Source organism: Leuciscus leuciscus, assembly GCF_965113295.1.
Source record: "Leuciscus leuciscus genome assembly, chromosome: 4".
In the NCBI taxonomy this organism is placed as follows: Eukaryota; Metazoa; Chordata; class Actinopteri; order Cypriniformes; family Leuciscidae; genus Leuciscus; species Leuciscus leuciscus.
Genome location: NC_138728.1, coordinates 5,436,090 through 5,508,178, shown reverse-complemented (window position 1 = coordinate 5,508,178; position 72,089 = coordinate 5,436,090). Strand labels below are relative to the sequence as shown.

Below are 72,089 nucleotides of genomic sequence, written 5' to 3'. Positions count from 1 at the left end.
CAGACATGGCAGTCTTCTCCTTCACGGTGCATACAAGATCCCCGTAAATGCCAGCAAAGGGACCTTAATACTCTTACTATATCTTTAAGTCCAGCTGTTCCTGGTGAGCAGGGGGGATTGTTTGGATCAGGACAAGTGCTTATTGTCAAGGTTTAAACCGCAGACAGGTTTGTTGATTGCCATTGATGTGTTACACTACGGGGACCCAGTAAGTGAGCTGTCCTCAGCCTGAAGAAATGTAGGCCTAAGTTGTCTAAAAGATTCTCTGTAGGGATATGCTGTCCCTCAGCATGAGGCATGGATTTAATCACTTAACCTGTCAGAGCACGAGTAGTAAATAAAAAACTCTGCTCCCACAAGCCCATTCTCCGAAACACACAGAACACACACACACACACACACACACACACACACACACACACACACACACACACACACACACACACACACACACACACACACACACACACACACACACACACACACACACACACACACACACACACACACACACACACACACATACATATTCCCATTAGCACTGACAGCCTTTCTTAAATGTTTAATTTCACTTCCCTCAACTAGCATGAACACTCTGACCTAAGAGCTTGAGAGAGTTTATTACTTTATGGCTAATGGTCTAGCACAAGCACAGCATCTTTATCTCGGCACATCAGCATTAAGGAGATAATAAACAAACTCCAAATGTGACGAGACAGTTAATAATGATGTTGCAGCAGCCACACAGATGCACATTAATAATACAGTTGGCATCAAAGACACGGTACCAGAGCAGACGCCAATGACACAATTGCACATTCCTCCCTGTAGCCTACACAGAAACCCACTACATATGACAATACTCTGAAGCTCACCTTTAAGACCATTAAAACCACAAAACCAGTGATTACTTTGGGAAACATGTTCGATTTATATTACAAATGTGTGCTTTTAATTACTCCAGTCCAAATCACATTATCTGGAGCTTAACAAGATGGGAACATTCATGTAGCTGTCAGCACCTGGGACTCCTGCGATTGTTGCTGGATGAAAAGGTGGAGACAGAGTTTGCTGACAGGGCATCCAAATAGCCGTATTTGCTCGAAATCACAGGGGAACTATTATTATTCTGGCAACAACAAATCTAAGTGACAGCCTTCAAATGCACTGCGGCTCACTGAGGAACATTTCATCTTGCATTTAATTCAGACTTTTACCAAATAATTTGCAGTGTGGTCACAAAGACTTTGGGAATTTAAGTTTTCATTCTGAAAAACCAACCTAAAGTAATGTAGTGTATTATATATGAAATCACTTCTTTGTTCACTTAATTTTGTGACAAAATTACAACTTGTTAACACTTTATGGAGAGGTTCAAATTGTTTTAACATTTCAATATGTACATATTAACATATTAAGATATTCTGAATCGACATGAAGGAGCACAAATATTTTTGATTAACATTACGGCATAACAAATTATGCATTAACAGTTATAATTTATCAGTTTAAATGTTAAGTCCAGGGCTTAATTGCTGAAATCGAAGCCAATAATTGTGCATTTTAACATTTTGTCACTGCAGCGGTATGGGAACTGTGTTATGGTGCTCATTAGATGCCCAGCATGACATTAATCTTCATTTAGAGGGCCAGCGAGACAAATGAACTGAATATTTCAGGCTTCAGTAAAACAATGCACAAAAACAACACAGAAGAAAGCAATATTGCAGAAATGAAAGTGTAAACTCTCCCGAGTGGCTTTCTATTAGTGGAACTGGTTGTTCTGTTTATGCATATGTAAGTTTTCATTGACTGTTAATAGTCAGTGTATTCTGGATGTGAGCAATCCAGAAATTTTATTCATGTTCAGTCCTAACATAATTACTGCTATGACTACTTCCTGTGTGTATCTGGGGAGGGGGAGGGGGAGGGGGGTCTATTCTTTCTTTAGTTTTCTCTAGATACAGTGCTGTATCTATAAAAAAAGACCTGCGATGTACAGCCATAAACAAAACCATTAGCTATTGGAATGCAACACATTTTGTAAAAATATCCATTAGTAGGACAGCACTAACATGTTATTGCAATAGCACTGTTATTTAGCTGTTAAAAAGCAATGACATTTTGAAGAAAACATGTTTTTGTGGGCAGTGCTGTGCCTCTGGGATGACAAAGACTTTGTGTGGCACAGATTGGACAATAGCTCGATTCGCGGATGCCTGCGATTGGGAACGAAGGAAAAGAGAAACAGATTGAATTATCATCACATCTGAAAACAATGATTTTCTTTCCCCATTCCTGTCAGGATAAGTATCCCAGCGTGAATCTGGGCCAGATGCCCACTGTACTCGAGTTCATTTGGAAATTTGCACGCCATATTAGTGGCGCAGCTGCGGTACACATCAGAGGTGATGTCTTGTGCCACACTCTCAAAATGAGAATAGCTTGAGTAATTGTCCTTTAATGCGAAATGATTACTTATCTTGGTAATCATGTCCTTTGGCAAAGGCTTTTTAAATTTTAGATCAATGTAAGTGCATTTTGATCATATTTCATTCTTTATCAGAATCTCAATTTTTGGGGGTGATTTTTTTTTTCTAGATTTGATCAATAAATAATATAATTTTTGAGCACATTCTTGACATTATTTATTTCACACAAAATATCTCTCCAATACATACTTAACCAGCTCAAATAAGCTCAAATTATCTCACATTGGGTCAATTTGGGTGTCTCTGCCGACCTCTTATAGAAAAAAATATATAATATAACATGATCTTTCATGACTCTTGCCTCTAGATGGCCTCTAGCTTGGAATATATGAAGCAAATAAGCTCTCCGCTGGGTCCTCAAGTCAGTTCTTGAGTTTCTCTCTTCAGTATGCATTCAGACACACATGTAGACATTATAAAATTTGGTAACGGTTTTGGTAAAGTTGTAACATTTTTAGATTTAATTTAAATGTAGATTTTTTAAAAGATTTTTATGTATACTGAAGCATTCCTAGCATTCCATTCATTCCTAAGGGGGTCAAATTGACCAGCGAGGGAAGGATTTGTTACTATTTTTATTACAACCACATAAACTCCTCGAATCCAGTCAACTATTATTTACATTTTTGTGTATTCATGGTTCAAGTGCGACAAAAGTCCTAAGGTCTTAGACCACTCCAATAAACACGCAGAACTGCAATTACTGCAACTACAAATTCAAATTCCAGGTCATGAATTCAATTGCTTAAAAATGTTTGCCCAAGCATGGCAATCACACATCCCCAGCATCACCAAGAGAACATGGGTAAGTGCGAAGGCCCTCCTGGCTGCTGCCGACCTCAAATCCACAAGCAACCCAACCCAGCATGATACTTAATGCTCTACGCTCTGTATGTCACTGCATGCTGGGCTAGCCCTCTTTTCTTCTCTCCTTCCAATGCAACACTCAATCTCCATCTCCAACCTCACGGCTGTCTGTTCTAACTCACCCACGCCAAACTTGCCAGGAAAAAGTCTTATTTATCTGTGAAACGAGGTAAAGTCTCACGGGATTCCACTGCATAATCATCGGCTTATTAAAAAATAAATTCACGCTGTCCCAACCACACAGATGACGGCACATGTGCATCTCTTCAACAACGCACACTCTTGTTCTCTATCACAGCTGAAACATATCATGTGACTTTCTTGGGTCGTGGTAAATGAGGCAGTACTTCATGCTGTCTCTCTGAAGAGCATCTTACTCTGCTGTTGCTGAACTATGTAACCATAATGTGTTTCTTCTCCATAGGAAGGAAACAGGCTATGTGAACATATTTATCACTTATCTTTCTACCATGCTGATACAAGACAGCTAGTGAGAAAATGCTGGACACAGATACCAATGATCAATATATATAGTGGTCTGGCACATAAATGCAGCTAAAGTGGAAACATTTGTTATCTGTATTTAATATTTCTTATTTTGTTTTATCTCTATAGAGAAAGTATACTGTGCACACTACACACATTTTGCTGATATATTCATTATACTCGAGCACACTGTATCCCATAATAAACTTAACTTGACTTTACATTATCTGTGATTTTAAACGTCTTTCTTGACTCAAATCATTTGATCAGACTTCCAAAAGATAAAATATTGGATAAAAAAAATTGTACAACATAATATTTTTTCCAATTATAACTGAATTGTAAGTGTGGTGAGGTAATGTGACAATACAAATTGAAAAGCAGGGCTGTGTCGAAATCGCACTCTACACCCTTTAATAGAGCACTATTTGAGGGGACAGCCATTTGGCGTCAGAAACCAAAGTGGACGTTAGTGCAATCATTCAATCCCATAATGCACCACAATCACGAGTGTACAACTGATGTAGTCTCAATGGCTAGAGAATACCCATAATGCACTGTGAGGGTCGCACCGAATGAATTCCCGCACCTCATCAGAAGATGGCGCCCTCAGCTGAATCTATTTTCCAAACCGCTGGTCCAATGTGGGTACAGCGTAATAACATACAGGTATACATTCCTTTTTAATTGATTATTAAATTGTTTAATTAATGTTTATACATGCTAGTTTCCATGACAGAGTTCAAGATCAATCTTTTCATTACAACTAGTGCTGACAGTTTGCTAAATTTTAAATGAATATTAAACAGCAAGCACAAACTATGAAAAAGTGGCAGGCCACCCAGTATTCAAATTCACTCACTCGTTTTCATTCACTTCTTCAAGTAGACTATATTAGTGGAGTACTGTAGGGAATAGCGAATGAGGGTATAGGGGCCGATTTCAAACACAGCTTGTATCATTAAATATGGCATGATATACATACTATTTAGACATATAAATTCAATAAAATTAAATATGTTAAAATGTCTTAACTTTGGGCAATCTGATCAATTGATCAGTCAAAAAGTTGACTGATTGTGGCTGATTTTACTTCCTGGTTCATCTGTCACACAGGAAACGAAGGGTCAGGACGAACACAATGCATTGTGGGATACGGTTTTAATGGCAGTATGCTTTGTCTAATACTCAGTGGATAAACGGATTTTGGAGGTGGGAGAACCCTAAAAATAATAATTTAACAACAGCCAAGTATACAGCAAAAATAGTAAGAGTAGTAGGCCATTTTGAACATAATCTCCTCTTTGATAAGAGCACAATGAGCATGTGAAGGTGGAACATTTTCTCCAACATGCCTAGCAACAGCAGCAAGGAGGTGGATTCAGCTCATGTGCTGTTTTAGCCATCTCGCTCTAAAGAGCTGATAGAGCAGCTCCTTTATCCAGCCTCTTAAGGGGTTCACGAAGGACGTCTTCTCCTACCATGTTTGAGCTTTGCTAGGAACCATGATAATGACTTCATTTAGGGGCCAGCTCTGAACAGAAGATAAAGGAGGAAATTACACACTCAAAAGGCAGCGCTCATCGGGATGAGTTTTTAGGTTTTTTTTTCTGACTGAGGATCGAGTCGGTACGAGATGAAGGCAGATGGGTGGTGAGCGAGAAGAGGATCTCTAGAGGGATTATGCTGTATTTCTGATTCTCGTCCCTGGTCTCCCCATGGTTTAATATGCGCCAGAACTCAATCTCACACTCTGAGTGCTGTTGATAAGCCTGAGCATGGTGGCATCAGACCCCAGAGAGGAGTTTATGTAGAGCTGGCGCATGGCAGAAAATCGAATTTCTCCATAGACAATGAGGTCCATTTGTACAGTCAGGCCGGATGAAAAGAGTGCGTTCTGTAGTCACTGTTTCCCACAGATTCACACATTGTTCTCCCTAGACTGAAAAACATTTTTAATGGAAGTTAAGGAACTTGTTAAGGGCCGATTTAATTAAATGGCAAAAACCTGCCGCATGTTTTGTGATTATCTTTAGTTGGAGAGCAGACTCTTTTTTTCCCTTTTTTCCCTGGATGTTTAAAGACAACATGCTATTAAAAATAGACCCTACTTCCTAATAAAGATTCCTGGTCTTTCTGTGAACAATGCATTGGTGCACATTTTTTAAAAGAGAAAAAAATTAAATAATTAACTTGCACAATAATTAAGTCCCAAGTTTTTCCTCCTCATTATCATTATTTTTCAGTATCATTTATTATTAGCTTACCTACAGTAGTTGACGTCATGTTAACGTCAATCTCAGCTGTGAGAATAGATTGGTTTCTGTGGGTTTTCCATTATGACTGCTGTTTTCTCGACGCATGGGTGGCTGTCAATGAAGTCGGTGCCAGTGCCGATCATCTCCAACCAGTTCCTGATACATTTTTTCATTACCGTGGACATCAGCTTATGGAGGCGGCAGACAGTGCATCAGTCTCTCTGATGATTGGAAATTGATTCCATATTATTCTGTAGGTTATTTACAAATGATTTACTATAGGACCAAAAATGATGCCAATCAGCTTTAAAATTACTCATAAACATAGACCTGAAAACAATTTACTCCCTCAATTTGTTTGTTAGACTCAACTCAAATAGAGCATAGGTTTAATTTGAATGAAAATAACAGTTTATATGTGCTGTTATTTAATTTAATAGCAAATATGAACTGAATGGCAACATCTAGATTAACTCCTAGATTAAAGTCACACTTTTAACTCCAGGTACTATTGAAAGTCAATTCACTCTTCGCAGGAAGTTTGATTGACAGGCGATCTGACCAATCATAATCCGCCATCACCCGAATCAGCCATTTTGTCCGACAAAGCAGTTAGGAAAGTTAGTAGATTAACGTCGGTGGACTTGAACTTGAAAAACGGTGTGTACTGACATCTTTCCGTGGTTGAAACAACATTCCTTCTGATGTTCATTCATGTTCATATGATTCTATAATTGAACTAGAATAAAGAGATGATCGGTTCGCGAACAGCTTTAACTGAGGCACTACATCAATCTGTTACGACACATTAAAGAGCCAAAAAACAGTATTTATTGTTAATTTCTTTAAAAAATTATCAAATTTGAAATTTGTCAGCGTATTGTCAGAGTCCTCCTTTGCTCCACTATGTATTTTTCACTGTGTGAGAACATGAGAAGGGCATGGCTTGTCGGACATAGCAACAGTAACTAAAGCGGGCGGGTCTTTGCGAAAGGTCCATTTTTGTAGACATACACCTTAAAGTTTTATTAAATTTTTTTCATTGAAATTGTCAATAAACAAAAAAACTGTTCACTCATCACACTTTGACTTTTGCATCCATTGGAAAAAAAATGTATACTATAGAGGGAAGGTTGTCACAATAATGAGTTCTAAGCTAAATTTAAATAGCAAAACAATTACGTAGTACAAAACAATGAAAAAATGGAAAAGGAAACCTACAGCCCTTGTGAAAACTTGCCCCTGCTGTGTAAAAACTGCACTGAGAAAACGCCTCGGTCACGACTGTAACCTCGGTTCCCTGAAGAGGGAACGAGCGTTGCGTCAAGATTTGACGCTATGGGAACGCTTTGCGAGATGATGTCTTGAAGCACATGTAAAATCAGTCCAATGGCGTGGCGGAACGTCAGATGCGGGTGACGTCACGTACCAGGAAACTATAAAGCCTGCTTGAAAACAGAGAGCGGCAGCTTCGTAAAGTCTGAAGTAGCAGCTGACAGGCATGAAGGAGATATGGCAAGGTGACGCAACGCTCGTTCCCTCTTCAGGGAACCAAGGTTACAGTCGTAACCAAGGCGTTCCCTTTCAAGGGAACTCGCGTTGCGTCGAGATTTGACGCTATGGGAACGTCTATACCAACGCCACCATAGCTACAAGTGTCTGTCCTGTGTGAAATCATAAAGAGCAGCACTAGGATGACAGGACCTGAGACCCTGGTGTAGAGTCCAGGTCCAAGGAGTAAAACCTGACAAAGGTGTGCGGTGAGGACCAGCCTGCCGCATCACACACGTCCTGGAGAGAAACTCCTGAAATAAGGGCCTTGGAGGCCGCCATTCTCCTTGTAGAGTGCGACCGGACAGCCATAGGAGAAGGCTGCCCGGCCGCTTCATAAGCAAGCGAAATAGCCTCAACCACCCACTTGCTCATTCTTTGCTTAGACACTGGAGATCCCTTGTTAGGGGACCTCAAAGCATACAAACAGCTGATCACTTTTACGCCACAGGGCAGCTCTGTGGACATAAGCGTCTAACGCCCGAACTGGGCAAAGCAAATTATTCGTCTCCTGGTCCGCATTCTGAAAGGTAGGAGGACAGAAGGCCTGCAGAACAATAGGTCTAGCCACATAGGTGGGGACCTTGGGGATATAACCCGGTCTCGGATGCAAAAAAGCTTTAACCATACCCGGTACAAACTCTAAGCATGACGGAGCAACCGACAATGCTTGAAGATCCCCTATTCTCTTGAGAGAAGAAATAGCTAGAAGGAACAGAGCTTTCAATGTCAGGAACTTCTCAGGAACCTCCTCAATAGGCTCAAAGGGGGCCAGGGAAAGGTCTTGCAGCGCAATGGACAAATCCCATGGTGGCACCCTAGAGCGAACTGCAGGCCTCAGCCTCCAGGTGCCACGAAGGAAACGAGATACCAAGGGGTCTTTCCCCACAGACATTCCACCCAAAGGAATGTGGTAAGCACCTATGGCCGCCACATAAACCTTTAAAGTGGACGGGGTCAGACCTGCAGTGAACCGGTCCTGCAGGAACTCCAGCACCGTACAAATTGGGCAGTTAACTGGGTCCAACCGACGGTCACTACACCAAGAAGTGAATACTCTCCACTTCAGGGCATAAAGTTTCCTCGTGGAGGGAGCTCTGGACTGTAGAATGGTTTTAACAACCTCAGTTGAGAGATTGACTCTATGAGCTGGGCCCCCTCAGAGGCCAAGCCCACAGGTTCCACAGTTCTGGTCGGGGGTGTAATATCGAGCCCTCCGCTTGGGACAGAAGGTCCCTCCTGACGGGTAGCTCCAAAGGAGGCCCGTCGAGGAGAGACACAAGATCGGGAAACCATACTCTGCCCGGCCAGCGCGGGGCTATAAGAAGTAGATGGACCCGGTCCCTGCGAACTCTTTCCAGAACTCCCGGGAGCAGAGCAACTGGGGGAAAAGCGTACAGACGTAGCCTCGGCCACGTCTGTACCATAGCATCCAGTCCCAGAGGAGCTGGATGCGTGAGGGAGAACCAAAGTGGACAGTGAGACGTCTCTCGAGACGCAAACAGATCCGCTTGTGCTTGGCCAAACTCCCTCCATATCAGCTCCACCACCTCGGGGTGGAGCCTCCATTCCCCGGGCCTCAGCCCCTGTCTCGACAGAGTGTCTGCTCCTATATTCTGGATCCCAGGGGAAGCTGTTGTCACTCAGGGCAGCTTACATTCCTGGGATCCAGAATATAGGAGCAGACACTCTGTCGAGAGTATATGGCGTGCCAGATTGCATAATGGGCGTGAGCGCAAACCCCCTTGGTGATTTATATAGGCGACTACCGACGTGTTGTCTGTATGTACTAGCACATGGTGTCCCCTGAGATCTGTGATAAAGCTCCTCAGAGCCCGGAAGACAGCTAACATCTCCAGGCGATTGATATGCCAAGAACGATGATGGTCTTCCCACAGACCTTGAAATGAGCGAACCTCTAGAATCAATCGTCGATATAGTTCATTATGCGAATGCCCTGGAGGCGCAGAGGCGCCAGAGCTGCATCCACGCATTTCGTGAAAGTGCGGGGTGATAAAGCTAGACCGAATGGAAGAACTCGGTATTGGTATGCTTTGCCCCCGAAAGCAAACCTCAGGAACTTCCAATGACACGGACGGATGGAAATATGGAAATATGCGTCCTTGAGATCTATCGTGACAAACCAGTCCTCGGACCTGATTTGTGGCACGATTTGTCTCAAAGTCAACATTTTGAACTTGAGCTGCATGACTGACTCGTTCAGAACTCGAAGATCTAAAATGGGACGCAATCCGCCGTCCTTCTTTGGAACTATGAAATACCGTCTGTAAAACCCGGTTTCCCTGTTGGAGGGAGGTACATATTCTATGGCCCCTTTCTCTAACAGAGTGTTCACTTCTTGTTCCATGACCAGAACCTGCCCGGAGTCCACCACTGTGGGTAGGACCCCCATAAACCGAGGTGGGCGTTTCTTGAACTGTATTTGATACCCTTTTTCTACGGTCTGCAGGACCCATCGAGAAACATTTGGCAGTAGTTTCCACGCTGTCAAAGATTCTACTAGAGGTACCAGTCTCTCGAGACTGGCTTCTGGATTCTGTTGTTGTTGAGTAATCGGTTCGTCGCCCTGTAACGGCGCACCGGCAGGGAACGACTGAACGGACGTCTCTAACACCCTCCTCAGAGGGGGCGGGCATCCCGAGGCCACTACGTTTCCGGGTGGTCCTTGAGATATGTGCTCGCCGGAGACCGCTGCGCCCTGAAACACCAGAGGTGGCAGGGTTGGCAGAACGGTCCCCTGAGGGTACCGAAGGGAGACGGGCACCTTAAAAGGAGGTGTTGACCGCTGCACTTCGGGGGGGACTACCCTCATTGTCCTGAGCCCTCGGGCGTCAGGACTTTTTCCCAGCAGCCTTCTTGGCGGTAATAACGGTCCGCAGATCCGTTCTACTCCTCGAAGACTGCTGGGTGTGAGCGTGCCCCCCGTGTCCCCGAGATTTTTGTGGGGGAGCATGGGATGACACGCTCTGTTTTTGAGCGGCACGATGTTCAGAGCTCTTTCTAGATGAGTGAGGCTGCTCCCGCTCAGCAGCCTCATAAAAAGATCGACGGGGAAGAATTTTTTGTAGTGCAGCTGCTTGCTTAGAAGCTTCTTGGAATTTATCTACAGCAGTAGTAACAGCATCACCAAATAGACCCGAAGTAGAAATGGGCGCATCTAAAAGAACATGTTTCTCATTTTCTTTGATATTCGATAGATTGAGCCACAGATGCCTCACAGTGGCCACCAGGGCTGCCATAGAACGGCCGATGGATTTAGCCGTCTCCTTGGTGGCCCTGAGAGACAAATCTGTGGCTCTGCGCAATTCGCATACCACTTCGGGACCAATACCCCCGCCCTCATTGAGATCTCCCAATAATTCCGCCTGATAAGCCTGCAGCAAAGACATAGTGTGTAAACACGCTGCAGCCTGACCAGACGCGGAATAAGCCCTGCCCACCAGAGAAGATGTAACTCTGAGGGGCTTATTAGGCAGAAGACCTAATTATTAGGCAGCTACTGAAGACACAGAAGCTGCCGCTCTCGGTTTTCAAGCAGGCTTTATAGTTTCCTGGTACGTGACGTCACCCACATCTGACGTTCTGCCACGCCATTGGACTGATTTTATATGTGCTTCAAGACATCATCACGCAAAGCGTTCCCATAGCGTCAAAGGGAGCCTTGAAAGGGAACTTAATGCAGCTTTATAACCCTCTGCAACATCATTTTTTAACACATTTGTTATTCAGTGTAAATTTTATCTCACACATCCTCCCCTCTTCGCACAATAAAAAGCGAAAAAATTAAATGTGTACACAACAATAGAAAAATTAAGTATGAATAAATGAAAAATTCACACAAAAAAAAGAAAAAAAAAAGAAAGTCGATTCCCAACACTATGGCTTGTGTAAATGTGCCTGTCCAGTCGGGCTCCATCTCTGAGCTGATGGATTAATAATAACTAAACCCGCTGTTTGAGAATCACTGTGGTATAATTGCGTAGCAACACAATCTGTTTTCAGGGATGACGTTAATGGGCAAAGAGCCTCGGCCAGCCTTTTATTTGGCTGTCAGCATGTAAAAGGTTCCCTACGGCGCAGACCCCTCACTGAAAACCAGTCACCACTGTGTCACATGGACAGACACCAGAGGTTCACAGTTTTAACAGCCCTGTGAGTCGCCAATGATTCATATCAATCTCTCGAATGTGTTTTACCCGCGCCTGTGTGAAGCGTGGGTGTCACACACATGGCATTATGCAAGCATGGGTGTCTCTGTCGTAATCCAACATCTGAGATCGAAAGACTCGCAAAAAAAAACAGCCTAATTTTATTATCATTGATTTGAACATTATGCTGTGGATCTTTGGGAGATTATTGCATTAAGAGGAGCATGTAATTCAATTAAAAATGCAGGGCTGAGGAACGCACAATGTCATAATCCCATTTGATATGCGATCAGTCGCAAGAGCTGCAGCACAAGACTCTGGCCGCCTGCCCGTGAGCTATGAACTCTGCTGACTGCCCCGACAAATGCACTTTTATTTTCCTGAGGGAGCTGCTTTTCAGGACATGATTTATGTGAGCATGTTCTCCACAGAGACCCGCACGTGTGCTTTTCGGAAGGCCTGCACCGTCGTCTCTTGTCACTCGGCGCAAATCTGCAGCTATTGTTTTCCACGAACAATGGAGGATATTTTTAAATCAAACTTTACTCTGCAGAAAAACTGTTCAATTTCCGGCAGCCGATGTTCGGTTAGGTGTGCAGCACAAGAGTCAAGGCTAAATGCAGAGGGCCAATTTCAAGAGATTGCAGTTTAGCTTTAGCTACTCTTCTTATTGACCTTCATTACAGTAGATTGTACACAGTAGGACCAGGTCCAGGAGACTCTGGTTTCACCAGAGGCACTAAACTTGCCTTGTAAAATAGATTATCATGTGTTGATACCTGCATTCTTTCCCATCCCTTGAAGGTGAGTCAGTTCACTAGGCGGCTATTTCCAGTGATGCCAGTACAACTTACAAGTCAGTACAAGAGTATAAAAAGAAACATACAAACTTTGTCAATGTTACATTCAAATTACATATTTCAAATAAAATATAACAACAATAGCATGAAAAATTGTGGTTCTTAAGTTCAAATTACACACAAAAAAAACAAATTTTTTTGGGGGGTCCAGCAAATACACATGCACATTTGAGCAAGGACATACATTCTACAGTTTATTATTATTATTGCATTAACTTAAATAAATTAACTGGTTATTGAACCAAAATATTTTTAAACCTTATTCTGACCCGATGATTCATTTTTATGGGGCGGCTCCTTTAAGGCTTGCCAGTAAACGACCACTGTTATGATTGGCTAACGTCATTGCATAGGAAACAGTATAAACACCCCCTTGGGAACACAAAACATTGCGAACTCTCCATTTCACTGTGCCTCGTTTACTAAATGAAATGCTCCAGACCAACATATAGTCCTCCGACGCAATCTAGGACGTCACAAAAATAAACCATCCACTTGTTTTTGACATTGGGATAATTCTGATGTCTGTGCATTGACGCAGAAGAGCTGTTTAAACTGGACGCATCAAAGCAAACATTTCTTTTACTCTTCCAGTAGTCCTGTTGTTGGCAGACTCAAGTGTGTTGGATTATGTCAGAAACTGAACGTGCATATGTATACTGTATCCAGTGTAGACAGCATCAGTGATTATAATGGATTCTATTTACTTTTGATGCGACACAAATGTCAGCCTTTAAGCGACTCAATGCCATTGGGCGGGGCCTATGGTGCGATGATGTGTAACTATTCAGCAATGTCTTGCTCTGGAGGCAGTAAAATTCAAATGTATTTGCCCATGTGAGGTCACAGATCCCGCACTAATGCTTTGTTTATATAGACCTCTTATATGTCAAAAGATCAAGGCAAATTTGATTTCTCATGCCATGGCCCCTTTAAATGATTGAATGGATTTTTATTGAATAGATAGGATATGGATGTAAACCCATCAATACAGTACATAAGGAGACCACATACAGCTTTCCAGTAGCTCAAAAGCTGTTACTGTTGCAAAGCCGTGAGTATTTTTCTCTTCTTACAGTGTCTCTATGGCAGAGGGAGTTTTTTTCCCCCCAAAGCCTATCCACAACTGTGATAATTACCCATGCTTCTTTCCTCTGGCTCATTTGCATAATCAGCACCAGTCATTCACTGTGGTGGCACAAAGGAATATAATGAAACAAAAGAGTAACAAGGGAGATTTCAGATGCCGGCACAATGCTGCCACATCTCTGTATTCATTTGTTCTTATAGTCCCAAAGTCATAAAGATTTTCATTTCACAATAGCATTAATGCAAAAACTTTGGGATGTTCCCACACATGTTCTGAAGTTTTATTGTTATCCTTCTTACTTTTTCGGTGAGCTTGAATGGTTTTTGTCATAAATGGACAGTCTGAGTGGCATTTTTCCAACACAATCAGTGCTGAAGTGTAATAAACAAATCTGAAGGTCATTGCCATGTCTGTGCACTTCAGACATGGTCTTTATAGCCATTTAAAAAAAAAAAAAAAATGGTGCTTATTCCAACACATCAAAGGGAATGAGAGAGCATTGATCTGCAGGGTTTCAACATCCAGCCTGAGTGTCATACACAATGCATGCCCATTTTCATGTATCTATCGAGCAAACTGACAGACGTGCTGAAGCTGGAGAGGGTAAAACATATAATCGTTTCTATTGTTCAAACTGCCATTGAATCATGCACTCATGACTTCAGAAAGACAAACATGCGATTGCGTATAGTCAAATTTACGATATAAAGATCAGCATGTTTAAAACAACAAAATTCAAAGAAAAAATTTGTGACTTTATGAGTGAGTCACTGAATCAATCACTTATCCGATTTGTTCAAAAACACTCTGAAACGCTAACCACTTATGAATGAATGAATGGATGTGTATGGTAACATAACATTTCTTTTGATTTCTCAATGTATTCTGTCAGACGTACTGTAGTAAAAAGAACATTTAGAAATCTTGTAAATTATAAAATAACTATTTAGCTTAAAGCTTACATTTGATTTACAACAGGATCATGGTTATTGTTACCTCAGCTAAGCAACATACTGTACAAAATGAGATGAAATATAAGAGAACTAAGAGGACATAGCTAACAGTAAAGAGCAGAAGTTTTTTAACTAATCAAAGAGCAGATATGAGAAAAAACATCTAGAGATAAAGAAACGGACAAAAGAGAACTGCGATAAGAGAACTACTGAGTAATATTCAATATCGTAAAATTGAATATTGGATTTGAACTCGGGTCGTCCATGCATAAGCTGCGCAGGGCAATTTATCAAAGCACAATTCAACATGCACCATTCCATCAGGCTGTATCTCTTCCTCAGAAAAGGCTATAAAAGAGGTAAAGGGCCCAGAATTTCAAGCTATGGCCCTAGGTGGAAATCCCAGGATTCAATTTAAAAATCATTCTGCATCTACTGCACACAAGCATAAAAAAAGATTTTCAACAATGGACAGCCAAAGCCTGTCATGAATCTGGTATTGAGCTTTTGTAGTCTATGCATGCAATAAAATGTGGGACTCGATCAGTCATCACACTATCTTATCTATGCTCTTTTCTGTCTCGGTTTCTTATGTCACCCTACTCTCAACACTGAAGTCATATTTCAGTGGAACGGAAGCTCCGGTATGTGCGGCCACCCTCTCCTGGAGCCTGGCCTCATGATCGGCGGAGACGAGAGAGGTTAACCTCTACACTTCAGAACTCAGAACAACTCAGAACAAACAGGGGAGACAACAGAACTCCTCAGAGAGGCTCTTGAACATCTTGCGGCTAAAACTGCAGTCTCACTCTGCTTTTTTGTATAACAAAAAATAAATCTATCCTTTTATCCAGTCAACTTTTGTAGCATTCAGAGCAAAGCTTGAAAAGATGGTGTTACACTGGTGCTGGAAAGAATACTAATAATATTGACTTTAAACTGAGGGAAACTGGATGTGTATAATGACTGCCTCTCAGGACGTTTGCGCTTTTAACAAGGACTTTTAAAGAGCATTGAACATCCGTTTGGATACATAAACTAAACTGCAAGCATAGCTAGTGTGCTGACACAAGCTTCTAATCACCGGCTAATAAATCTCCCCTTTCTCACTCTTTTACTTACAAATTATGCAGCCTTTAATAGCTGAAATAAATTTTGCAGTCCACCTGGCTCGTGAAAAAGAAAGAAAGAAAGAAAGAAAGAAAGAAAGAAAGAAAGAAAGAAAGAAAGAACGAACGAACGAACAAAAGACCACTCAAATAAACAAATGAGAGAAAGTATGAAAGAACAAACAAACAAAAAACACAATAACCAAACAAAACAAAAAAAAATGAAAGAAAGAACAATCAAACAAACAAACTGAAGAAAACAAACAAACAAACAAACAAACAATGGATAAACTAATGAACAAATGAAAGAAAGAAAGATCAAGCATGCAAATAAATTTAAGAGAGAATAAAACAAATAAATATGAAAGTAACAGAAAGAAAGAACAAACAAACAAATGATTGAAAGAGCTAACAAATAAAAGAACAATCGAACTAACAAACGATAGAAAGAAAAGAAAGAAAAAAGAAAAAGAACAAACAAACAAATGAAAGAAAGAAAAGAAATAACAAAAACCAACAATGAATAAAAGAACAAACGAACAAAATAATCAATAGAAAGAATAAAGAAAACAAACAAACAATGACTAAACAAATGAACAAACGAAAGAAGGAACGAAAAAGAAAGAACAAGCGAGCAAATGAATGAAATAAATAAATATATAAGTAAGAAAGAAAGAACACATAAACAAAAAAAGACTGAACAAACAAACGAAAGAAAGAACAACCGAACAAACATACAAAGGAAAAGAGAAAAAAAATAAACAAAAGAAAGAAAGAAAGAAAGAAAGAAAGAAAGAAAGACAGACAGACATGAAATGTCGAGATCATGAAGTTCTGGGAAGTAAAAAAAAAAAAAAAAAAAAAAAAAAGCCATGTTCTTTTATGATTTCTATTGATTATTACTTTGGCAGAAGAGTAGTTTAGTTCATTAGCCTGGTGGCCGGCAGTTTATTGCTAAACAGCACTGAATAAATGTAATATTAATATATTAATCAGAAATGAAAATATGAACCGTTTAATAATACTTACAACTGTGCAAACACATCTAATAATGGTGTTTTCAGAATCAATATGCATGTAGCTTTAAAAAGACGTTTGTTAAAGGCTCTTCGGAAAACTTTACAGGTTCTATGTCTTTGTCAGAGGCTGTAAGAGCATCTTCTCTAAGTTTCTTGTGAAGAAATGTATCTTGGTAAAGTAACATCATGGGCGTGTGGAGGCCTAATGAGGAGAGTGAGATGTTGTGTGTGGTTGGCTGCTGGCAGAATGTCTCTACATCAGTCTTAACTAAACAAACCCCCAGCTGGGCGGCCTGTTTACGGCACTGCAGGCACAGACAGCCCCTTACTGCAAAAACTCGACCGTTTGAGAGACGTATTCCCAGGAAACTCGCACATCTCTGCAGGAATGCCACTGTCACGTCATGTTACGGAGAGTCACTTGTCCAGCAACTCCACCAAACTGAAAAGCAATGTGCTGATGCAGTGACTATTGAGAAATGGGATTGTTATGTCAGTGGTTTATGTCATGGCAATGGAACATTGCTTCTACCCATGTTTTATTGTATAAAACAGCATTTTTTTTTTCATGAGCAAAAAACGTCTCATCATTCGCTTACCACATGAGTTGGTTGGCAATGAAACTGACCACATGTTCAGAGTCAGTGGAGTGTCTGGGAAAGTTGTTGGCCGCTTCGGACACTGATTTAGAAACAGTCTATCACCGACGGACATAGAGCTATTTCAGCTTGGGTGAGTCCCTGATCAAAGTAAAAATGAATTCGCTCATCCGTAATGCAGGACTAGATGCCTTTGTCATTTCTAGACCAAGCAAAAAAACAACAACAAGAGAAAACAACTTGAGATCTCTAGAAAACAAGTCGTTTTCTAGTTTTTGAGTAGTAAAAAAAAATGTCAATAAAAAAATAAATAGTGCGTGTTCTTTTAGGATTTCCGTAGGCTATTACTTAGCAGAGGAGTAGTTCATTAGCCTGACAGTGGACAGTTTATTGCTGACAAGCACTGACTAAATTTGACATTAATATATTAATCAGAAATTAAATTCAGAACCATTCAATAATAGTACTGTGCAAGCACATCTAAATTGGCCATAATGGAATAATGGTGGTTTCAGAATGTAGCTTTAAAATGACTTTAGTTAAAGACTCTACTGAAAACTTTCCAGATTCTATGTCTTTGTAAGAGGCTGCGAGAGCATGTTCTCTACGTTTCTTGTAAAAATATTTATATGGAACTCCAGTCAATAAACTGCACTGCCTCGAAGTCCTTGTCAGAAAACAGATGCTGTGAAATGCCACGAAGAAACCACCTCACAACTTCTGAGTATTCCTCTAAATTTTTCATAAACAGGGCCATGGACTGATGAAAAACACGGTACTTGCTGACATCAACCAAAACCCAGATTTATGCTTTCGTAGTACATGCACATTTTTCTTTGGCAGAGCAGTCTCTTGATGCCAGATGTGGAAAAATGGACCAGTGTCCGACCCTATCGGGAGTCTTTTATGAGTTATATCCCTGTTTTCTCAAGGTGTGTGCAGTCTCGAGGGTGAGCTGTGAACGACCTGGGCATAGGCTTCAGGAAAGCACCTTCACAGTGAATTCATCCCTGAAAACAGGGTCAGCTCACAGCAGAGAGGACGTACTTCAGTCAAAGTCCCTGAAACAATGAAAGGATTGGATGCATGGAAAGTGTACCTTCTGCTTCTTGATTATTTTCTCCCCAAAACACTGGTTGTTGGGCAGTTCTGGTCCTAAAACCAAGCCACTTGATATCCGTGATAGACACGGATAGCCACAAGCTCACCTGCAATGATATCAAATATATATATTTTTAAAAAACACAGACATTATTTAAGCAATGTCATACAAGTAAAGAGTGCTCATATCACTGCATATCAGCAACATTGTGATTTGGCGAGTTGTCACTTCTTTTAAATGTTTTAAATTTATATCATTATAAAAACAATGGTCTGATATTTTTTATTGTTTTTAATTTTCATGAATGATTTAAACTATATAACAAAGCTTGTTCAAGGGAGTTTAAATATTTTGATTGTGATAACATACACTTGCATGTTCTGAATCTGTGTGCCAATACAGAAATTAACTTTATAAAAGTACACCAACACTCAGAAATATCGCGTTGGAGTAGGCTAATTTACTCTTTTAGGCATTTCCGGGTTTCTCAGAAGCAGAAGTCGTCATAGTTGGGTAAAAACTTCTGTCCACCTTATTTTTCAAGTGGAAGTAGGTGTTTTCTGTGAATGTACAAAGCTTCCGATTTATTAGCTGTTATGGAAATAACAAGAAGAATATATGTACAAGTGTTTGCACTGCAAACCAGTGTGTAGGCCTACGTGTTTATAATTAAGAAGACAATACATTAAAATAATATGGTAAGAAATACCAGTTTGCAATATAAAGCAGCATAACGAGCTGTTTTGAACAGCTAAAAATAACTGGAAGCAAATGACACCGGAAGCCAGACACATTCAAATTACAAATGGCCACACCCGCTCTTACCTGAAAAATAAGGTGGATAGTGCCAGTGGTGAATGAGAGACTACATTAAATATATTTTTCGGGTTCCCATTTGCTCAAATAGATAAAGAAAAACTCCACAATAGTTATTTCATAACTTTCGAACGAAGAAAAAAATAGAGAGTGATTGATAACGGCAGTCGGAAGAGAGAAAGATATCAATTTTACTGACATCACAGCCGCTGTTTTAGAAACACCCTCACAGCAGCGTTAACTATTTTTTTATAATGTATTATTATTTGTTGTAAATGTAATATAATACAATGTAGGCCTATTGTGTTATAAATGTTGCCTATATGGCCTACTTAAAATATATATATATATATGAAAATATGAAAAACGTTGCAGGATTTACGACGCTGATGACCGTTAAAACGCATCATCAGTCTGTGAAACAATTCAGTTGTAAGTTATTCGAATTGTGTGTGACTAACTAAAAAACTAACCTTATATTTTGTTGTAGCCTAACTAAACTTTAGTTAATTACAGTAGAAACTTTCTCATAGCCTACTCCCTGTTACTTTTACACATAATGTCCCCAAAAGACAACCCAACACACGACGCAATCAGAAATTAATACCAGCATATCCATTTTCTTAGTCTCTCTTTATTTCTCCAACGGTTCCTGTCTGACAGACGCTGCTGTTTAGCCAATCAGGTGCGAGAGTTTCTCTCCACCCCGCCGCTATTGGTTGTTCTCTGGAGACTCGGGGGCTGTTCCGATATTAATGACCGCTGGGCAGAGAGACAGCGGCATGTCAATGTGACAACCGAACGAGCGGCTGCAGATGCGCCTCTGAACGCGGAGGAAAGAGGAGGTTGTCAGTGCGAGGGACTCTAAAAAGCTTCCTGACGGCTCTCACCTGCTGGATTTTGCCTCATTTTCACGGCAAAATCTCAACGTTAGGACCGCTGTTATTTCTCCATCTGCGTTAAAAGAAGAACACGCGCGCGTATTTTCATTTGCGTAGCGCGCGCTTCCCGCTCTCTGGAGCACTGCGCTATAGATGAACGGAATACATGTCGCTTTATCAACCGGAATGACACACTTTGAAACGGTAAGTTGTAATATTTGTCAATTCAACCTCATCTATTTTGTTCATAAATATACATTTTAGTCGTTTTACTGCATGCCTATCCACATTCAAGTTGAGAGAATATGCGCCAGAGTGAGAGAATATGCGTCAGAAGGAGCAGAAATGGAGGGGAAATGGATAACAAGCACGTATGGTAGTTGAATAAATAGTCATGTCAACCTGGACCACTGCACAGAATTCCTGTTGCTGATGTCGCGGTCGGAGAACCAACGCATGTGTGCATCAGCAACAGGAAATCTGTGCTCCAGCTTGGCATGCGTATTTTTTGGACACAAGGCACGTCCTGGACGGATAGCCACAGGCATTCTTGCATCTGGCTGTTCTCAATCTCACTTATATCACCCTGTTGCCGTCCAAGATGTTCTACAGCACCCCTATAGCACATGCATTTAAAATGCAGTCGCCTTGAGCATCCACTGTACAGTAAGGATCGTTAAATGAATCGTTGAATGGAGGCATTGTGATTCGGATCCATTCGTCTGATCTGCATTCATTGCTTCAGTCTACTTTATACCATGCACAGCACAACATCTCCAATGCAGATGATGACATTTTTTATTTATTTTTTACCCAGCTGTTAATCACACAACCAGGGAGTTTGTCCTCCCACATATTTTTGTAGACGGAGGCGGTAGGGAATCGTTGCACACGAGCATCGTACTTTCTGATACACAAGTCAGAGATTGCAAATAGCATTTTATGTGCTTGCATCATTGTAACAAATGTTTAGGATAGTGCATCAAATTAAAATAAAATTCAAAGGAGATTGCATGCAGTGCATGCATCCATATATGTAAATATCCATATGTGACCCTGATCTACTAGTCAACTTGTTTCAGGGGCTAAAGTAATGTGGCCTGGAATAAAAAATATGGAAGGTTTTGGCTAATGAGTAGGTTTTACCATAGGGGACCTTGTCCTGCGGGACAACCATTACCGGGCCTGGGGATTCACTGACGCTTTATAAAGCAAAAATGTTGAGCAAAAATATTGTGTAGGCTATACAGTAGTATTTATAGAATATATTGTTGTGTATATTTGTGTCCTTGGAGTCTCTTTCATGACAAACTCTCCAAACTTAGGCCTGAGCGGGCAATTTTTAATCAAAGATGTAATCACATGGGCCATTTGATGGCTGCCCTAATTAACAGACAATAAGTAAAACCCTTGATATAAGGATCTATTAGACATGGCTTTTGTGAAGTCTAACTGATTTTAGTCCCTCTTTATATGATGAGGTGCTGGAAAATTGCTTTCTCTGATCGTTACATCATACCAAGCAGTTTGAGACACAAAGCAATGGTCGATGTGCGGTTTTGAATTTTGTTATTTTGTTATTTATGCATTAAATATGCTTGATCTGGCAGATCATAATGATCGCACACTTATCATAAAATTGAGCAAACACCATTTATCTTGTTTAACACATTTATTTTGTCATTATATGTTATATTGAGCAATGTAAACCCATCAGATTCAACACTTCCTTCGATTACCAAAACTAACTTATAAGCACAACTTATTCTGACATGTAAGGTCAGCTTATTTTTCTAGACAACATTTAACCAGCTGCTAAGACATACAAGTTTACTAAGATAGCAGGTGCCAGAGAAGCCCTCTTCTTGTGCACTATATGTGTGAGTGTAAATTAGTCTCTCACATGGTACAGTTGAAGCAGGAGTTGCTAGATATTTCTGTGCTAGATTAAACGAAAAAGTTAATATCACGATTATAGTAAACAAAAAGTTCACGGTTACCAATATAATCACTGTGTTGTTAATGTGCTGGTAATATTCAAAAAGTACTGATATACATTCTCAAACTGAAATTATTTCTCAAACTTTTAAATCGAAAACCAACAAACAGCCAATAAAATTAGGAGCTCTATGCACTTTTTGTTTGCATAAACATGAAAATTCTACAACACCCATTAACAGCAATGGCGGTATTTTAAATGAACAATAAATTTTGCTTTGGTGCCTGTGTGATATTTTTGCTGACTTTGCTTAATGGTGGACAGTATTTACCATGAGTTTTTCAAATTGCAGTAATCAAATCATTTCGGCCTACCAGGGTTACAGGTGCTTGAGCCATTGTAGATGCTCAGTGTGATAAATTCCCAACTCCCAAGGTCATATAACTGTGTTCAGTAATTTATTTGCATTAATTTTATTAAATTATACTAACGCATTAAAGATAACGCAAGATAATGCAATAATGTTACACACATACATACATACACATACACACACATACATACATATACACATATATATATATATATATATATACAGTATATATATATATATATATATATATATATATATATATATATATATATAGCAAAAAAGATAACTACCTTTGATTTATCCTAAATTTCTGTCTATTGAAAAGGTCACCACACTCCACATTCTTTCATTGTTTCAAAAGCCTCGACTAGTTCTTTTTCAAAATATAGATTTTGATAAGAGAATATGATAGCAGCATATGCTATCTGTGCTTTCAGGAGTAAACAGAGCAGAACCATCTGAGGAGCACTGCTGTGCTCTCCATCTGTTCTTAGATAAGAGTGATACCTGTAGTAGAGGTATCCAGTGCGGTATAAAGCACATACTGGGAGAACTGGGATCTCATTATGCAAAAACAGTCAAGCTAGAGATGTTAAGAAAACACTAAACCATGCACAGCTACACCAATAGATCGACTGACACTTGCTATTGGGAACAAGCTTTCAATCAATCAGGCCCAATTAGAGTGAAATGCTGTATTTGTACCCTGGGGAATTTTTTTGGTTTTCATAATTAGGTTCTTCATATAGAGAGTAGCTTAGTGATGCAGTTATCCTGTGCGTTGTGCACGGTATCCTTCCCTTAGGCTAGGTTATGTACAGTATGTTAGAGCAAACAGAAAGGTTTCATGTCTCTGTATGAGCAATATGCAATAACACCATGGATCAACTGTTAGGGACAGATGAGTCCGAATGTTCTAACATCATATTTAGAACTCCGTGGAAAATGCTGGAAAACTACTGAAAACTAAAAGAGAATGCATAATTAGAGATGTAAAATTATGATAAAAATGTCTATCTGATTAAAAATTATTATAGCGGCATATAAACATTATGCATTCTAATTAATGTCAATGTGTTATGTGTTTAACTGCAAACTACATTTGCACCCAGAGAATCAGTTGACCCCGACTCAATACAAGCAGTAATGCCCCTGTAAAGACTAGGGCTGTAATAATATGCGATATGAAACCGAAATCCTTCCCGTCCAGATCCAATGCAACCACATCTTTAAATTACTATTAGTATTATTTGAAGTTAACAATATAAAATACGTAGGCCTAGACCTACACCACAAAACTAGTTTAAATTCTTTAAAATTGGGCAATTCCAACGTTATGGACGTGACATTTGCAGTAAAAATTTGAAATATAAATTCTCAGAAAATGCATTTAATACCAATATATTGAAACGTCTGTTTATATATCCATACTCCCTTTATAAAGGAGTCCAGACATTAGAAAAATATCAGTCTACATATGCGTTTTATATTTAATATGAGGGAAATACACATGCGTTATGGACGTGACACAAAAAATCTTAAACTTTTAGGTGGCAAAATATTTTTTTGTAATTCTGTGAATTACACTGCGCAAACCAAAAGTAATACTACCCACCGGATGAAGAAGGGTTTGCTCTCCACAGAACATAAAATATTCATTTTATTTTATTTTTCTTGTTCGCATTTATGAGGAAAAAACAATGTTACGGACATGACAGTTCTCAGTTGCGGACATGCTTTAAACCTTTCACAGAGACCTCAAACAGAAAGCACAAAGCCTTTCTTCAAAGTGAATTTCGTTTTGTATTTATTGTATCTTGCCTGGATTTAATAAATAAGAATAGCAGACAATAGATAATCATGACACGGAGGCGCTGGCGCGTGTACTGAAGCTCGTCTCATAAATGAACCGAAACTCAGCATATAAGGTAGACTACTTGCCTCACAGACCTGAGAAATATATCTATAGAAAGCTTGAAATGTCTACTTTTAAACAGAACAATTCAAAACGAAAGAAAACAGACTGCTCTCTGCTTATGTAATCCATATGAAATGTGTATTTCTCTCTGTCGCGTTCACTACTGCGAAGATCGCGAGTCAGCATCATCAATTTCATATTTGCAGCCGACACTGATACAGAAAACACTTGTTTATTAATAAACAATTAAAATGTCTTCTTGCTATATTTGACATATTCATAATCATTACTTTTGATGGTTCTTTGTGACAGCTTTTAGGTGCTTTATTTATCCCTTACATTTTACATCACAACCGCATCAGCACTGAAAACATGGAGGTTTTTTTTCAACCCCCCAGAAAAGCATGTGATTAAAATGTTTAAACGACAAGGCTTTAAAACGCATGTAAAGAATACACTTTCATGATTGTGAATAACTGCAATGTCATGTGTGCGTAACTCTACCTCTAAATTTACATGTGATGTGAATGTATGTCGCGTTGTACAGTATGTGGGACGGAGGCGCCAGAACTGCAACTGATATAATGCACTGTAGCTTGATACTAGCATATTTCTTCAAAAGCAGATTGTGGAGACATTTCACGATCAAAAGTCATGATATCGCACACCCCTATATGTAAGCATGAATTTGATTTTCTTAAAAGAGAAAATCAGCATCAAACAGTCAGTTACAAATAGAAACTATGTACACTTGTATTCTTTGAGGGAAAGAAAATACGGCGGTGGAAAAGCTGAAACCTGTGGGGTCCATCTGTTAATTTGGAACATTGATTCTACATTAACCGTCGACTCTGCGCTGATTTTGTGAGCACATTGGAGCAGGTGCAAGGGGAAATGTTCCTTGTGCATTGCACTGGAAACATTATGCACACACATTGCATAGCAAAGCCTATTTAATGGACTTGTCCCTTGCCTTTTAATCGCAAATCAATGAAGTAAAGGGCAGGGGGAGGAACAGCGAAACAGACTATGCCACCCACTGAGAGGTCTATGCAAACTGGCTGGCAGCTAGGCCCTTTGCGTCTTCTCCAGGCCTGATTGAACTTACACTAAACATACGAAGAGAGGTGGAAACAAAATGAAAGCTGCAGTGAAATACAAAGAGGAGAGAGAGCATGGGTGTAAGAGTAAGAAGAGGGGTGTCTTTCTGTAGACATTTGTGTGAACCTTTGCCCTACTTTCTGTACATGTGATCTGTATGACACAAGTTTAACTAGAAATGAAATTCTACAGCTACAACATTGTATATATTAAAATAACCCATGTAAGTTTGCTGGTTACTTTTATGTTCTTGGCAGAAATGTTCTAATCCCAAAAAGTATTTTGTGCTTATGACAATAAAAAAAAAATTAAGTGAAGTAGTATAATGGCTAGGAAGTGGAAAACTGGTTGTTTGAGACCCGTAAAAAATAAAACATCATAAAATGTCATCATAAAATGTCACACTTTCTAGAAAAGTGTGCTTAATGTGTATAAAACTCCAATTTAATGCCAATATAACTTCTTTACAGTGAAAAAAAGGGTTCTAGGGGTAGATGTCAGTTAGGTAGGCCCTGGACGGGGATGGGACAATACTGCTTATTTCAACACATCTAACAGGATTACCACAAATTAAAGTTTAAACAGACACACACACACACACACACACACACATAATGAAGAAACGGATGCAAAAAATAAATAAACAAAAAACAACAACATTATAATCCCAAGAGCAGTTTGCACTGAGTTGCTACAGCTATTTTCCAATACCCAGAGGGGCTAGTTTGAGCTTTAAGAGGACGCTTAGTAAGGACCTCAAGCTTAGTAATCAGTCCCCAGCCCAAGATTTACAGCCCATCTCAAATAGCACGGCCCAAAGCAAACATTGGAGCCGGGCTGCCACCGTTCAGCCTGAGTTACTTCCCAGGGTCAGCAGGCCTTCTGCCCACCGGACACATTTATTCAAACATGCCCCTATATTTCACAGGCCCAATCAAGATGATGCTAGCTCTGTGATATCAGGTCTGGCAAATAACGACGGGCAACGATTCTCCGGCTCTTCTCCCTCCAATTTCGTTGACTTACTCTGCAGTACATCAGGACGGTGATTAGAGGCATCCATCTTGAAATTCCATTTTCTCTGGTATTAGTTGCATTTCTCTCTGTCTCTGAAAGTGTGCCGCACTATGCAAGGTATTGCCACTTACGCTCTATGAGCCACGGTGTTGTTCCAAGTCCTTAAGTGTGTACGTTCTCACCTACACTTAACTGGGTTAGGCCTAATTTCCTTCATTTGTCTTTGACTGGAGTTTTGAATGGGTGTGCAGTACCTTTATTGCTGTTACACAGTTATTGGAGGTTAATACAGGTTTAGTCGTATTAGTTTGTCTCCTCTCCTGGGAGTTTTTTTTTTTTTTTGTGGATACTTTAACAGAAACATCCTCCGGAACACAATCATGAGCCAACCATTACATGCAAAACAAGACATTATTTACCATTGCAGAATCTAGAGCTTTAACATGGTTATTTCTGGAGGATAGTGTAATGATTTTGTAGTCTTAAAATGAATAAAAAGTTCTTTGATTTCTTTCTCACGTCACAATATACAGTACATGCAATATGCCAAATAGTTTTAGCTACCTTTTTAGCTGTAGTTGAATAATCTAAATAATTGTGTTCTGAAATATTGTGGACATACCAAACAGTTGCAGATAATTCTGTGGAACTATGGAAACCTTGATGTAACACACTCAAAACAGTGCCAAATTATTCAAGCCCCATTGAACTACGCCTTTATTGTGCATTGGTAAATGGTTCTATTCACTATGTGAAACACTGAAACTCTGGCCCTGCATCAAAAACATAACCTTGTCTAAAAGGGCAAGATAATAAAAACAATCCTGCATAACAGAAAATGCAAAGTAGTACACAAAAATATTGAATGTGAACCGTCTCTAATAAGAGAAACACTTCATTTATTATGCACCCTTAAATTGTTCTACACTTAAAGTAAATTAAATACTAAGGACTAATTTAAATCACTATTAATATCATGGAAAATATCTGGAAAAATCACAGGTCCAGAACTATCACAAATTAGAATAAGAGACTAGAAAGATCAAAAGAATAACTGACTGCATTTTCGCCTTTTGCCCATTAACACTATGCTGTTAACAGACAAGCATGCTCACGCACTGCACTAGTAGTGAACCAGCACTACCATAGAGAACATGCAGGTACTGCAGGAGCAGTGCTCCATTTAACACCTAGGAAAATAGGCCATTCATGTCAGTCAGGAAAACTAGATGCATTTGGCTGACACAGGTATTGTGAAGCATCCATTTTCCAACCACTGTGAGAGCAGCCGCACACCTATGAAGTGTAATAAACACCCAAATTTAATAGCACTCATTACCCGCTAGACCTTACAATTTGCAATTAACAATTTGACTCTGTCTATGGAAAGAGAGTGTAGTTCCTAGTGTCTCTGTTTACAACACAAGTATAGTTCAGTGATGGCGAGACATTAACAGATCAGATACTCTTTTGTAATCATGATTACCAGACAAAACAACTGAAATGGAGAAGGCCCTATATACCATGTATTTCAAACAGATTCTGTTGCCACAAATATTAGTCACCAGAAGGTCCCTTTATTGAAGCTTTTTCTGAATGTTCTTGGCTTTATGAAGAATCTTGTTGCCTTGGAAAATCACACATTTCGCCCCCTCAAATACTCAACACACTCTGACCTCCACAGAGCATTGAGGGATGAACTCCCATTCCTCCATGTCTGCGAAGCTTACTGCAGACTTTTTGTGGAATCCTTACTTACTCACCACCTTCCTTAGCCACTGAAGTTGAAAAGAGGGATGATGATTTGATGGAAAATTCTCACTCCTTTTGTCTCACTCACTTTCTTTCTGGCTACAGCTTCCATGGTAACCTTGGTGATGCAGAGAGCTCTCACAGAATTACTGTTGGATTTTTTTAAAGGCTCTTCTGCATAGCAAAACAAAGATAGTTGCTTTTAACAGTAGGCAAATAAACAATTGGTATAATACTGTTGAGACAGATCCAACATGGCATGTGCAGATAAAATATATAATATTCAAGGCCATGGTATATGTTGCTTATAGCCCAGTTGCAATATTTTCACTAAACAGGAGTGTAATGAGAATGTTTTGTGTACACAGCTATAACATTTCATCATGGTGCATTGCATTGGGAATGTACCCTTTTGAAAAATAAGCAGCAATATTAATGCCTACAACAAGTCAAACACACTTAGCTTTGTAATTCCCACATTTTAGGACAACTTCGGCTTTAGAATCCCAAAATAATATCTTGGGTGAAGGACACCCATATCCATATGTCAAAGGCTTAGCGTGCAAGGTACTGCTGAATAAAATGTCAGCAGACATCAGAGTGCTTTAATGTGGCTTTTGTAAATGTCAGCATGCCTCTGTCTTGCCTTGGTGATGCCCTTGCATTTTTCGATAATTATATGCTAATATTTTTCATCTCTTTCTTCTTATTTTCCTCAGGTAGAAGTGGATTAGGATGATGATGGCACCATCCATAGTATTAAATGAAATGAACAGCCTTGCGTCTGCCTAGCTGAAACCACCGCTACCTGAGGTTTAATGGTGACCTTTTCACCTTTATCTGCCCAGCCAGTAAAATTCCATACACCACCTTCAATCTGAATAACGGGAGACTTAGCAACGGGACATTGCATCTGTTGACAGCACATCGGTCAGGGCCTAGGGAAGGCCCTCTGTTGGATTCAATAGTGATCACCACAAATGGTTGATTATTTTTGAAGTGAAGTGCTTTTTCTGCAAAATCTTTAAGGACCAACTCCTTACTGGTGGGAACTGTGCCAATATGAAGGACATATCATTTGCGGATTATTTGCTAGTGGGCCTTGCAGTGACTACTTTTGTTCTTGCTACAGAAGAGAGAGTCAGTTGTCCCAAACTTTGTGTATGTGAAATTAGACCCTGGTTTTCCCCTAGCTCCGTCTATATGGAGGCTCCTACTGTTGACTGTAATGACCTGGGACTTTTTAACCTGCCCATGAGATTGCCATCTGATACACAAGTCGTTTTACTTCAGACCAACAACATTGCTAAGATTGAGCACTCTTTGGATTACCTGCCCAACATCACTGAGATTGATCTCTCACAAAACAACCTGTCATCAATAAGTGACTTCAACATTGGCCACCTCCCTCAACTCTTATCCCTACACATGGAGGAAAACTGGATATGCGCCCTACCAGACAACAGCCTTTCTCAACTGACCAACCTTCAGGAGCTCTACCTGAATCATAACCTCATCTCCTTTATTTCTCCAGAGGCTTTTCGTGGCCTTCAGAGCTTGCTGAGACTGCACCTCAACTCCAACCGGCTTCAGAGTATAAAAAGTGAATGGTTTGAGCCATTACCGAATTTGGAAATTCTAATGATTGGGGAAAATCCTATCCTTTCTATTCAGGATATGAGCTTCAAGCCTCTAAGAAACCTGCGCAGTCTGGTTCTTACTAGAATGAACCTCTCACAGATACCAGATGATTCACTTCTGGGCCTTGACAATCTGGAAAGTATCTCATTCTATGATAATACATTCCCTAAGGTACCCCATGGTGCTCTCAAGCATCTTAAGAGCCTGAAGTTTTTGGATCTCAATAAGAACCCCATAGGGAGAATTCAAAGGGGTGACTTTGTGGACATGCTCCATCTTAAGGAACTGGGCATTAACAGCATGCCTGAGTTGGTGTCCATTGATAGTTTTGCCCTCAACAACCTCCCAGAACTGACAAAAATCGAAGCCACTAACAACCCTAAACTTTCGTATATACATCCAAATGCTTTCTATAGGCTACCAAGGCTGGAAACTCTAATGCTGAATGGAAATGCTTTAAGTGCCCTGCACCGGATCACAGTAGAGTCCCTCCCAAATCTTCGGGAGGTAAGCATGCACTCTAACCCTATCCGCTGTGACTGCGTTGTACGGTGGATGAACATGAACAAGACAAACATCCGTTTCATGGAGCCTGACTCCCTGTTCTGTGTGGAACCTCCAGAGTATGAAGGTCAACATGTGCGGCAGGTTCACTTCAGAGAGATGATGGAGATCTGTCTGCCTCTCATCTCTTCAGAGAGCCTCCCCACACAAATCAGTGTGGATAGTGGGAGATCTGTGTCCCTGCACTGCCGTGCCTTTGCTGAACCTGAGCCAGACATATACTGGGTGACTCCGTCTGGGAGAAGGATCATCCCAAATGCAGTTTTTGAGAGATTCTACATGCACCCTGAAGGCACCCTTGATATTTATGATATCACTGAGAATGAGGCTGGATTGTACACGTGTGTGGCACACAATCTTGTTGGGGCAGACCTAAAATCTGTCTCGGTGGAGGTAGATGGATACTTCCCACAGCCTGTCAATGACTCACTGAATGTCAACATCCAATCTGTACAGACCAACTCTGTGTTGATATCCTGGAAGGCCTCTCATGGTAGCCTGGCACCAAACATTAAGTGGTATACAATTCCCAGTGCAAACCATCCAACTATGGCATTCACAGCTAGGGTACCATCTGACATGACTGTATACAATCTTACACATCTCAACCCTGCTACACAGTACAAAGTGTGTGTGGACATTCACAGCATCCATCATAAACACGACACCAAGTGTGTCAATGTCCAAACTAAAGGATTAGAACAAGCCGTAAAGAACTCCGAGAGGTGGGACGTGGCACTGATTGCTGCATTTGGTCTACTTTTCATTGTGATCTTAGTGGCTTGCTTTCTGATTTATGTCTTTATGAGGAACCACTGCATTTATGGAGAACTGAAGCGATACCCTTCCAAAATGGCTCTGATGTCTGAGACCAGCCAGCAGTCTCCTTTTACAAGGCTCTGGATTTCTGGGAAAGGGATGCCAGCTGCTGTTGAAGTTAAAGCTACAGTCATAAATGTGTTGGACAATGCCTTTTAAGCTGCACATGCAGAGGACCACAAATACTACAAGCAAACTGACAAGGCAAGAGTGGAGAACATACTGTTCCAACTTGCCATTTATCGTTTTGCCTTGACACAGACATCAAATTCAAATGGAAGGGATGTCTGAAAATCTATAACTAGCTCTATATCCCCTCATCATGAGCTGTCAGATGTGGCAAATGGCAATGGAACAGTGGTAACTAGCGAGAAGTAGAGGGAGAGACTTGCTGCCAAAATATGCAGTGTGATATTTGTAGGCCATTCACTGAAAACAGATGATATTAAGACCTCAAGAAGGTGTTGTTTCTCATACCTGACTGTTACATGTGTAAAGAGTAGTGGAACAGTCTTTGTGGTCCCAAGCAATACCGTCTGTGCTGTACGACAACCATAGGCGCGTTAGAGACCTGACTGTTTGTTGAGAAGGAAATCCAGTAGAATAGAAGATCACGGTGATTATGATGTGAACTTTTGATGAAATATGTTGTTTTTCTATTTAAAAGCAGATCTGTCTTTTCATGGCTAAAATTGTTATATATTCTATCCAGAAATGTAACAGGTATCTTCTGTGCAGTAGCCAGGCAGTAAACAAGTGTGAATTACTTGCAGTATGAAAGATACAACTTAAGCAACGAGACCACACATTTGCTGAATAAAACACAAATGTACATTTTAAGGAATCTATATACATACATATATTATATTTGATTATATTACTATCAGGACTGGATGTTGTTGAATGCAGACGCTTTAAAAGCATCTCTCATATAAATTGCCGTAGGTTGATCATGACAGGGTAAGTGCCTACTCCTGAATCTTACACCAGAAAAAAAAAAAAAAGAAAAAAAAAATCACTTTTGAATGTTACTTCTAATGGTTTCCTGAGAGATCCCTGGAGAACAGAGCCATGATTCCAGCCTCACGCAAATCTGTGCAAATACTATATCAGTATTTCTAGCATAAACATGGTTTAAAAGCATTGCGTCCTTGCTTTGAGTGTGAAAAAGCCATTTTTATATTGACTGTCTGTTCTACCCTAAGCACATTAGTCAATCAGACCAATGTGCTTAAGGTATTGTAAAAACTAAATAAATGTCAGCATTTTTTTCTCATGTTGGAATAAGGATGTTTACTGATCTAGTTTCTGGGGAATAAAAAAAAAAATCATTTACCATTATGAACACGTGTCTTGAGAGAATAGTTCATCCAGAAAAAAAAAATTATGTCATCATTTACTCACCCCTCATATTATTCCAAACCCATTTAACTTTTTCTTCTGCCAAACACAGAATCTCCAAGCTGCTCCTATCTATACGATGAAAGTGAATAGGGATGGATGCGGTCAAGCTTAAAAGACAAACAAACAGGTGAACATGGAACATGTTGCAGTGCAAATGAACAAATATCATTGTATGGAAAAGAGCAGTTCAGACGTTCTGCTAAACTTCCTAAGTGTTTTCACCTAAGTAAGTCAAATGTGATTGAAACAACATGAGGGTCAGCAAATGGCAATCATTCGTAGGTGAACTATTTTTCCATTGGTGTAAGGAGGGGACTGCCAGGTTCAAATCTAAGACAGCCAAACCAGCAGCAAAGAATCACATTGTATTTGCTCCATTTAAGATCCGGGACAGACTCACAACCCAAAAAATTACAAACATGATGAATGCTCGTCAGTCACTGACTGACACGGAAGATTTGTCAGACAGGTGTGCTCGTACATCAGCAAGGCTTTCAGCAGTGCAGACAGGCCTTTTAGAGGCCGGCTATCACTCAAACACAAGGAGAGCTAAATTATAACTCAAACTCTATACCGGCACTGTTCAGGCAGGCTGGAGTCCACCAGCCTTTGCCCTTGCTTTTCAGTCACATTTCAGGTTGAGGTGCTTCTGTAGCTACAGACAAGGTCACCATGTACCTGTACCGTATCAAAAGAGAAATTACATACCAGCAGAAGTACAGGACTGTATATCTGAAATGGATTGTGGAATCCAGATAAGCAGCATTGCCACAATTCAAAATTCATTGAGTAATTATAGATGATTATGATTGTCCAGATTCCTGTGACTTTAGCCAAATTACATTGTTCAGTGGCAGCCATATAAAAAAACATCTGTATTAAACCTTATATACACTGAATAAAAAAAGTCAGTGAGATGTCACGAATAAATTATTAAAGAGGACAAAACAAAATGAAATCCACAGATGAAATGACTCCAAGGCCATCTAATATGGTATAAGAATGCATCTGCGTATTAAACCAAAATAACATTAAGGAAGGAGTACAAAATATTTTGCCATTGCAATTCATAGAACCCGCAAAAGCTTAAGGGGCCTAACAATGATATCCTAACAATTTCACTAAACACATTTTTGTTGAACATACTACCTAAACTGTCTAAGACAAATTAAATTCCACAATGCCTGAAAACATGTAATATCGCAGGAATATTCCTAACAACAGTCATTTTCGCTTAGGTAGTCTCACTAAGGAGAGATTACATTTCCCATAGTCCTGTTTGTTTATTAGCCAAACCCAGCTGGACACCTGAGTTATTGCCCTATTAAAAACTACATATTTGCTCTTGGGCCTTTTCTGCTACAGGTCACCATTGCAATAAAAAGCTAAATGACAACAATCATTTATAAAAAAAAATTTAAATCATAGGCACCCAGAGAATTGGATAATCACAGCACTTAAAATCTCTGTGAGCTCACCCTGATGTGATCTGGCCTGCAAAATGTGGCTATGCCACAACCCTCAGTAAAATACATATAAAATAATGTGTGATGTAGTGCTAACTCGTTCCCTGTAATGCAGGGGCAAAATGAAAAGGTCAGCAAAATTATACTACTGTAACTATTGAAAAATCAACATAAGATCAAATAAAATAAAATATATTTGACATAGTATAGTTTACAAAAAATGCAGTTAGGGTCCATGCAATCGCTTTTTCCTTGAAAGACAATCTTGCATTTGACCAGACAGTATTCAGTTCTGAGTGGTGACCACACTGAATGCATGTCCTGAAGAGACAAAACGTCAGGACAAATATGTTTCTCGCCCATCAGAGCACCACAGCCTCCAGATGCATTTGTCATGAGGTTAACAAAATGTTTTACTCACAGATAAGCAATCATGAAAAACAATAGTTCTTTGAATACACCCGTAAAATGCTAACAAACACGACCATATTTTACAACATTTATGAATGCTATTTGTCCGTTCATTCATTTTGACAAGCTTTCAAACTTTACAAATAATACATTGGCAATCAGACCTGTTATGGCTCATTAATACTCCACCGTTTCTAAGAAAATACCTCTGAGTGAAAATGAGGACAACATCAGATTCCTTAGGGAGCCTTTTAGCCAGTTGGCACTCAGATTCCTGCATGGATCATTGCCTTCCTGATCATTGATCGATTGCTTTGCCTTTTAGCCCATGTGTTTGCAAAAAAGAATTTCACCAAGGCAGCTGAGACGCCCAATCAATGGATGGGCTAATGAGCTATTCACACCAGTGTCTGCACTCAAAGAGATGGGCAATAAAAGAGATCCCTCACATTTCTAGCCGGACAGAACCGACATAAACAGGGTCACAGGTAACGTCAGAAATTAAATTCTTTATTAAGGAAGGATATTTGTCTCCATGGAATTGACTTTCAGGGACAATTTTTACTTTTATGAGGGCACATTATAAACCGTCCATTTATGCCAAATACTTGTATATAATTAATTAATCTGAATGTCATTATAGTGTCTAAACACTCATAACCAGATAGTCCTGTATAATATATATATATAGATATATATAGATATATATATATATGTCCCTCTTCCAAGTTATGCCAGCTTCTATGTTCTTTTATAACGTGCCATAAGCAACAAACACAAGTAAATGGAGACAGCCCAATTTAGCTCAATTCTGACTAGGATTACAAAATGGTAACTGCACTTTAAGGGAGAATTTAGATGGGGCCGTTGTGATTTAAAAATGTGTATACAGCAAATATCAACAGCTTTCCATTTTTCAGACTGACGATCCGGAGGGCAGCTTTTAAAGCAGCGTTGCCAGGCAACACCAATGAAAACGGCAAACAGTGTAAAACAATTTTGCCAATACTGAGCCTAAAGATTATTGCTTGCTGCTGAACTTTTTGCCAGTTTGTTGCATGTGTCCCAGCATCATTTTCAAAGAATTTACCCATGAATCAAAGGCTTAAAAGAACACACCAAGGAGGTCCTGGATAAAACCTGGATAAAACTGTAATCTTTGCTCATGGGCAACTTTGTGAGTCAATCATTTGTGCTAAGAATTCCATGTGACTAATCACTTTAAAGCTGCAGGCATACTGAAAATGTTCTGACAACACTATGCTGATGGCACTACAAGAACACTGACCAACAGCACAGACCCATGTGAGATTACTAGGGTCTTCTTTTCTCAGGACAAAAATGCTTTCCAATTAAACTGATTGATATGGGAGAAAAAACATTGCATGCTGTAGTAAAGAATACAATAACCACTACAACGGAATCTCCCTTTCAAACTGAACCAGTTTAAGAAATAATATAATCTGTTATTCTCCAACTGGTTTGGAGTGTTGTCATTTTTGTTCATTTAAATTAAGCTGAAGTAAAATATAATTATTTAAGTGAAAAACTTGACTAAAACAAAGGGAAAAAAAAGACAAAAGCACAAAACTAAAATATTAAAACAAACTAAAATATGAAAAAGCTATTTCTAAATATTAATAAATGCTATTATAGTATATAAATAGTACTTAACATGGGTTAGCTACAACATTTGTTGGGCTGAAAAAGGGGGGAAAGCTTGTTGCTGAAATCTACTTTTCTACAGCCTCTTTCTCTCTCTCTCTCTCTCTCTCTACACACACACACACACACACACACACACACACACACACACACACACACACACACACACACACACATAATTACGTAGAATAAGTGTCATTTACACAAACTGCCAACACTTTTTTTTGATTGTTTTATAGATTTAAAGCAGCAAAGTACCCCCTGAGGAACACGTATCCCTGGTAGGGAATCAATAAATTACACTATAACCTGGTTATCAGAGATATAAAGAACAAATCAAGTGTTAAGAGTTTGTGATCCATAAAATTACTATTTTGGTTAAGATGGAATTCCTACAGTCCATGAAAACCACAATGCTGATGGTCATGATAAAGGTACATTGAAATGTATACAGAAGCCGCAGCTGATATTAAAGTTTGTAACCACTCTGAGTGACATTTTCGTATGTGAAAATGGTGAACATACAATACTTTTTTCATACATACTTAATACATTGAGGTGTGACAACATTAGAGCTGCCTTTCATTTCCATCTTTAAAACTTGTGCATTGACACCTTGTGCATTCCATATAGTCCTGCTCCTTGTGGCACATCAGAAGATTAGACATGCCATATTCCCTCAGTTCATTACACGCTTCCTTGAGAACTACAATAACAATTGCCTGCGCTGCAGAAAAAAAGTATTTGATGTTCATTATACTTTCTGTTGATTTCTCTCCTTACTCCTCTTTCCTCTCTCGCCTTTCAAGCTGCTTCCATTCCTCCCATATAAAATGAATCTCCCAAATTACAGCGACACTGCAAAAAATGTACTTCATATTGATAATAATTGCATTCATCATTAATTATCTATTTATATTATTTCGCAATTGCGATGAGGCATGCTGGTTGTTAGCAGCTCTAATTGGTGACAGTCTGCGCCACATGCTAATCTACGATTATAAAATGATCTGTCATTCCAATTGAGTTACTCTATAAGATACCTAAGAAATGATGCACTACCAATTCTGGAATTCAATCTTGTAAAAAGCTACCAAACTAATTCTCTGAAAACACCCATTCATAATCATTTGATCTTTCAAAACAGCCCCATTAAATGAAAAAACCAATGGCTGCAAGATTCAAGACAGTCGTCTCAATTACACTGAGGGAGAGGCCTGTTGTCTACTAGGCGCTTTACCTTTGGAAGAACATTGGTGATAATGAGACCTGTCCAGCTCCCTCTGAAGTCTTTCAGGCCATTAGAGAGATCCGAAGCAGGCCTGGTTCATCACACATGGATCCTGGTGCTCTGATCATTAATATCAGACCTGAGCTGACTGCTGCTATATGCCATTTCACAGTTAGCCACAGAGATAGAAGTCTCCAACACAACCTTCACCATAGGTTAACAGGATGGAAGAGAGACGTGCAGGGGCAACTGGAATGCGTGAGAGTGTATCCATGCATCTAATGAGAGGAATCAATCAGGAACATGGCCGTCTCTAAAGCCAAAGCCTCTCGCCATCTCTTACAGCTGAAGTTACAGCTCCACGTCTCATAAAACACCCCATTTTAAAAGTAGATGGCCTACTTTTTCTACTTTTCTACTCAGACATATTCTATGATGCTGATGCAATGACTAGCATCAGATCTATGACTTGCGACCAGAGTTCAAGCCACAGAGACGCACCCGCTTTGAATACCATGATGCAGCAGCAAGCCGCAAGCCACTGGAGCACTGAAGGACTTCAAAACCAATCCCAGCGATCTGGAGTGATGTCACTAGACACTGTGCTTTCACAGCAGAACAAAAGCCAGCGCCATATTTATGTGGCTCTTTATGTGAGCCATGCAGAAAAATTGATGGCCTTGAGAGGAAATTAGCTCCGTCATCAAAACAGAATGCTGCCAACAATTGACGAAGTTCACGAAAGCGTATGAAGCAAACAAAAACATACCAAAATAGACAACGACAGAATATCAAATTGTTTTAAGTCAGATTTGAAACAAATCAGTTTTGTACACGAGTGCTGACAGAAGTGAGCAAAAACACTCCTTCTGAATGCTCTTACGATATGCACTGCAGTGGTACTGGTGCAGTGATCAGACAGCATTACCATGGCACTTTGATGTATCGATTTCTATAAAAAAAAATTGCAGAAATATTGTTGCATTACATACAGTATAACTCCAAAATACTTCCAAGAACACATGGTATGACTATGGTTTAAAAAATATGGTACCTTTACTTTGCTAAAGTATCTGTGTTATTTACATATTTTATGTTTTTTACAGGATACTATTTGCAGGATACTACATAGAATACCATGATACCACGGTGCTTGTAAAAACATGTGCTTGAAAGTGCATTGAAAGAACAACATCCTCACTCGTCTCTTGTGTAGTCTTCCTCAGACAAGAATTCACAAGAAGTCTAATTTTTTAAGTGCATCTCTTGTAGCTAGCAGAATACAAAATTAGCCTCTGTTAGACAGACATGTGAGACATTTTGGATTTGTATTTTGCATTTTGGATTCTTCAAGTCAGAACCCACTTCCAGGTGAGTGGGGAAAAAAGCAATGGAATCAGGAATGGAATGGAATGGAAACGGCAAACAATAGAGTTTGATCAGATTCAATCATTTTCAGCCATTGCAGGCATTTTCATTTGCACTCTTCAGCTGACAGCATAAAATATCTTTTCTTGTTTTCTCTGCACCATGCGGCAGTAATAGCATCTTCATCACAATCTAAATGGCAAATGCAGGCATGATTGAGTGTGCTTCTCTGACAGTATTGTGTGCATGCATGCAACCTGATTCCTTCTGAATTCCCACTCATAGATCAAACACACCTTTTATTTGTATCATGATAAAGCAGTAAATCACCTAAATCTGCATGTAGTCGACTCCACCAATGCCTCTGTATCCACTCTCCATGATTTCCCTAATGCTGGTTTATGGGGTCAAACACAGTCTAGGAGAGAGGCAAGAGAATGATAGATTACACAAATTAAACATCCAGAGGATGATAAAGACGCAGACTTTCCACAGCACCCTGTGAACTTTCTTACTTAATGATGCTTCCTAGAAGCCAAACAAACTTGTGCATAAACCTATTACAGTGCTAACCTCAGACCCTCCGTGAGCCTGTGATAATCCTCCCAGTGCACCGAACATGAGGATTTTGAAAGAATATCAACCCTATCCTGCTGGAATGGCAGCTAATCAATCGAAATCTTATTTTGAACAAGCACTACATTATTTTTCTTCCCTAAGGGAATTATTTGTTGAGGCTAGCCGTTAGCAAAACAACCCGGTGCTGCTGCTGCTTTGTACCTAAATAGAATTGAACAAGGTAGTGAGGGTAATCAATTGAATTGAGTTATATTTCATGCAATATGTCATGCTAAATTAGCCCTGTATTCAATAGCCATGCTAGATAATTATACATCCCGGCATGGACCATGTAAGTAATTTAGCGATCCATTACTTAATTCAGTGAAAAAAATAACTCAATATCTAGATGCCGGAGCATGCATCTTGTAGAAAATAGCCATATTTTTTGCACTACCCATGAAAACACTGAAAGGGATTGTTTAAAACCAACAGTAAAGGATATGCTACTGCTAAATATCCATATCTGCCACAAGTTTCGATGAATTCTGACCTCCACCAACGGCATATCACACCCTGAACAAGTCAAGCGACAATCCTCCATTTCGCTGTTGCTCGGTTGATTGACTAAAATGATGCACATCTCAGTGGGCCAATCGGACAGTGCCAGAACCAGGGCAGTCCAACACTGGCAGATGGACAAATGAGTGGTCAGGTGCCTTCACTAGGCTCTTTGAGTGATGATGATGATGAGCCTGTGTTTGGCAGGTCACTCGCACAGATGGTGAGAGCCTCGCCTTCCCGCTGCTTCCCAGCCGGCTTTACTTTTTCATTCGACGCCTGACATCAGTATCATGTCTAAGCGAATCGGTTGTTCATGTGGAAGAAGTCGTCAGACTAGCTTAGAGAAACAACACTTGTACACACCTGCTCCCCACAGAGTGAGCTAAGTTCAGGAGGTAACAGTGATGTAGCAACGTCTTAGCTAACATAACATGCGAAAACACGACATATCTTACCCAGCTTGCCACATGTCTATGTGCTGGAAACAGTGACAGCATTAACTTATACAGACATTAACTACCTCTCTTTTCCCTCCTTACTAAACTGGTGTTCAAGTCGACAGATGACTAAATGACATTATTCTCCGCTGAATAGATGCTCCATCTTGCTCGCATAATGACAGAGGAGCGAGGTCATTGTGCGCATCTTTGGTATGCATCAAATACAGTTCTGTGGGAATGGAGCTGCCTATGACTGGAATAGCAAATGACCTTTGTTGTATTGATTCTGGCGTGGGCTACACAAGGCTGTCAGGCCATATCAGAAGCGCTTGGGGCCCTTTATGAAGCCGTGAGCCGCTAACTGAACACACTGCACCATGGAGTTTTGTTGGGAACAGCTTTTAAAGGTGCAATAAAGACTTTAATGCACATTTTGCTGCATCAATTAAGCTTACGGCCCCTGCGCAATGCTCTATATTGGCATGTTTAACAGAATTATACATTTATCCTTTACTATGCAAATGTTGAACCTTCAGTTGATGGTCTCCTGGAAACAGATGTCATCAGTTATTCCACTACTTTCAAAGTTTGGGAGAAAACTTTCATCTGTGTAATGAAAAGAGTAGAATTCAGTCTACATTTTTTTAGTTATACTCATCTCTAAAACATTTCATTGCCTAGAAATTGCTGTTTTGGAGTGCTTTTAATAAAACATTTAAAAAATATATTTATACAGTATTCACAAATGGTTGGAAAACAAAAATTGGATACGGGCTCTACACTGTACACACACTTTAACATAGATTCATTCTAGCAACACTAGATGAATTTAATTCATTGTTGCATTCAAAAATGACAGTGCCTGGTCAGACCTTCTTCTGTTCAGTATCTTTTCTAAAGCAAAGCAAACATTTGAAGATAATCTTGCTAAACAAGTTAGATCTCATAAACGTGTATAGCTAGCTAGCTACTAAATAACAACACGTGGTATAATGGCACAGATATTTGAAGGAAACTATCGAGACTCTCGAGTACAATCAAATGAATGCTTTGTGGTTTCATTTAACAAAAGATAACAAAAGTAGAGGTCCTAATTAAAAACTGATGTGGAAAGCAGTGCATGGAGAAGGTGACATGTTTTGGCAGATCTCAAAATGCTCTTATAGACCACAGGCAGAAAGGAAATTACACAAACATGCCTCAGACACTACGGAAACGTCAGAACAAGTCTAATCACTTTGTTGTTTACTATACCTTACGACCACGCTCGGAACAAAACGAATGGGAAACACTGAGAAAGCGGCAAATTAAAACCCCCGTCTGAACAAAGCCTTCCTCTTTCGTGAATATAATATTGATCTTTTGACCGACAGCGCAAAAGACTGCTTGAAGCTTTAAACACCCCCTCCCCATTTTCAGTGCAGTCAAGATTTGTGATTTCACCACCAACAAATCCAATAAGGTTCAACCTACTTATACAAGAGCAGTCCTACAAATCAGTGTGGTTTGGGATACAGCATGAGCGTGGTGAAACTCTACAAGGATCAATAGCACAATAACACACCTGGAATGAGCCCAGGCGTGACACAAAAGCAACATCAGAACACAGCTTGTTTATGCCGTCCAAAGAGATACGCTGTCAAAAGCCTGTACGCGGGTTACAAAGGAAAATTGCAGAGAACAATGAGGAACAAACGGCACATGTGAAGGCAATGGTAAACACGTTCTTCCACTTGAAAGACAGACAGTCCTGAGTGTAGCAGTTTATTTACATCCCTGCAAACACAGAACACAAGAATTCAAGGTGGACTCTTCACAGATTGCATGCATGAATTATTTGCGCTTCATAAATTAAATATTTGCGTCTTTGTTGCTGCCCGTCTTGGCAGAGGCCCCAATCTTATTCAACAGAGAGGTGTTGAAGAAACAGCGGGTGTGGGTCGAGACATTGTTTGGACGCACGTGTGACGGGAAGAAGTGCGTAAGTGCAAGTGAAATGGTTTAGTGAAATCACAAACGTGTCTCTACATGACCTAATAATTCAAAGAGAAATGCAATGGAAGTGTCCTTTGAAAGTAGAAAGTAACCTATCTGAAATTATTTTTCTTCTGCTGTCTGAGCGTAGAAGTTTTGGAGGGGAAAAAAAATAATCACATATTTATGAATGCAAATATAGTTTTTTGGAGTGCCCTGCATTTGGCATGGGTCTCACTTGTGTATGTTCATAATCTGCTTTGCTTCTGTACAAACTAGCTGTCTCAATGAAGCAAACCATATTGATCTTCCTGGTTTCTTTTCAATCCCTAGCTCCCATGAGCCTTCAAAAGAGTGCACGATGTTCCATGCGGTGCAAATGAATGGGGCTACACCTGCGTGTTCCTCTGTCCCATGTCTCTTTGTGACCAGCGTGTTCCTTCAGGCTGAGAACGTCTTGTTGTCTTGCGCTTATCTTCCCCAGGCACTCGCCGTCACGTGGGGACAAACCTTTCATCCGTCTTCTCACTCTGGCAATGCGACCATGCGCATAAACTACCAAGTCCTTGAGTCTCTGACGGTCCTCTCCTTTATAATCATCTTGTTATCCTTTATCGTAACTAACAGGCGATGCGGATGGTGAAGTTTGGCCTTCGGAGATATCAAACACATAGTTACATCAAACCGAGAGAGGTTTGCCTCCTGTGAGCAGTAGCCAGATTCAACTTTCATCATTTCTTTCTTGCAAGACTATATGGTAATACGAAGGGAATCTGAATGGCTAAAGGAGCTGATAAAAGGCAAAACCTATCAGAAGCCATTTATTTCAGCGCACGGAAACTCATCATATTCACTGCACATTATTCAGAGGCAAAAGATCCATGTGTACTACAGCGAGTCACGTCGTTCAACACCCTAAAGCAAAATGGCCACCACATATCAGCAAAGCCACGTGCCTAGTTTCATATCTCAGAATCAATCCGACAGGAATGTCTGAGCAACGCTGCTCTCGGTCGAAGTACAAGCACATCATCCAGGTCTGATTTGGCCCTCAGGCATTGCAAGACGATCTGCCTTCAACATCAGAGCGAAGCGTATTTAGTTTTTCATCTCTGTTCATCTGTATGCAGAAACACGTTTTTATTCATTCGGTCAAGCTAAAAATCAAGCCAATTTTTCTTGTATCAGGCCCTTTTATTTAAACACGTGCATTTGTGTAGAAATTTCATTTCGAGCGTGGGTCAGAAGTCAACATTTAATCGGTATAAAAACTGGACAAAATGCATTTATTAATATTCAGATTTGCTGTGCTGTTACCCCGCTGATGGGGCTGGTAAACACATTGACGTAATTGCACAGATCTGTCCTTCAAACATACTAACCATTATCCGGGCAAATCATGCATCAGGCTTCCTTTTGTATACTCCTCGCCTGTCTGAAACACACAACACCACACACAATTCTAAACAGAAATGAAAGCAAGGAAATTGCCATTTATCCATATTCTCTGAAACACTGCCACATTATACTCATGATATGCAGCCTTCGGTCATCAATAATGCATTCATGTGGAGATAAAAAATGTGGCTGTTAAAATTCAGCAGTGTGTTCAATGTATATGCATGAAAGCTGAACCCTGTAGAGCAATTCAGCCTCTTAACAAAACTAATGTGAGACAGAAAAGACAGTGTGGAAGAAAGAGCCAAATCTGCATTATTATACACTGCCAGCAGCCACGGCTGAGCTCTGTCTGGGTTATAAGCAGATCTCCCAGTCAATTATGGGTGATACAGAATGACAGAAGCACATTTCTCTATATGGCTATCATGGCATGACTGTACACATTGTCTCTCATTCGCTCTCTTATTACACCAGCGTATGTTTACCTAGAGGGAATTTCACGAAGTAATGCCAGGGTCATTGTTCACCCTAAAATAAAGAAATTATATTTGCACGTTATTAATTGACATTTCCGTCATAATTAAGCAAATTGTCATTACTGTAGTTAAATAAAAGAGGAAAATATTAGGCTCCACTTAATAGCCCATGCGTCTTTAACTACTATTTGCGATCATTTGAAACAATGCACTTTATGGCCACACACACACACACACACACACACACACACTGCCCTGACTGCAGCTAAATTCACTTGTCAATTCACCTTTTAGTGCTTAATCCTGTTCTGTACACACACAGTTCAGTAATTTACGGGAGTGACAACCGCATTCAACCGAATTTACTCCCGAGAATTGCAGGTAGTGACAACCGCATTTACAAAATTATATGCAGTGTGTACGGAACCAAACTAGTTGTTAATGACGCATTTTAACACAGCGACCCCATTGGATTCAACGGAGAAAAGTGAAGTCAATTAGAAGCACTCACTTCCTGATGGCTGAGCGTACTGCGCAGACTCAAACTGAGCTTGACGACGTAGATGTGATGTAAATCTGAATCATTCCCTTCTGAAACTTGCAGAGAGTGTGAGTAGGAGCTGTCCATGAGCTAGGAGCAGGAGCAACTTTTGCTAAGTATTCTGATTAATTATTTTGTAATTTAGCCTCCACGTCCCCCCGATTGGCAGCGAGCTTCTTCTCCTGTCCATACGGTAATCTCTCTACTGTGCGACAGAGAGTCGCGTGGTTATGACGCAATCGTTAGCCTATTTTTACAAAAAATACTTCTACGGGGCCATAACGTAAGATACAAGGTAATGGAGCCTTTTATACATTTTCGTGTTTCTTTAGAAATAAATAATGGAAACATTGAGTCTTTAAACGCCTCAGATGTAAAGTTATTCGCTGTCAAAGTGACGCCAAAATGAATGGGAGTCAATGGAATGCTAACAGCAGGTGATGGTCTGCTAATCAATGGCGGCGCCCGGGGAAGCTTCAGTCTTTTCCGAATGATTGCCCCCCTGGCCATGACTCATTCGTGTTGCCAGATCTTGCTAGAAAAACAGCAAAAAAGAACAAGCCCATAATAAACCGAAATAAATCCAAATGCTCTATGCTGAAACAAAATTTCACGAACACACCTGCTCACTTTAATAACTCCATATCTCGATCATTGATTCAGTTTTTTTAAATTGATGAATATGCAATAATGGATATTTCTTGACTGTTTTAAAGGGACTAACTCTGTGATTTTTTTTTACTTTATGTAACCACATATCACCGCCTACATTTTATCTGTGAAGCATGAGTGATGTGCATGAAAGCTTCCTAAGAGCCAGCGAGGGAGAGATGACACAGATACTCTAGAGCAGGTCACAGGGGCCGATAAAGCTCAGCTGTGGGGAAGCGCTGGGCTCATTTGAAGACTGTGGCATAATGGAGAGCCATTCAGATCAAAGGTGACAGGACTCAGCAGGAAGAGTGGAGGGGGGCTGGATAGCTGTCCTCAAAATACGGGAGGTCAGATCTGTCTGAATACTGAGCTAAACACATACAACCACAAACAGGCATAAACATTCAGGTGTACAGAGGTTAGAGGCTATATCCTTTTTTTCCCCCTTCAAATTCAGTCTTTACGACAATTTTATTGAAATTTTATTTCTAATCTTACCTGTACACTACATTTTTGACATTTCAGCTCTAAGTGTTAAAAGATAAGGCATAAAAACTCATCTATATTCAGAAGCAGCATGTAACTTATGGCTTATGAAAATTAGGCAGCATCTAAGAAGATTACATATCAGTGTCAGTGCAAGGAAATTAATATTCATGGGGTATTTACCATACAGTCATGTCACTACTCAACTATCTTTGCCCCTCCACTCTAAAACGTCCAGACTATGCTGCACATCTACATTTGTTGCTATTATATAACAACATCAGCATCACCACAATGCCAAACAACTTTATTCTTCAATAACAGCAGTCATTAAGGAAAGAGGAAAGAAATTATACCACTTTTATTGTTTATCATCATGTGATGTCCATCATTTCACCATGGCGCTGAACTCATGGGACCAACTCTGGTTTTCCAATCACCTAGAAAAATGATTTGATTTAAGTTCGTAATAATTCGATTTCAGGGATTTTTTTGTTCGACTAAAAAAATTAATAAAATAATAATAATAATGATTTGAGTGTAATACGTAAAGTGGGATAGCCAAAAAAACAGGCTTTTTGCTAGGTCTTTGTGATTATGCAGTAAGTGAGAAGGATCCAGAAAATTCTTTACTTAATTTTCACACACATTTATCTGAACAAACTACCACGTATGAAATGTAGTGAATATATTAAAGTCTAAAGAGTCTCATTCCACTTAAAGAATGCTTACAGGTCACATTCAGCTCATGCCTCTGAGTAAGGCGCCTGAATGCCTGTCCTCCACGTTTGTATTCGAAATTACCACATTATGCAATTTTATGCTCCATAATCAACTCCTCAGGGAGGGTTTTATTCAGTGGCATTGGCTTCCTTTTCTTTCCCAATACTTCCTCTCTTTTCCTCTCTCCACTGTCCTGCCAGTGGTGGATGAAACTGCGGAAGAGATCTGTATAGCAATTTGATTCTGTCCAGTTTTGATCACTGATTGCACTGTGATTTTACCTTTTTTTCTTCTTCTTTCTTTTTGTCAGAAGAGAGATTCATCCCTCAGAAAATAATTTCACAGTTGTCTCACAAATCAAAGAGGCTCTACTATACATTTGGGGAAATCACTCTCAGAAGACAGACGATTTTACATCTTCCTTTTCCTAGATTGGAAAATAAAACGTTGCGAGATTGGTAACCACTGGACATCTTGAATCTAAGCTGAAAATTTAACCATTTGTTGCACAGACATTCAGATAACTCGTTAAGCATTAAGTTTTAATAGCATCTTTTATAAACTTCAACAGCAAAAATGACACTGGAATTGGAAAGTTCGATTCATTTCTGTGAACCACTTTAAACTGTTTTAATAAATTGATTCAAACTCAGATTCATCAATTCAAGTAACTAAAAAAAATAAACTATATGTTTCGTAAATACTGTTGTGTATTACTATGCATTTTATAATGGTGCATTTTAATTATATTTACAGAGACAATGTCGTGTAATGTATGTATAAAGCACACCTAGGGCTGTGCGATTAATCGTAATTGATTTTCAATTTTGATTTTGGCCTCCAACGATTATAAAAAACAAGAGGTAAAATGATTATTGTGCCGCTGCCAAATTGCTATGCGCTTTCGTTCCTCCCTAGGCCAAACTTAACATCCAAATCAGCCAAATAAAGTGAGTGTTGTAAAATGAAAACTGCAGGACGTGCCTGTCATTAAAAGCGCATTAAGCTGCTAAAGAGACACTGTTCCCCAGACGGCTTCTGTGCGCACGCTCCGAGACTGAGAGGAACGCACATGAGCAAAAACTGTGGACTTACACCTAGAAGGTCAAATAGAATGTGAATGTAAACCGTTGAGAAAGAAAAAACATGTGTAACAACAGTGCGTGTGTGTGTAACAGCATATTGGATCAGTGCATTCGGTCTTAAAGTGACAGCATATAAGACAACTATAAAATCGCTTACTACTCTTTACTTTTGTAGCTTTAATAAGGATTAATCTATATTTAAATGTATACAGTGAAGACTATGCAATTATTTTACATTTGATTACTTTATTAAGTGTCTGTTGAGGCTATTACAACTGTTAGTACTATTACCACTGAATTCCCCTGTTAGTACCTCTTCCTGAAAAACCTAAAGTACTGTTTATTTAATTTGTATTTTTGTTCTGTTGCATTTATCTGTCCATTTTGTTTGTAATTAGTTTCTTTGTTCTTTATTGCATTGGTGACAGTTTAACATCTGATATGTTAATGAACATTAGTATGAAACACAAAATGTAAACAAGCCTGATATAGCAACATTGCTAATTTACATCTGCAGTTCCTAGGCAGGTACACACAAAGACACATACCTGAAATATCCATACAACACTACATATAAGACAAATACTCCAAACACATAATTTAACATTTCTAACTAAAATGTTTTCACAACTGACTCGTCATGAGCCACTTTTTAAGATGATCTTTAAAAGTGTGATAAGTTGAACATTGTCTTATTGACTGCGGTAAACTATTCCAATATTTACTCCCTATTACAGACAATACTTTCTGTCCAAAAGGTGTTCACCTATATGGCACCTCACCTTGTCTTCTGTAACTGATTTGAGGACTTTTTACTAAGCTACATTAGTTAACTAGTTTTTTTCTGAAGTATAGCCAATCAACAACTGTGAACATGAATGTGACATTTAAAATGACTCATATCATGAAATAAGACTTTGATTATATTGCCCACCAATAATCATGTTAAATAATCGTGATTTCAATATTGACCAAAATAATCCTGACTATGATTTTTGCCATAATCGAGCAGCCCTGTGCACAACTATCAAAAAGAAATAAAAATCATAGCTACATGGCCCAATCCTTGCACCATTATGGCTCTCAACAGTTGATAAGTGAGCTCAAACAGATTTTAAAAACAGTCCAAGGATAAACAATCCTGAGGCAGGAGGACAAACAAAGCAAATTGCACTGAATGAATAATGTAAAGCATGTGTTACTCCCGGTGCAGGTAACACGTACAGGCAAAGCCTTGTGTTCCGCCAGCCTGAATTACCATCATGTGGGTCATTGTTCTCTGATGAATCTAGCGCTGTTGTCAGAGTAAAGAAGAGATCCAGGGGTGGATGTGTGTATGTGTATATTCAATGTGAGGTTGATCTTAGGATGGGGCCGACTGGTTTGTATTCTGCTGTCGGGCTGAGGAGAGTGAAGCGGAGCGTCTTCGCTCATTCAGGTGGGGGGCGAGGGGTAGCGAAATGCTGGCAAAATCGCCTAATGAGGCATGAAGGCAGGGCGGACTCAAGCAGAGCAATTACCCATTCCCAGGTAGCAACAGCTGCAAGCTGACTTAATGGAGTTGGTGATCCAGTGGCTGAATTATGATGACAGAGTGATTACCATTGCTGTGCCGGGCCGCTGTCCACTTTAGGGGCCTCAGGCCTCTGGGAAAAAAAAAGTGGAATGGAGGTAGGAAAGTAAAAAGTAAACATATAAACGATACCTGGTGCTTCCCTGAGGTGTGTTTGCTTTTGCCAATGAAATGAATAATTATGCTCCATTTGAGCTTTGGCCAAAAAGTAGCAGGTAATGGACATCCTTTACGCCTCACAGTGTGCTTGATGAGCCACGGATGGATAGAGGCTATTTAGGAGGGTTTTAGCCCCTCTGCCTTTTATCACTCCTGTGATTATGTGATCTCTTCACTTTTTCTGCAAGATCATTATCTAAATGTATAACCGGTCCTACTCAACCCGCTCTGAGCAGGATTTGAACCGGGGTCTCCGGGATAGTGAGGTTTACACACACAGCTCTTACTAACTTGTCTCTGTTACACTCATCCCCCTAAACCTTACTCCCCTCCTTGTCACGGCACCAAATGTAACCGGTCCTATTCGACCCGCTCCGAGCGGGATTCGAACCAGCATCTGCCATTACCGGTCATTAAACAAATTGAATGATGATAATATAACATTTGTTTCATTAATTATTATTCTACACTCTAGTCAGTGGCAGACTTCGCTCAGAGGCGATAATGTTCAGTACAGAGCTGTGACAGACATCTCTCATCTGAATGCTATCCTTTGAAAGTGAAACGACAACATAAAACACAGACAAATATGCCAGTTACTGATAAATCTTAAAATAAAACTTAAATCGGCATGAAACTGAAGTTGCGATAGGCTTTCTTTTTTGTGACGTGTATCCGGATGAACGACTTCTCGATCAAGAAAAAGACGTAGGGTATACCGACTTGGTTTTTTTCCATCGGGAATTGATTGATTCTTTGGATCATTGCCATTTGGTATAGTTGCATTCTTATTTGAGTGCCCTCGTGCCAGTAAACATGCCATCAGAGAAGAGATGCCACTGCAAGTTATTTTGATAAAAGATTACAATGGTATTTGATGATGTGCATGGATAAATCATTAAAAATAAATACTACAATATTTCATTATGGATGGGATGGGATGGGATGGATACCAAACTTTTGAAAAGCAGTGTATGTATCTGGACTAATAACTGAAGTATTGCGTGTTTAAATCACATGAGTTTTTGGGTTACCCATGAACTACACACCAATTTGCCCTTCAGCACACATCTCCATGGTGTCTGACCTTGTAACCTGCATCCACAATGTTTTGTGGCAAGTGGCGAATGAAAGTTGTTAAAACAAAATTCCCCCGGGCCTAGTCCAGTCCAGAGAAAGCAGCTCCCACTGAACTAGTCAGAACCCTGTGCTCTAGTGCATTTGTAAAAGCATTTGACCTTCCTCTGCCCTGCACTTGTAAAACTGCCAACCAGTGTTACCAACTTAGCAATTTTGTTGCTAGATTTAGCAACTTTTCAGACTACCCTAGCAACTTTTTTTTCAAAAAGCACCTAGCAACAAATTTAGCAATTTTTTTAGTTTATTTGGCAACTTTTAGCAACTTTTGGAAAGTGACTCTAATCCAAACAACACTCGCAAGGGCGTGGTGAGCTGGTAAGGGCACCACAACTTCCAATAGGAAATTTGAACTGCAGTAGTCACCGTTCTACCTGAAGAGGTTGAACAGCCTTTTTACAGCATATATTGTAGAATTAAAACACTTTATACCCAAATGTCAAATAAATTACTTGAATAAATGAACAGCATTAATAAAGCCCCAGTCTTACAGATCATTAACTAAAAAAAGTTGTTTTAGGTCTTCTTTTTTTTAAAGGTGGGGTATGTGATTTGCAAAACGGCTGGCAGATTTTGAAAATACACAACTCAAATGGTCCTACCTTCTTTCCTTTGACTCCACCCATTCGAAGAGCATGGACATGGATGGGGGGAGGGGGGTATGGTACGACCGTTTGATTGACCCACTTACTGTCCAATGATTCTAGGTGGTCTTGGAAATGATTGGCTGGAGTTTTTCGAGTCTTGCCCGTTCCACAGATGAGTAAATTGCTTAATTTTCATGTCAGTGCTTCTAACTCAGTGGCTGTAAGTGGGTTAGGGATAGGATTTCAAGTGATTTTGAAAAAATGGCCAAAAAAGAGAATTACATACCCCACCTTTAACTAAAAAAAGTTGGTTTAGGGTTTAGTTACTGGGTAACTAAACCAACTTTTTTTAGTTAAATTTTTATATATATATATATATATATATATATATATATATATATAACAAACAATAATATCTACGTATTACATAATGGCGTAGTTTTGCGTTGCGATTACGTAATGACGTCATAACGCAATGACGTCACAACGTCATTTAGCAACTTTTAGCAACAAATCGATCTGCCTTTAGCAACTTCCCCTGAAAATTAGTTGGCAACACTGCTGCCAACCTTCATTTAGTATCAGACTAAATCTCCAAAGCCAGGCTACGCCAGTCACATTCTGTACAGAAACATTAAAACAGAAACATAAAAGTGCCCGATTTCTCCGCATTAGTGGCACAATTTGAACCGCTTCAACCAGTGAGTTGGGTTTGGCTGAAACTTGTTTGACAATGAAAACCATCATTACTCACTTCTGTTTTTTCTTGCTAGTCAGTGACACAGAAATGAAACTGTTCATCTTTAGATTGCCACTGTTCTAAAATCTAAATAGTTTTTAGTCTCCCTATAGACGTCCATAGGAGATGCCATACCTTCTCCACTCGAGGAGAGAGATATTCTCCCACTTACAGAGTTGAGAGGTTACTCAAATGAGCAGAGAAAATTACATGGCATTAGAGTGAAAGGGGCAAAATGGCATTAAAATGAAGAAGTGGAATCCCAGAGCGTTTTCACTCTCCCACGTCTCCATCAAACTCCAGCAGTCTTGAAAATCTAAACACCACGTGGAGAACAAGGTGGGAGAGTGAGTTTCTATTTCCGAACTCCACAGAGACGCTGAGGCGGAGGTAGAGTCCGCTCACGGTTGCGCGGATGGAGAGATCTCTTGTGTTGGGCTGACCAGACACGACTGAGATGTTACGGTTAGGGCCTGGTTTTCCTTCCTGATAGGATTTCAAAGCTCTAAAAGCACTGTTATAAAAAATGGATCAAATCCTGTTTAAGAAAATAGGTCAGAGATCTGCTTTTGCAAACTGTAATCACTGCGGGGCAGGTGGGAAAATTGGCAATTCTGAATAAATCATATCTCGCAGGTATTCGCATGTCCCGTGGGGAGGAATCAGCCTCAGGTATCCGAAGATTTGCGCGCTTGGCGAGGCTTCAAATAAGATTTTCAACCTAAAGCTTCACCTCTATCCCGCAAACGGTCCTTGGAGGATGATTCCGAGCGCAAGCGAGATGCATGACCTCTGAAACCTTTCTCTTTAAATCAAACGTGCTAACGTGAGCGTGGTGGTGTGTGGGAAGGTGTGTTAATTACAGTGTTAATGCAAACACTAGGAAGGGGTGGGTGGTATAAGGAAGGTGATAACTCTGGCTATAAAGCTGTCATTGCCACTGTAAAGATTGACCGTGTGTCCTTGGAGCCCACAGCCAGTGTTTGTGTGTGAGAAAAGATGCTTGTATTGCCCCCCGGGAGGTTGAAGGGTAAAAGAAAGCCTCTCAGATCACTGGGCTAGAAGAGATCTGCGCTGCCAGGAACAGAGGTTTGGTCATATATCTGTAGATGGATCCATATGGAGGCAAACAAACGCAGGCCGCCTAATGCACACAATATCTCATTCAATAAAGGAAATAAATAGACATATTCCATCTTCCCGGTTCTGAAGATTGCAGTTAAAACAGAAAGCCACGTGAGAAAATAGGCTTTGCTAATCCTCCCTGGGAGCGTAGGGCTGTTTGCCACAGATTGCATTCTCGGCACAACGCACAAGGGCATCATTGGAAGGTCCTGAGGAGGTACTGAATAGGCTTCAAAAACATCTGATAACGACAGTGAATCCAGCCAATCAATCGGCTGATGCGCTGCGGTCATGGGTCAGAGCCAGTGCCGAGGGCTCCCACGGAAACGCATGCTTATGACAGCAGATTCGCTCCATGCCGCTCTCCACTACAAAAGACAACTCTAAACAGCTTTGAGGGAAGACCTGACTGATAACAACCCAAAATAAATTAGCATACTCTGCATAACTTCCAAAAGAGCACCCACAGCGGCAAAGACAGCTAGATGAACCCATGTGGTGCCCTTTCTGAATCATCAAATGCTTCATAGTATGTTTCTTTTTCTAGTCTAGAGATTTTAAAGGAATATATACTGCTAATAAAAATGAAGCATACATCCATCCAAGTGGTAATTTCAACCTGGAATTTTGAGAAAACAAAATCAAAAGAATAAAAAGCAATATTTTGCATTAATTAACTCTGATCTTTAATCTAGTCTATTCTTTGTTTGTTTATATCAAGACATTTTTTTTCATTATTAAAAACTTATACTAAAATTCAAATGAAAAATATTAAATTATTAAAAGCTAGTTAAAAATATGAATAAATATTATAATAGAATTTAAATAATAAAAAATAAAAAAATCTGAATAGCACAAAGAAAATAGAACAAAGAAGATGTTACAGTGCAAAAAAACTTAAGGGCCTAAAAGGGTTTTGTTTTTCTTATGAAACACATAAGTTATTTTGATTTGGCGGTGAAATATGACTCATTTCTTCAAGTGATTCTCCCAATATTGTGGTAAAAAAAGATACAGTGTCGTGACCTTTATATTCTCCTATGCCTCACTGGCAACCACACAGTAAGCCAAATCCAGCTCACACTCCACACTGACAACTGTGTTTTCATTGAAAGCGTTATCTGCAGAGATGCTATAGGCAATTTTCAACTTCCTCGATCTGAGAGCCTATTCATGAGGACAGGGAATGGTGAAGCAGAAAAAAAAAAAAAAAAGTGTGCCTGGCTTCATTAAAAAACACCAGGATATCAAATGGAGAAAAACCTCTCCTGAGTTGGGCTAAATTTGAAAAAGCTCCAGCTTCCTGTAGAGCCTCCACTCTCCACCGCACACGCAGTGAAGACGGTGTGAATTCTTCATTCAAACAGGCCTCAGAGGAGAAATAAAAAGAGACCTCATTCCACAAATCAGAAACGGTTTGAAAAGTCATGTGAGATGAGCGTCGTGAGAGAAGCTCGAGGAGAGAAAACGATCTGTCCTCTTTTACAATCGATGTTACCTCTGAGACCGAAAACAGAAAAGGCAGCTGATTTGTTCTGAGCAAAAGCCAGCATGAACAAAACCCACATGACAGGTTTGATGGGTAACGTTAACGGCCGAGCGGACAGGATGGACAGCTCTCCATTTCACATCAACTAAGATCCACTAAACTGGCATCTCCAGCCAGAGACGGAAAAAACAGTCACAATGAACTAAAGAACACAGCAGATGAAGAGGTGTGAGGGAGTCACAGCAAGAGAGAGAGAGAGAGAGAGAGAGAGAGAGAGAGAGAGAGAGAGAGAGAGAGAGAGAGAGAGAGAGAGAGAGAGAGAGAGAGAGAGAGAGAGAGAGAGAGAGAGCGAGCAGATGATTGGGGTAACTCATCCAGCACAGCTACGGACATAAATGATGCTTTAAATCATGTGACAATATTACACAATATTAGAGCTGCACGATTAATCGTTAAACGATTGCGATCTCGATTCAAACACCCTCGTGATCTCATTCCTAAATGACAATGATTCGCCTTTGTCTATTAAAAAATTACAAAATCATTCCGGAACATTCAAATCTGCGTTGGTGCTGTCGCTGACCCGCAGTTTAGCATGTTACACATATTCAAATAATCACAGAAGTACTGAAATAAACATTTATATTTCAGAAATAAACACTAATGTCTACGGTAGTGATCAAAATAGAGCAACTTGCCGCTTCAAATAACAATTATATTGATTATATCATTGAATCATGCATTTGATGCGGTTTGAATGAATTATTCAATGACTCACTCATAAATGCTTCACTACTGGATGAATCTGTTTTTGAATGAATTTCTTAAACATTGTAAATAGACTGCAGTAATTAATATTTGATCAGAACTTCAAGTAAATTACATGCTATTTTGTTTAGTTGTCCATTCAGAATCATAAGAGAATCATGCATCGCTGTTTAAAACAAAATAAAAATTGTGATTCATTATTTATCTAGAATTGTGCAGCTCTACACAATATTCATTTTGTAAGTGATCAAATGTCACACATTTGATGACAAAATGACAAAACAGCGAAAGAATACAGGCAAATGACACACACACACACACACACACACACACACACACACACACACACACACACACACACACACACACACACACACACCTTTAAAACTTTTTTCCAAACTTTGGAAAAGTCTTTATAGAATAATGGAATCAGATAATTACAAATTCAATTAATTCGCACGGCACCGGCAGATGGTGACCATCACTAGATTACAGTAATTACAGTATGTCCTTTCTCAAACCAGAAAACACTGAACATAGCAGTTAATGTGTGAAATCTTAAATCTGACCAATGGTGGAAGACGTAGACCAGGATAAACTGATTTGACAAAACCTGACGAAGTGTCTTGCCGTTGTTCGACATCTATCTGTGCAGTGTGAATTGAACTTTAGAATTCACCTAGATCACCCTAGCAACCACCTAGAACACCCTAGCAACTAACTAAATCACCCTAGCAGCTACTCTGAACAGCAACCATCCAGATCACCTTATAGCAACAACCCAGAACATCCTATCAACCACCCAGATCACCCTACAAACAACCCAACCAAGCATCTGTTGTAATCATCCAGACAATTGTCTAGATCACTCTAGCAACCAGCCAGATCACCCTAAACAACCCAGAATATACTAGCAACTACCACCATCACCTTTGCAACCATCCAAAACACTGAATAGGAACCACTCATATCACCCTAATAACAACTCAGATCACCCAAGCAACCGTGATCACCCTAACAACCACCCATATCACCCTAGCAACCACACACAAGCAAATCATTGCTTCATTCATTGCTGTTCCAAACAAAAGTAACTGTCTAGTGTTGCGTGAATCAAAATTCAGAGTTCAACACTGAATATTAGTCAGTGAAATGTGTTTGTTGGTCTTTGCGGATGAGGGTTGTTTTGTTTTGTTTTATTAATTTTATTATCCTTTCTAAAAACACTTCAGAATGTCTCAAAATACAGATAATAATAAATAATAAATACATTTTAATTAAATTAATTAAATAAAATCAGTTGAAGGCCTTGAAGCAACAGCAACAAAAACAAGTGTAATCAGCAATAAAAACAACACTTGAATCAGTTAATTAGCCTTCGAGTGTTTATTGCTACAAGCCCGCTCTACTTCATAATGATTGGCTAAATCTGCTAAATTAATTCGACAATTCTAATAAAATCAATGTTGCATTGCATGTCATAAAAAGCACAATGCCAAATGATAAAAAAAAAGGGATGTAAAAGTTTGCAAGAGGAAAGTGTGAAGTAAACGAATGACTAGCTCATCTCTTTCACACATTAACTTACAGCTAAATCTGCAGAACAATGTGCAATAAAACATTTTCAGGCCAAACAAATGTTGATTTGTTGTTCAACATGATTGTTTCTATAGACCTCACATAAGTGAAGACGTCAACATTCGACCCCATAGCACTTAGGAGTCGAGCAGGCTACTATATCTGATTCAATTTGGCACGCATATCTCTGTATGCGCGGCATGCACTATGATCAATAAAGAAGGAAATGACATATCAAATAAAAACATGGAATATAAAGCTACTATGGAGGATGCTGTGGTAATGAAAACATGTTGTGGACCCACTATAACTAAAACAAGACTTTGTCAAGTTTTCTAGCTCTCCATTATTAGCTTATACACCATTTCTGCAATTTTTCAGCATCATCTCACAATCACAGTCTATTCATTATCTGCACCGGGTTACTTTAAACGCATCAATAATGCAATCAGGAGCACAGCTGGGAGGCGTTTGATTTCATGTCCTTTATTCACCTCTCACAATGTAAAAATCACAGGACAAGACAAGCCCAGGCCCGAGGTCTCTAGCCAATCAGATGTGATTCTGTATAGATGGACAAACAATGCTTATGTCACAAAGCATTATTAGCTCGATTGCTCTGATTGCTTTCTCTCGCTGCTGAACACTGGCAGCATTATCAGAGACGGCAGCTATCGAGCGCTCAGTTACAGTCTGATCAAGTAAACACGCTCGCTTACACATACACACTCCATCTGCACCGTTCTGGGAGTAAGAAGGTGCTACTTACTGAACTACATTTTTAAGTGGCGTGAAAGTAGTTCAGCTGTTTAACAAATAATCGTGTAGTAAACAAACAGAAGTGTAGCGTTATCACTGTGCTCTCAGAGTGTGGTGTTGTAAATATGATTCATTTTAGCCAATTAGTTCATTTGGTTGATTCATTTCAATGAACCAGTTCAAAAATAACAATACACTGATACATTGGTATCATTAAGTTATGTTCTTCTAAGGAAAAAGTCCATTGTAATGCAGAAAACATTCCATTATTGTTCTTAAGATGCCACCATGAAGCTACTGTAACTTGCACTGATGTGAACAGAAAGAGAGAGACAGCAACATAATATAGAAAACATGAAAGTAGTGGCTGTTGCCATTGAAATCAGTGAAAGATTTAGTTGAGTGCACTACACAAAAATATCTGACAGCTCAATGTCGTAATCAAGTATTCCAATGAGTAATAATCTAAATGAACCCTCACAATGAATACAATACTTACACGTACATCTGAAAACTGGTACAAACGGTTCAAAACTGACTCAACTGCTTCAGTTGATACGTTAAAGTTTCAAACTAGTTTCCTCAACATTTTATCTTCCTTTATCAATGTCAAATCACTTCACCACTTTTGATAATGTGTTTTCCCCGATTTATTCCAGCTGTGTAGAATCACCAATCGATTAATAGCATAGCGACTTGTTTGCTTGTGTTATCAGACCGGTTTGCAGACATAAATTACCCTTATTTCTGGGCATTACTCTGGCATGGCAACTGGTTTTGTGCTCAGGTCAGGCTGGTGAATAAAACAGCCTCATTAGGGAACACCTGCGTTTAGAGCCGCGAGCGACTAATGTGCACAAGGTCTTTGCATTCTGAAAAGAGCTGGCCAGCATTAACAGGCACAAAACCAAACCTGCACTTAGATTGGTGTTACCTACGCGTGTTGACTTGATAATCTGGTGCTTAATTAGCCAACGCTGCCTGGGGCGGTGCGGGCAAACCCTGGCACAACACATTTCCCTGACCGGCAATCCTCAGGCTTAAGAGCAGAAATACATGGGCAGAGTTAACAAACAGAAGACATTGAGATCGTAGTCTTGAAAGGTCTGATTTTAGAAAACACATAATTGTTCAGTCAATCAATGAACAAATTGAAAACTTGCATGCTACTGAGAGGAAGTGTACAGCATACACAGATGAGCCAAAATATTGCTGCCAAAACAGCGCAGACACACCGAGGCATGGACTCTACAAGATCCCTGAAGCTGTCCTGTGATCTCTGGCAGCAAGACCTTCAAGTTCTGTAGTTTGTGAGGTGTCTCTCCTCGGACACTGTTGATAATTCTCACCACTGCTGACCGGGAGCAACACTCAAGCCTTGCCGTTTCAGAGATACCCTGACCTAGTTGTCTTGCCAAAACAGTTTGGCCCTTATCAAAGCCACTTAGATCTTTATTCCTGCCCCTTTCTCCTGCATTTCTTACGTTGTAAGAATTGAGAAATTAGAAAATGCCGGACAGTCTGGTTGAGGAGCGACCAGACCCTGAGAAGAAAAGATCTTGCTGGAAATTACCATTTGAACTCACCATTTGAGACAAAAGTCTCACCTCAGAATACATCTCTTGCCCTCTTCCCCCACCATCTCTCTCACATGCTGAGATCACCTGAGATTTACACAAAATCTATATGGTTTAAATGTTAACAATTATCATACAGTATTACACATGTTTAGTATCATTTGAAATGTCTCAGTGCGACTGGTACAAATGTCTCCTTTCCAAATAAGTAAAACAAAAGGTAATAACGTTTTTAAGAGTTAAGAGATAAATGGCGCACAAAGGAAGGTGGTCTCTCAAGACAAATGGTCTCACACCCCCAAAAGGTGTAACCTCTGAATGCAAATTCCCATTGATAGCCATGTGAAAGAGGTTCTGTCTATATAATGAAATGCAGCGAGAAGATCGGGGCCTTTCTGTACTTCAGATTAGCCTGTGAGGCTGAGAGCGGCCGAGACTCTCAGCCTCATGTATTTCTTAAATGTCGGGTTCGCATCTCTTCTCCTTAATCCAGAGCTTTTGATGTTTTGTATTGATCATCTTTGAATTGATTATGTAATTGGCATGATACATTTACCTGACATAATAAATTGTTACATTTGATTATTCTAACTGACTTTGACATTATTTTCATTAAAGATTTAAAAAGAATAGTCAAACATTCACTCACATGAAATATGTGTCAGATGAAATAACGAGAAAATACATATGAAAAAATGTATTGCATTTAATCAAAAATACTTTGCCATGAGAAAAGACAGTAACACGTAAAGACCTTCCGCGCTGGTCGGATGCCGGACTTTGGGCCGATCGAGTGTGAGCTTACAACGTTGACTACGAGAACTGATTGTTTGCTTGCAATCTAATCTACCCAGATATTAATATGTGGCCTTGTTAGGAGATGATCAACGTTATTCGCTTCACCTGTTACTGGTCATAATCTTTTGGCTTATAAGTGTACACCGTACAGTATATTCCCCTATTTTTAAGGGGAAAAATGTGCAAAGCAGTATGAAACAAAAACATTTTATAGAGCTGCACTGATGCAACCTGACATGAATTAGCATGTTTTATTTAGCATCCAGTTATCAAAAAAGTTATTTAGCCTTTTATTCCATTATTTACTCTTTTTAATTTTTTTTTTATCAATTTTGTGTCAAAATGTATCTAACTAAATTGTGCATGAAGGATCACAAATGATGTTACTTCTGGTTTATTTGTCACACGTGAAACAGAAGGTCACATCATTGTATTGTGGGATGCAATATTCCTGTTTCAGCCACATATTTCATGCAGAAAGTATATAATGCAATATACTGGAAACACAGAAAAGAGTATTATGCTAGTATTCTATTCCTATTCCATATAAGCAAGGATTCCAAGACAGAACGAAGATACATTAGAAAGAGAAGGGCACATTTGCGTCAGATGCCAAGGGATGCAAATATCTCCAGATTTATGAATGATGGTGATGGATTGTTTCAGGCAAACTCTGCAGCGTAAGCACACACACGGCTCTACGGAGTGATACCTGAAGCCTCGTATATCACAGCATAGACAAGTAACCACAGACAAATAAACTCTCTTTGAGAGTTCATCCTTTATCACAGTCAAATATTTGAGTTATAAAACGTTCGCTGGGGCAAATGTTTTATAACTCAAATATTTTACTATGATAAAGGATGAATGTGATTTAATAGTTCAAAAAGCATTGTTTTTAAAACTACGGATTTTGGCACTAGTATTCAGTAAATAAATTGCACAACACGTTTGCTCTGAACGCTGCATTTCCCCTTTGGCGTTGTATTCACTTAGGGAATTTTAGATTTAGTTTTGTCAAACTCTCAGACCCCTGCAAAAACACAAAAATACATAAACCATTGAGGAAAAACAAACAAACAAAAACATAGAAGCTCCTTTCTGCAAAGTCACAGCGTGACAGAAGTGAAAAACAACAGAACTGTTGAGGCCTGCCACAAGGTCACAGTAAAACACATATTAATAATCATTCACCGGCTTACAGCTCCATTTAACTGAGTGATGCTGTTTGACAGCTCGCAGCGACGGATTCGGTTAGCTTCCCTGAACTTCAATTAGAATGAAAGTTTAATGCCATATCTTCGGAAGCCTTCACACTGGGTAAAGCCTGACCCTCATCGATCTGGTAAAACGAGGACACCTACAGCAAACCTCCATAGAGACCTTTTCCAGCTGCAGTCCAGTTTCTCCACAATAGTTACATGGAACAGGCCTCAAATGTGTAGGCAGGTGGGAAACACACACATACACACACACACTGTGGTGACAGGTTAGATGTGCAGCTGCCTGCCCCTGTTTTCTTCTGCTATGACAAAGAGAAGGAAGTTGAAGGCCGAGCTGTCACACTGTTTGATGACAGTGACAGGTCCATCGCTTCTCAACGGCTCGGGCCGAAGAACCCTCATCTGGCCTACCTGCACTTGATTTACACCTCAGACTCATGAAATTACCTTCCCCTCCGGAGACTGAGCCTATTTGATTTAGTCTGGGGCAATTAAACTGAGCACTGCGGGGCTGAAAGAATGTAATATGATCAGTGCGCCGATAACGCCGAGTTCTGCCTCTCCAGTTGATTCACCCGTAACCAAAACCCATTAGACATAGAGAATATTTGGAGAAGTTCATTTTGATTAATTAGTCATGAGCGAGCTGAGAATTTAATACAAGAATCTCAAAACTTAATTCATGCGCGAATCCGTGCAATTGCAGTGCAATGAGAGTTTGCTTTCTGAGAATTATTAACTCTGTCCCAGAAAACTCTTACAAATATTTACCACAGTAACCACAGATTCAATCAAAATATAGCGTAACTATTATTACTGCTTTAACTGCCACTACTGTCAACGAAACATGAAATTAATTCCAGAGCGCATAGGTAAGTTTGCGTAGATGTGTCAAAGCGCATAATAAACAAAATTAGATGCATAATCTTCATAACACTTCTTGTCAATGAAATTAGTTGGTTAGAAAACTGACTGTAAATCATTAGGGATGACATTTTATTCCAAATGGCTGCTTACTTTACTATTTTACAAAATATAAATTCAATCATTAAGATTTTACCATTTTGTTAACATGATTTAACCTGGTGCTAGCATGTTTTAGCATAATTAAGACTACTAGAATGTTTTATCATGTTGCTAGCATGATTAAGAACATCGCTAGCATGTTTTTTTAAATGATTTAACACACTGCTAGCATGTTTAGCATGTCGCTATTATGATTAGCAATTTGCTAACATTTTTAGCATGATTTAGCACATTGCTAACATTATTTGGCATGTTGCTAGCATGTTTCTAGCATGACTTACCAATAAAAAGCAATCTAGCACTTGAAGCTCTGCAGTATTGTGATTATAATCACTTAGAAATCTTCTGGGACATTATACATGTAAAAAAATAAAAAAAATAAAAAAAGATTAATGCATCCTTACTGAATAAAAGCATCAGTCTTTCAAAAAATACTTTTGAATGGTAGTGTATGTAAATTATGCCTATATTTAATTAATTACATAGTAAAAACATATAGCTCCCAATATTAAATTCAAGTGTGAACACTCTCAAATCTAACAAATGTGCATTTATCAAAATGTTTCTTAAAAGGTTTTTACACTGTTGTAGTTTTATAACAATAACTGTTCCGACTAAAGTATTTTGCCAGAAACTATGATGCATTTTTGTTATGAAAAATAACTTTATATAACATCGAAATAAAAACATACATCACACTAAATTCAAAGCATTCGGCTAGAAAGTGGCGTGTCAGTTGTGTGACAGATGTTTGAGTCTTTGATTCGACTCAGAAGGGGAGGAGGAACCATTTGATCTGAGTCCCAAACTAAAGAGCGTCTCCCATGACAGGAACATCTATCAGCCGCTGTACCTGCTAACCCAAGTCATTATTTACATTCAGAGCACACTACACAAAAAGAAAACTCCCTCAACTAGTCTGAGGCATTTTCTATCTTTGCATTGAGTGACATGCAGACAGAAGAATTTGAAAATGCTCTTAAAATGCAGCATGAGTAATTGAACGAATCCCAGCGGTCTTTACCGAGAGCAGCAAATGTGTGGCTGTACGCCCCAGACTGCTCCGGGTTGCCTTGGTAACGCGGAAAACCTGGAAGTTGGAAACATCCTAATACTGAATCAAAGACATGTAGTTACATGTATGTATTCCCATTTAAATTCAACTAACTTCTCCAAATTATTAAGATTTTATGGATTGAGGCGATGCATTGCAACAAATGCGCTAATTAAAACAGAGCGAAACTTGTTCCAAGGAAAAATAATGAACGTGGGAAGAAAAAATAAAAACACGGCAGACAGTGAGTATATATAAAATGCCTTTAGGCTATCAGGCTGAATCCGCTGCAGGTGAAAAATGTGATGCCAAGACAGAAGCTCCGCTTAATTTAAGACTATCACATGTGCTAATTCATTTTAAATGAAAACCTTCCTCGCCATCGTGTATGTCCAATTAGTACGGCGCATCATCAGGATGAGGCACTTCCTAACGCATTTGCCAAAGCAGACAGCTGAACATTACTCACAAGCTGTCAATTATCTCCAAGCTCACGTCTTTTTTAAACGCTCCTTCCCGTGTGCCATTACATTCTGGGAATAGGTGAGAAATTAGCTATACCTCTCAACGTATTTTTTGACTGTTTTCACAGACTAAAGCCAAGCTGACAAGTTAAAAATGATGCAAGAACATTACAACCCAGATCTGTCTTCGGCAGAAAGCAGAACCCTTCAAAACCCAGACAAACGTTACCAATATTTTTCAAGTGGTGCTCACTAGAGAGCTAAATGAGCTCTCTGGGCGTCATGGGTTGAGCTTGACCTAGTCCAGTTTTATCTCTGTGGATCTAATGGGTGGAGGGATGTGGTTTTGGGTTGGTATAGGGTGTGGTTGGACCTTCTAGTTCCACACATTTTGCCCAAATTACATCCAGAGAGTGGACTTCACGCTCCACTCATATTTTTTAATGAAATGGCACTGTGGCTTGAGAGTTGAGCGATGTCAAATTTTGATGATGTAACCGCATTACCTGTCCACAAACAAACATGCTGCATTACTCATCTTTGTTTATGAGCCGCATGCTTTATGAAAACATACACTACTGTTCAAAATACCCCACGTTTACATGTTTTTGAAAGAAGTCTCTTATGCTCACCAAGGCTGCATTTGTTTGATCAAAAATACAGTAAAAACAGTATGTTGTGAAATTATATAATAAATATTATTATCCTATCATTATCATCAATATTGAAAACAGTTGTGCTGCCTAGGCTAAAATTTTTATGGAAACATAAATAGAAAAAAACCCCAGCATTTATTTTAAATAGAGATATGTTTTTATATAATAATGACTGAATCATTTGATCAATTTAATGCGTGCTTGCTAAAGAAATTAAAGTAAAAAGTATATATATTTTTAATCCTACTGATCCCAAACTTTTGAACAGTAGTGTGATGTACCATCCAAAGCAATAAAATGTAGCTTTTGCTGCAACCATTACAGCTATTCGACTATAATGAGAACGATATAGTTGTGGGAGTAAGTTAGGGTGTGTTCACACTTGTAGTTCAGTTCCACTGTAAAAAAAAAGAGTTGCTGACTCAAATTTTTAAGTACAGTCAACTTTGATGTTTAAGTAATTTAAAATTAAATTACATTAAATTGACTTGACAAATTATTTGAATCTTCGATAACATTTTTTACACTGAATCTAAAGAGAACGTTTTTATGAAGTATATTTTGCGACAGAACTTACCAAACATCAAAACATTGCTGTCTGCTGAGCTAAATGCACTCACTCTATGTGTACATATGATGGTATTTTTACCAGCTGAGAACTCGTGAAGAGCTTATAAGTCAAAACGGCACCAGAAATTCCTCCGTTGCGCACAAATGAGGATCTTCTGCAAGGAGACTGCAGTTCCAATGCCTGTACTGTACCGAACTGTAATGGGCAACGTAGCTCCCATTACGAGAAGAACCATTCTGTCCTCATCTTGTTACATCACATTCTGGTTTTGGTTCATTTAGATGTCTGGTCTGTGTTTCGTTCATTTTCCCATCAAGCCGCACCAGTGTCTGTGTGGAATAGGGCTGAGACACCCTGAAAATGTGGTGCGCACCAGTGGTCGGATGGCGTTCACACTTATTCAAACGAACCGCACTAACAGCAATCGCACCAGAGTTCATTTCATTCTAACCAAACCTGCCAAGTGTGAACATTAGTGACAAGAAATTAATGCATTCAAGACTCCAACTTTAAAGTGAAGTTTGTAAATTTGCCACTCTTTTTACTTCCATTATCTTATATATTTCAGAGTGAACCAAGATATGATTTTATAGTTTATCCAGTAGAAATCGATTGGTTCATGGAAAGTGGCTGTTACTTACCAAAATGGAGCCAGGTGGTTGAAAAATGAGAAGGCTTGATGCAGGCTTGTGCAAAATTCAGAATTTCAGAATTGGCCTCCATTCAATTCATGAATTGGAATTTGAATTGAATTTGCTCCGCCCCACAGGACGTTGAATTGAATTGGAATTGGAATGACAGGAAGTGGAATTAAATTCATGGCAATTCAAAGAAATTCCACACAGTCACACAACAGAAATAATGTGTTGAGTCTCGCATGCATTCAGTGTTAGGAAGGTTACTTTGGAAATGTCATTGCTTAATGTTATTAGTTACCCATTATAAATGTGGTTTGGATTACTTTATTTGGATAACTTTATGAATGCAAAGCAATTTCGTTTTAAGTTGAGTAGTTACTAATTGAATTAAACATTTTACCTCAGTAATACAACTAAATACAATTACATTAATTTTGTAATTTAATAACAGAAATTTCATTTCACGTAACTATTTACTCCTCAACCCTGCATACATTTTGTTCTAAAATAGATATTGATCAAATTCTTGAAATAAATTACCCCCCTCAGTGTTGTTTAATTAGTTTTGTTCCAATGTAATTTTCATTTCAAAGTAAGCACACAAACACAAAGTTATTGTAAATGCAGTTATCATTTATTGAGTCATGTTCCATCATGTTCCACAAAATTACAATTACTATAAATCAAACTATTTGTTCTGTGACTAGAGCTTTTAACATTCATTGCTGGGGGAAAACATATCCTTTTAATGTAATCTGTACAAGTAGTTCAAACTAATATCATTTATAATGCAATCATATCTGACATGTACTGTAAAGCTTCATTGTTAAACACTTCACTTAAAATATGTATATGAATTTCGTTGAATCCTTTAATTCAAATTCGAATTGTAATTCTAGATCCTGTTTTTGACATCAATTCAAATTCAATTCAAATTCAAGAATTGAATTGGAATTAAGGAGTCATTCTCAATTGTGCACAAGCCTGGCTTGATGATGTCTCCTAACAAAGCAAGTCATTTCAGAGGGGAAGCAAGTTATATTTACATTAATAAGTTACATTTACAGCAAATCACATGTTGATTAAAGATTACAAAGATGATGATCATGTACAACAAACCGAGGAATGTGCATTATAATGTGCATTTTTTATTTCATGTCGACTTTAAATAGTGAAAGGGTCCTGTCTATTTAGAGCACTTACAACATTGAGAATTTTGCATAATTTCTTCCACACTGCGTTTGGGAAGATGGATCGTATGGGAGAATTCAAAGTATTCTTTTTCCAAAGCTGGCATATGTCATAAATTAAACAGCAGGAGAATTCAAGAAAATGTGTTTTATAGATGAGTGGGAACAATGCTTGAGAAAAATGAGAATGGATAAGCCAAGCTGTATTTTCTTTTTTCTCTCTCTTTTGACAGGAGTGAGTTCCCCTTACACATGAAAGACCTCGTTTATGAGAGATCAGGATACAACCGGTGTGAAATATGTAAAGCTGAGAATCCCTCAACACTGAGTGGATTTCTGTCCCACTGATGGATGAGATGATCAGAGAGAGGTGCAAGTGAAAGAGAGAAAGAGAGATGGAGAAAAGCTAAATAATCAATGCAAACAGTGCAATCCGAATGCAAAGAAACCTGCTGTATTACTGAGTGTACGAATGAACAGATTGCAAAAATATTGGAAATTAAACTGTTTCTGAGCCATTTTTTCCACATTAAAATATGAACAGTGTAAAAAAATAAAAAAATAAAAATACCAGTGCGAGTGGTGTTTTATTTGTGCAAAACTTTTTTAACTTTTTGATGTGCTGTAAACTGGATCTCCTAAGGACACACACCTGTCTCCCAGTTTGCATTGATTTTCTCCACTTCTTATTCTTATTCTTCTCTCTTTCTTTGCTTTTCTGTCAGTGTGTCTTAGTTACCGTCCGTTTCACTACTGTCCTAAAAAACAGTCTTGTTCTAGTCGTGCCTAGCTTACATGCCTTGTCTGTTTATTTAATCTTGTTTTTTCCCTCTGATTTGCCTAGTCCCTGTACTCAATCCTACCCTGGTAATCCAGAGTTCTCGCGAGAGCACAAGCTGAATTTGCTCAGCGAGTTTACTCTGGCGTCGAGTAATGATGCTCATTAAATATGCCCTTGTATCCGAGCTGCACCAATCACATCGGGTTATCTGATATAGGCGGGCCAGAGGCGAGCTAAACAGAAGACGACAGCGCTGCGACGTCGAAGTCATTAGTAAACATTGCAAGATGGCTATGGATGAACACCAGTTGTTTGAAACGGCTTTGGCCGCTACAATGAACGAGTTAGACTTGGCTTTTAATCAAAAAAAGGGGCAGAAGACGGCGCTCGAATCGTTCCTTTCCAGGAAGGGCGTTTTTGCTGTTTTGCCGACCGGATACGGCAAGAGTCTAATCTACCAGTTAGCTCCGCTGGTAGCTAAGCGTATGGGGTTTATTGTTGTGATTGGTCGTGGTGTTATCCAATTGCGTGCAGTGAGATTTTCAAATGCATGCTTTTGGACTATAGCCTTGACTCTACCCCGGGGCTGTGGATCGGCCTCTGGTTTTGACCCCTGCCTGCCCCTTGGATTTCGCCTCTGTCCTGGCCTTTGCTCGGTGGCTCGGCTGCCATTTATATATATGTATTTTTATTTTTTATGTTTTGCTTTTTGGACAATAAATTGAGTGATCTGCTAATCTGCTGGGTCCCTTTTTATCCCAGCACACGTTACAGATTGCTACTCTTAATTAACTCGATCAACTGACAAAATATGCAAATTATCTTAGTCATCAAAAGAAAACAATAGCCTTGTTTGTCTTTGATAAAGACTAGATCTTCATATCCATTTATAAAAGACATAGTTTTGACACAAAATTTTGGTTTGATAAGCTGCTTGGCAACCACACATAGGCTAATGAACACTATATTTATGTAAGAACTGTTTATTCCAGTAATAACAATGGTATCTTTTTCATACTACAGTTGCAGCTGTTTGTTTATTAAAGCACTAAGCCACATGAGGCCATCAGTTACAGTAAACACGGTAAACAAATTTTATCATCACATTTATTTTATAAATAATCCATCTGTGTATCAGAACACTGTGTTTTACTTTTGGTTGACGTGAACAAATGGCCGGTGAACAGTGTAGCGCAGCATCACTAAACTTTAAGGCTTGATTTTGCTGACTCGGCTCTCTGCATCAGTAATGATGCTGTTGATTAATGAAAAAAAAAACACACACACAAAAAAAACATGAGGTTCACAATAAAGAGCGTCATTTTTCTGACGCTTAGGGCCTCCCCCATCTAGCATTGTTTAAAGAACATTAGGGTGAATCAAAACATTAAACTAATTTCCTCTAACACACCCTGGTTCTCAGTAGCTGTACATCACGGGACGTTTTAATCATCAAATGCTCCCACAAAACCACTTCATCGTCAGTCGGAGGTGGAAAGCAAACATGCCAATTAAATTGTATTGCCTGAAAAAAAACAAAAAAAACAAAAATGAGTTAGAGTCAGCAGTGTTCGGAGGCAGCGCATGTAATCCATCATGGAAACATTAATTATGAAGGAGGTTCTCTCAGGACACAGATGGTAATGAAGCGGCTGTCTACGGGCCCCTGGAATCACACAGAGCCTGTTTACACCAGGGAAACCCCAGCTCTGAGGACCGACTGTCATCTGCCTGCATTTACTCCACAGATACTCTCATTATACGAGGACACAGTGCCGAGAGTAAACCGCCTTCTGTGACTGTTCTGACACAATAACCACAATCTCATGGCAGTCCTGACAAAATGATAGGAAGGAGGCGTGGAGAAAAAACATGCGTGATATTGTCAATTTATTCAAACCTCATTCCAAACCTGTGACTTACTTTCTTCTATTTAAAAAAAAAAAAAAATATATATATATATATATATAGGAAAGCACAAATTATAAGTTGTATTAGTTCTATGTATTAGTTAATGCAGTAAGTAAAATCAAAAAACATTTTAATGTTACCTTTTAATTCACACTAAAAACAAAAAAACACACCATAAAAAACCATTGTTTCTATAGATATAATCAAAAACTTTCAATGAATAGTTTTATATTTCTCCTTCCATGGGATTGTAGTTCTTTTCCTCACTAAAACCGCTAAGTACACAGTCTTGTACCTTTAATTTTTGTCCGATATTTAAATACTTTTTTTTTGCTTCAAAACAAAGTGTGCAGTGCTGTGATTCACCTCGTATCTGGATGCTTTGGTTCATGGCTTATAACTCTTTAACGAAGACTTTTTAAAAAACCCATATGGGAAAAATGAATAAAAAATACCTCAGAAACCAATGCTGCTGAAAAATGGTACTAATGCAAAAGTGCAACAGTCGGGTTCCAGAAGTAAAAACTCCATTCAGTTTCTCAATAGGGAAATTGATTTTTACTGATAACTTATAAACCTTTAAAGACAGACCTACTGTGAGCTACGAGCTTGTTTGCTTCTGTTGAGTTCTTAGTTTTAAATAATCATGTTTCATTCGTGGTGAAATCTACATTACCCATGATGCTGTACAGAAAATTCCACCAATCAGAGAGTCAAAACAAGCAAAATGCGCCAAAATATCTTGTTAGCTCCGCCCACTCCCAGGAAGCACCGCACATGGCGTAATCGAGTCGATCTCTCTGCGCTCTCAAAATACTTCAATATTTGAATATATATATGCAGATTTTGCAACAGACTTAAAATATACTGTTTCTATAGATTTAATCAACAACTTTAAATGAATAGTTGTATTTTTCCCGTCGTTTTCAATTCGAGTATGTTGTTTGCAATGCTTCATGGGATTGTAGTTCTTTCCCTCATTACAGTCTTGTACCTTTGTCTTTTTGTCCGATTTATGAATACGTTTTTGCTTCAAAACAAAGTGTGCAATGTTATGATTCACTTTGTAGCAGCATGACACTTTTTTAAAAATCCCAATGGGAAAAATTAATGGGGGGAAAAAATAGGCCACTGAAAAACAGGTGGGCACCAATGCATTCCATAATGATGCTTCCTTCACGTGCTGTCGGAACGATCATAAATATAATTTTCCTAGTCGGAAAGACATGAATGCCCTCTCAAGTCGTGTTTACTACTGAGAAGCTAATTTGGATGCCCATGTTTCTGAGTTGGGCGGGCCACATCACCTTGTCTTGTCACTAAAGTAGTGTATATTTACATATATGAATAACCATTTGAAGCATATTGTATGATTTATACACAGCGAAACATTTTGAATTTCATGTGAATGCTCTTTCCAACAACAAAGCTCTTGAACGTGACAAACTCGTAATTGGGAAATTTCTGATGAAGCACGTGAAGGCAGCATGAATCCCACATGCTCCCAACAGGTCAAGACTTAACTAATGTGGTTAAAGCAGGTTAGTCTACCTCTCTCCGCATCTGATGTCCCTCAAGACACAGTTGAGCACAGGAGAGCTCCGTTCTCCACGGGTCATGCTGCTCTGATAGTGGAAAAGCTTTTACCTTTTGAACCCTCATCTGCATAGGAAGCGGCCATTTCGGCTTCCCTTAAACTCGCAGGAACCCACTAACCAAAAGCGCACAGAAACAACCGCATAGCGCATCCCCCGGGATTTTCCAGACGGCCCGCTTTAGCCTTAAAACGCTGAGTGAAATGCAAGTGCACCTGAGTGCAGCGCTTAAGTAGCCTTATACACTTGTGAAAAATGAGCATGTGACACGTGCAAATAAACAACCTGCCTCCACGCTGGACGTTTAACGGGTGTCTGGAATTCTGGAATGCGCCGTGAAATGTGACTGCGGCAATATGGAAGTGTCCTTAAAACAGAAAAAAAAAAAATCCCTCAGTGAAATGAATATTATGTAAATGAAGAGAGGTCTCACGTGGAATGGTATTTCATTAATTTTGGTGCTTTGACATAATTGCAAGCTCTAAATGTATGATCGCTCCACAAACGCAGGCCCATGGGGAGTCTGACATTTATTGAGTTTCACCTTTGTGGCAGCGGAGAATGAAAAATGGCTCGCTCGCCCCGCAAGAGAGGGAAGAACAGCCGAAAATAGCACATATAGGAAGCGACCGAACGGAGGAGTCATGCCGTGAGGTTACGCCACCTGGATCAGGGGAGGAGACTATACGGATTGAGGGAAGGTTTAATTAGACGGCTGATGTTGATGAAGGAGGAGAGCGTGCGAGAGGCTTTTCTGGAAGTGTTTGATGTATCAGAGGAGATTTATTTTTCCTCTCGGTTTTTGGCTTAGTTAGCGAGGGGAAAGTGGAGCACTTAAGCAAGGAAACTAAAGAGTGTTGAAGAGTTC

General features: G+C 39.3%; 1 protein-coding gene across 2 annotated transcripts; it reads left to right on the top strand.

The window, feature by feature from the left end:
- Positions 1 to 20,148: 20,148 nt before the first annotated feature.
- Positions 20,149 to 32,717, top strand: lrrn3b (leucine rich repeat neuronal 3b). 2 transcript variants are annotated; one of them, XM_082168401.1, is made up of 2 exons: positions 20,149 to 20,456; positions 29,076 to 32,717. In XM_082168401.1, the coding sequence occupies exon 2, from the start codon at positions 29,415 to 29,417 to the stop codon at positions 31,533 to 31,535; it is 2,121 nt and encodes a 706-aa protein (XP_082024527.1). In that variant the 5' UTR covers positions 20,149 to 20,456; positions 29,076 to 29,414; the 3' UTR covers positions 31,536 to 32,717. The 2 variants fall into 2 exon arrangements, with proteins under 2 accessions (XP_082024527.1, XP_082024526.1); XM_082168400.1 differs by having other exon boundaries at positions 29,072 to 32,717.
- Positions 32,718 to 72,089: the final 39,372 nt, after the last annotated feature.

Bases quoted from the DNA above. Each gene is read 5' to 3' on its own strand.
- lrrn3b (XM_082168401.1), top strand. From the start codon at position 29,415: ATGAAGGACATATCATTTGCGGATTATTTGCTAGTGGGCCTTGCAGTG.